General features: G+C 38.2%; 5 protein-coding genes and 1 long non-coding RNA gene across 9 annotated transcripts; 4 read left to right on the top strand and 2 right to left on the bottom strand.

Moving 5' to 3' along the window:
- The first annotated feature begins 14,919 nt into the window (after positions 1–14,919).
- LOC131307593 (probable L-gulonolactone oxidase 6) lies at positions 14,920–25,092 on the top strand. Its single transcript, XM_058334200.1, has 4 exons — positions 14,920–15,675; positions 22,087–22,342; positions 22,455–22,556; positions 24,048–25,092. The coding sequence occupies exons 1-4, from the start codon at positions 14,986–14,988 to the stop codon at positions 24,749–24,751; spliced, it is 1,752 nt and encodes a 583-aa protein (XP_058190183.1). The 5' UTR covers positions 14,920–14,985; the 3' UTR covers positions 24,752–25,092.
- Positions 22,410–32,111, bottom strand: LOC131307619 (uncharacterized). Its single transcript, XR_009194182.1, has 3 exons — positions 32,028–32,111; positions 22,822–22,896; positions 22,410–22,543 (listed from the first exon to the last, which is right to left on the bottom strand). It is a non-coding gene; the product is annotated as an uncharacterized LOC131307619 (long non-coding RNA).
- On the top strand, positions 29,884–40,784 carry LOC131307597 (probable L-gulonolactone oxidase 6). The gene is made up of 4 exons (XM_058334214.1): positions 29,884–30,923; positions 31,878–32,133; positions 32,210–32,311; positions 39,944–40,784. Exons 1-4 carry the CDS (start codon positions 30,234–30,236, stop codon positions 40,645–40,647), a joined length of 1,752 nt encoding a protein of 583 aa, XP_058190197.1. The 5' UTR covers positions 29,884–30,233; the 3' UTR covers positions 40,648–40,784.
- Positions 33,474–35,188, top strand: LOC131307612 (uncharacterized). Its single transcript, XM_058334238.1, has 2 exons — positions 33,474–34,770; positions 35,004–35,188. The coding sequence occupies exon 1, from the start codon at positions 33,799–33,801 to the stop codon at positions 34,765–34,767; it is 969 nt and encodes a 322-aa protein (XP_058190221.1). The 5' UTR covers positions 33,474–33,798; the 3' UTR covers positions 34,768–34,770; positions 35,004–35,188.
- Positions 40,785–47,542: 6,758 nt separating the features above from the next.
- LOC131307573 (heterogeneous nuclear ribonucleoprotein Q) lies at positions 47,543–55,995 on the top strand. Of its 4 annotated transcripts, none has more exons than XM_058334190.1 (9): positions 47,543–47,791; positions 49,127–49,575; positions 49,704–49,820; positions 49,964–50,104; positions 50,226–50,405; positions 54,316–54,520; positions 55,042–55,220; positions 55,313–55,398; positions 55,495–55,995. In XM_058334190.1, the coding sequence occupies exons 2-9, from the start codon at positions 49,174–49,176 to the stop codon at positions 55,634–55,636; spliced, it is 1,452 nt and encodes a 483-aa protein (XP_058190173.1). In that variant the 5' UTR covers positions 47,543–47,791; positions 49,127–49,173; the 3' UTR covers positions 55,637–55,995. The 4 variants fall into 4 exon arrangements, with proteins under 4 accessions (XP_058190173.1, XP_058190147.1, XP_058190163.1 ...); XM_058334164.1 differs by having other exon boundaries at positions 47,721–48,116; XM_058334180.1 differs by having other exon boundaries at positions 47,762–47,991.
- A 1,588-nt stretch (positions 55,996–57,583) lies between these two features.
- Positions 57,584–58,177, bottom strand: LOC131331054 (uncharacterized). Its single transcript, XM_058364872.1, has one exon. It carries the CDS (start codon positions 58,175–58,177, stop codon positions 57,584–57,586), a length of 594 nt encoding a protein of 197 aa, XP_058220855.1.
- Positions 58,178–71,646: the final 13,469 nt, after the last annotated feature.

Here is a 71,646-nt window from a genome sequence, read left to right as displayed (position 1 = left end):
TTGCATATGTTGATTTTTCCTTTTCTTTTTCTCTAATGGCATCTTGCAGTTGAATGGGTCATGCAAGACTTTCAGAAGAGGTCGAACCAAGCCTTAATCAACGCTACCTACGCTATCCCTCTTACAAGCCGATTCGCCCCGAACCTACTTGGCTACGTCCCAACTTATACAAGCTTCTTGACGAAGAAACCGAGGCAGTAAGGGTTTCCGAGGGTAGGCCAATGCTTAGCGATTTTTTAATCCTAAATTAATGGGTTGCCCCAAGCATAGGTTGGAGATCGACGTAGCACAATATCCTGTAAGACCGGAGTCGAATCCACAAAGTCGGTGATGTGTGCTGACTAAAAACTCGGGTTGTAAGAATTTGAATAGCTCTTAGGTAGCCACCCCTTGTTGTTAGATGTTGAGATTAACTAAACTTAAGAAATTGTTTGGTTTTCTTAAATAATTAAAAAGAGGTACGGTCGTAGGATTCATAGCACTCGCAATCAGTCCCGGACTTATCTGCTCCATTTGGTGTTCTTGAAAACGTTCGACTTTAGAGAGAAAAAGATACCTCGAAAGATGCGAACCTTTATGGTTGCCATTTACCTAAGCGCAGCGGAGAATGAGTTTTGGTCCCCCATTCCCCTATTCCCATGGGTTCTGACAATGCTCGGGTTCGTCCAACGGAAGTGCTTTAATAACCTAAAATTGCCTTTTCATTTTTATTTCAAAATAGGAGCAAGACATGTCCGACCTTGCCATGGTGTGCTAATCACCCCACGACCCTACCTATACGACTACTCACTATGTATTGAACAAGAAATGCGAGAAACCCTAGTTTGAAACATGCTTCTAAATACGAAATAAACAAAAGAGTACCAACGAACAACTTTAATGAAGGACGAAAATTAACATGAGTTACCGGAGTGCGAGTACTCGAACTCGAACAAAGCTTCAAAAACTTGAAGGAAAAAGAGCTCCCGAAGAAAAAATAACGTAATCTAAAACTGCAGACTAATATTCTGAACAAATAATCATGCAAGTATAAAACTCCATTGAAATAATAGTAAAAGATTAAACCCCGAAGCCTTCGTCTTTTTCTGTTTCAGCCGTCAGCCCCCAAGGTAGTGTCGAGGTGCCGCTGACTCTCATTTTTTGTTTCGGCATTCCAGAAGTCATTGACGGCAGCCTCGTTCTTTCTTTCCTCTGTGGGAATCCCCCCTTGGGCCAAAAACCCTTGCTCCCTTTATAATAGTTACATTGCCGTGTAAAACTTGGGCCCACAAGCCAAGTTTTAATTCTCCAACATTAGCCTATAATCAATTTTGATCTAATGATTAATATTACGAGCTCAACAAATTTCGGTCCGAATTGAATTTGCTTTCTAGGTGAGCCCATCACTTGAAATAACTCTCAATTTAGATCTGTAGACCATTTTCGCTCCGCGAGTCCTGAAATGCAATTAACAAGTATCAAACCCCAAATAGCGCATTAAATGAACATAACAAGCCTAAGTTAGGGGCCTTAAATTGGCATATTTACGCACCTATCAGCCGAGGAAGAGGAAGAGGAATAGAGACAGGAGAAAGGGGAGGAGGAGCCATGACAAGCAACTCCCCCACCCCCCCCTCGGGGTGTCATTCGTGAAGAGATCGATCGAGAGACTCCTGAGCGGACCGGATTAAGTGGCGACATGGCAGACTGAGTTGAAAAGGTGGTACTGAATATGAGGCAGAGGCCGAGGGGCTGTGGCGTCAGTTTTCCCCCAGGGACAACAGGCGCCAGAACTTCGAGGGTTGCTCTCATTTCATCAGGGGAGCCACCGGAGAAGAGGGTGGGGCACGAGGCAAGGGACAGCAGCCGAAGAGAAGACAAAAAGACGATTGTCCTAACGTAGGAGGAAGAGGAGCGGGATGGCTGGTCTGGTGGTGGGGAGACCGAAGTTGAGACTAGGGTCCGGGCGAGCAAGGTCCCATGGGTCCCCGAGTTCCGTCACTTTACTGGACGCCTGATCCACCATGCTGACAGTGCATCTCGGAACATCGGGACGGCCTACAAGAAGCTCCAAGGATGCATTCTCCTGAGGGATGCCAAAGCCATCACCGGGCCCACCAACGACTTGGTGGGGAAAATAATGCAATCACTTCTCAATGTAAGCCTCCTTGTCCCCACCTTTTTCCCTTCAGTTGAACACTAAACTTGTTATAATGTTTTCTTCCGTTCCTGCTGGTAGGTTGGCGCTCAAGCTTTGGAGATCCATGAGAGGTGCAAGGGGCAAGACCAGGAAATAGAGGCGTTGAAGGGGGCCCTGGCAACAAGGGAAAATGATCTAAGGGTGGCTCATGAGGCCTGCGACCTCTACCTAGCGGACTTCCAGAGGGTTGACAGGGAACGAGTGGTTGCTGAGAACCAAGCTAACAAATCTGAGAAGGATGTGAACACCTTGAGAGCCACCCGAGCCCAGGAGGTCGAGACTGCTAGGGAGAGAGGCTACAATTAGGGGTTTGATGTGGCCGGAGTGGAGTACAAGAAATAGGTTCGGGAGATCAAGGCTGAGCTGCACAGAGAGCGTTTTTTGGACGGCATGCATTACGGCTACGAGTTCCTGCTGAGCAAATTCGATCTTCCCAAGGATTCAGAGCTTTGAGCCATCCCCGAGCTGCCTCATGAGGAGCTCATCTTGCCCAAGGAAAAGGATGAGGAAGTGCCAAACCCCGAGACCCTAGCGACCCCCGTCGACCAGATCTATCCCAATGCCATGTTGCAGCTGATGCTTAGGATGACTCCCTTTTTTTTTTCAAAAAAACACATAGTATTTTGTTTGAACTTTGACTAGACGGCTCCGGACATTTGGAGTTTGCCGTTTCAAGGCTAGTGTAATTGATTTGGGCGTGACTGGCACGAACAATTGGCCTAAGCTAGATCACTTGTAATAGTTGAGTAGGACTTTGACTTGCATCATACGTTTGTTTTGCAATGCTCTGCATATAACGCTCTTTTTTCGAACACTTATGTTTTATCCCTGAAATGTTTGCGTGTATTTGTGGTTTATTGCTTAGGGTATGCCTTTGCCCCCTGCTTCGGTTGAACTTGTGATTTAGGAGAATAAGTAATTAACCGGAGCATTAACCGAAGCATACTCAGAGACGTAAGATGTTCGAAAAAATTAAATTGTCGCTGCCCCCTGCTTTAGGCGGGCTTGCCAACCACACGGGCAAGGTTGGAACCAAAGTAGAGTGAGTAAAAAAATATCTTTCTGAATGGAGCCGAGCGAACTAAACCGAATCAGCTAGATGAAAATTGTTCTTTAAATTTCCCGAGCCCCTAGTTCGGGTTAGGCTGCCTTCGGCTACGCTTGGGGGGCTGCCCAAATCGAGTGGGTGGACAAGTAAAGTCACACGCTAGGATAGGCCTGCTAGGGGATATAGGCTGGGTCCCGTAGCGGGCTGGCGTTGGCCAGGGGTTCGGGACGCAGTGTATCCGAGCAGTGAGTGGCTTTATGATGGATCGGGTTAAGGTGCTCGGGGAAAAAGATCGAGTATCCTTATAACGATCCGTCGAAAGCCCGAACGACCGCGTTGGCTGGGATGACTTAGTGGGAATTACGCCGGAAGGGTTTACCTTTAGAGGGCCAAGTCTTAGAAGTCAAAATAAAACAGTTTGTGTGAGCATAAACCGAGTGATGGAAAGTAAACAATAGTAAAAATGGGAACAAGTGCTAGGAAAGAGAAGATAGCTTTTCATTGATACTTATTCAAATACTGCCGTAGCATTGATCACTTCAGAAACGAAGAAACTTCTAAAAACAAAGAAACATAGAGGGTAATGTCGAGGGGGCTTTTGCACCGAGGCAACAGCTAACCATAGAACTTCTTGAGGTTGTTAGCATTCCAAGATTTTGCAATAGGAGAACCGTCTAGTTTTTCCAACTTGTAATTTCTCAAGCCTAGGTGTTTAAGGACACAGTATTAACCCTCCCAATTAGGCATCAGCTTTCTTTTCTTGGACTTCTCAACCACCTTCTTCCAAACAAGATCGTCGGGCTTGAACGACCGAAGGAGGATGCTTCGGTTGTAGCCCTTGGAGACCTCTTGTTGATACGAAGCGAGCCTTATCCTCACGTTTTCGCGCTCTTCTTCTGCCAGGTCGAGATCCTAAGCGATGGCGTCATTATTGACCGACTTGTCAAAATTTTCAGTACGGATCATGGGAAGCTCGACCTGGAGGGGAATGATAGCCTCCCTTCCAAATGCCAAGGAGAAAGGAATGCGTCCGGTGGAGCGCCAATGGGGGGTTCGGTAGCCCCGGAGTACCCTAAGTACTTCTTCAGCCCATTTGCCCCGTCAGGATTCAAGTCGGCGCTTGAGTCCGGAGGAAATAACCTTGTTGGTAGCTTTAGCCTGCCCATTGCCCTGGGGGTACATCGAAGTGGACGTGCCCCACTTGATGCCATACTCGTCGAGGAGGGCCTGGTATTTTTGCCTGATGAACTATTTCCCGTTGTCAGTAATGATGGCAAAGGGTACCCTGAAGCGAGAGATGATATTCCTCGATGGTCACCATGGGTTCGGCCTCGACCCATTTGGAGAAGTAATTGGTGGCGGTTAGGAGAAACTTGAATCCGCCGGGCGCAACTGGGAGCTTGCCCACGATGTCCATGCCCCACTGTGAGAATGGTCATGGACTGGTGAGGGGGCTAAGGTCTCGGGCAGGTTGGTGGATGATGGGAGAAAACATCTGGCATTTTCGGCACCGGTTTAACGTACTCCTCAGAATCATGCTTCATTGTCGGCCACCAATAACCTTGAGTGATGGCTCGGTGAGCGAGGGAACGTCCTTCTGAGTGACAACCACTATCGTCAGCGTGAAGCTGTTCAATGATGCCAGGCACCTGGTAAATTTTAAAACTTAATAAAAGTTTTTACTTACAATCTTTCTTTTTATCATAGGTTTTTAGTTCTTTTCATGACTTGTTGCATGTTCAATAATTGTTAGTTGGCAAGAGTTCGTGGCAATCCTAAGAATTTTTGTGCTTATTAATTTGCATGCTTGGTTAAGATTGAATGGTCTAGGTGTTAAGTATAGTTTTTGAACAAGTTTTACCCATATCCCCATCTTTCAATAAACATACTTGTAGTGTAGGTGAATAATCGCATGTCTATGTCTAATTGTGTGTAATGTCAACTCTGAATCATTTTGGAATCCATGGCACACTTAGGAAAGGATACAAGACATTCTTTGCATGATCATACCACATATGTATCACCTCATCCTACTTTGCATCCCGTGCTTTTCCTGCTCTTTGCTTAAACCTAGGCGACTGGTTGTTTGGAGGGTTGTTGGGATTAGTGTTCAATGTTCAAAGGTGTTTTGGGGGTGTTATTTGAGTGGTGGAAGTTCCGGGGTTCAAAATGAAGAAGTGCAAAAGTTTTGAGTTAACACCTTCGGTATCGGTACCATAGGAAATCCTATATCGGTACCGAGTGGTTTACGCAGGAAGTCAACAGGCTCAATATCGGTACCATATGATAAGCTGTATAGGTACCGAACGGATTAGAAGGATCAACTAAAGCATCTCGATACCGGTACCCTACTATACTAGGTATCGGTACCAAACACCTTTCAATAGCAGATCAGGCAGTTCCAGTGCATGATCGGTTTACTCCTCTCCTCTAAAACTCGAACCTCTCCATCTCTCTAACCCTCCATTATCAACTCATAAACCTTAACCCTAAACCTCCAATCATCCACCAAATCTCCCATATTTTTCCCAAAAATCCCCCAAATCCTTCAATCTCTTCAACAATCTTCAAGTTTTCTCCACCAATTTTGAGTTTTTCAACCAAAATCAAGGTAATCCTATTTTCCCCTTTTCAAATCCGAAATTCCTATTATTTTTCCACATAAATTCCTATTTTCTTCCTATTCTCCACATATATATTCACTCTCCATCATATTTTACCACTTACATTCTTTTTCCATCCAAAAATTAAAAACCATAGGAAAATCCCAAAAAATCCAAAAATTCAAAAAAATAAAACCCCAAACCCTTAGCCTACAATGCCAAGAATTAAACAGACTGTACGCCATGCAACCTCTTCTCAACCTGAAATTGAGGAAGAGGATGATTTCATGGCAGAAATTTAGGAGGAAAATCAGCCCGAGGAGGCTTCGAGATCTCCGGGTCGGAAAAGGAGAAGGACTCCACAGGAAATTGCAACAGACAAAAGGAAAACATGGGAGTCGAGTATGGACAGCCGGAAGTTCATAAATGAGCGGCAAGTAGATGCCGCGGCATTGCCCGATGGTCACGTGGGCGTCCGCTACATCAATCGTGAAGGTTTGAATTTCTGGACTGAACGTGTAACTGGTTACAATAGAAATGCAGTTATTGAATTTCACAAGTATATGCAAATTCCTGAAGGTGATTGGGAAAATAATTCGGCTGTGAAAATTACCTTGAGGGTTGGGGGCATTGACATTGAGATTACCCCTGATGATATTGCTAAGTATTTGAAAATCCAATGCCCCATTCCCCAGGCTGTGATTGATTTGCAAGTTGTGAATGAGGCCCTTTACAGTGACCCCGCAAAGGCTTCAATGCCTCATGTGCCCAATTATTTCAAAGTGGTTTACAGGTTTTTGAATAAAGTGATTCACTTCAATCTTTACCCTCGAGGCACAGAGCATAAACCTTCAAGGAAAAATGGAGAAATTTTGTATGCTTTCACAGCGGGTGATCTTGTGGTAGATTGGTCCATGTTTATTTTTACTCAATTGCGTGATTTAAGGGCTAACACTTTGATTACTACAAATGTGCCATTTCCTTGTATGATTACGAGCTTGTGTTTGGAAAAAAGAGTTAGGGGGGTAGCTTATGAAAAATTGGAGGAACTCTCTCCGGGGCCATTTGATGATAGTTTTGATGAGAAGAGTTTATCCCAAACTCATGCTGCAAAAGACAAGCAAGTGGAGGCCGGGGATTATTTGACTACTATGCCGTCGAAAAAAGCAAAGCAAGCATCTTGGATCAAGAAGCTATTCTGCCAGGGGGTTGCAATTATAAAGTGCCAAAGGAAGGAAAAGATTGAGAGGAGGAAGATCATGAGGGAACAGGAAAGACATGCAAGAGAATTGGCTTGGCAAACATCGATCCTTGAGCAGCAGTATGGGGTGAAGCATATCCCCGAACTAGTTGATGAAGGAGAAGTGAGCGATAATTTTGTTGGGTATGCTAGTAAGGAGTTGGTCGATTGAGGTGGTGAGATGGTGATGTGGTTTGATGGTGTGGTTGTGAGTCGGTGGTTAGAAATTCCCCTTACTTGGTCGGGGTCTAGGTTGGTTGACATGCCAACCATTCTATCTTTTATTTTCTGTTGCATTTCATTTTGTAGTTAGTTTTTGCACTTGACTTTAGTAGTTGGTTGATATTGGTTTGGCCGTTGACTTGGTTGTTTTTGAGTTTTGGTGGCGGTCAATCGGGTAGATATCCAAGCTAGTAAATGACCGTCGCCATTTTGCTAACTCTTTCATTGTAACCGAGGTCATTAGAAGCTGAAAAAGTCCTTAGTTAATCTTATGCGCACCTGAATTCCTTTATGATTGACTGTCTGATATTTGCATAGTTAGTATTATGGCATGTTTTCCATTCGTTATCCAAATATCATCTTCTAGTTTTCAATTCTGTTAATAAAGTGCTCTCCTTGTTTGAGGCATAGTAGTTATTGTTCGCTTTTTCCTTTTATCGAGCACTTTTTCGTGGGATATGGTTTCTAGTCTGAATTCGCAGATTTTGTGTCCTGTGTCCTTCATTTGTTCGAGAACACAAACCTTTTTAACTTGCTCTTAACTTGCTTGATACTTAGCTATTTAGTTGGATGCTCAAGCTGTGAGTTGTAGAAATGAAAAAAAAAGCCGGATTGTTGAACTCTTGCTAGTTGGTACTTTTGAGCATGTTTTGAGTTATGATAGCGGAATGATTGTATAGTTGGTAGTTTTCAAATTTTCTGCATTTCATTTGTTAGGGACTAGCAAAGTTCAAGTTGGGGGTGTGATAAGCACCCAATATTGCCAAATAGGGTGCGCTAAGTCTCTAATTTATTTTAATTATGTCGTTAATTTAGTTGTTTCTACTTACTTTTGCACGTAGGGTATTTTTGTTTCGTTTTGTAGGAAATCACTCAATAAAGGAGTTTTAAAGCCTAAAGCGTACCAAAGATATTCAAGGACTCAAAGATGATCAAGAACAAAAAATTAGAGACCCGGAGGTGACCCGACGGCACGAAAGGGGAAGACAAGAAGCAAGAGTCAATTGTTGGAGTTAACAGCTTCGGTATCGGTACCATCCAACACATGGCATCAATACCGAGTGACTCGAGAGAAGCCCGTTACCAGCTTCGGTACCGGTACCTCACCATCCTTGGTATCGGTACCGAGAGGTTCAGCGACAACAGTTAGCATGATCGGTATCGGTACCACCAAATTCATTCTATCGGTACCGAGGGACTTCTGAGAGGATTTTCAAGGCATCTTTGGGAATATACTGTACGCGAATAAGGCTTGATATAAAAGGGTGTGATGTCACCAAATCAAAGGAGGAGATTGTATTGCATTTTCTAGATCTATGATAGATTTTGAATCACTTTTTGAATTGTTCTTATGTGTTCTTCATTTTCTAACACTTAATATTTAATTTTCTGCCTTAATTAGTTTTGTTTTGCTATTATTGTCTTCATTAAAATTGTAACTATGCATCTATCATAATCTCTAGTTTATTTCATGCTTTGTTATTTCAATACGTTAGCTAGATTTTTACTTGCTTTTTATCTCTTTAGATATGAGTGAGTAGTTTTTCAAGGCTAGGTCATGGGGTGACTAGCACCTCATGGCTTGAGTTAAATTTACTTTTCTCATCATAAAGTTTGAATCTTTGGTTCAAGAATCGATGTGTAGTTCGGGTTTGTTTGTTAAATTGCTAAGGTGTTAACCTCCTTGATCATGTGTAGGCAAGAGCAAGCCTACTTGCCACCCATGATGCTTGGAGCTCTGTCGCACGAGGTGCTTGCCAAATGAATTCTAAAGCTAGCTTGGTAATCGAACCATGTATCTTCCGGGTTGAGAACTTTAGTTGAGCATCTCAAACCGAATAATAGGATGAGTAGAGTGATTTGACTTGAGTCGTGGGTGTTAGAATCTCCTAGAAGAGTAATTTGACTTGAGTCGTGGGTGTTAGGATCTCCTAGACCTAGTCTGCCTTTTAATCTTAGTTAATTCTTCGTTTAATTTAGCCTTTCAATTTCCACCGCACAAAGTAAAACAAAGTTGGTTGTCTAAAAGCCGAAAATCTTGCGTAGATCTACAATCCATCCAAGCCGTATTAACTATTCCTTTGGGTACGATCCCGGTCTTCCGGATTATTATGTTTCAAATGACGTATTTACCCTACACTTGGGGTGATCATATTTCGATATATTGACGGACAAAGCACCTACTTGTCGCAAAAATCTCTACGCTGGTAGCAGACCATCCACCGCAAAACCCTTTGCGCAGGTCGCGGATCTCTGTTGCTAAACTTTGTTGCTGAAAGTTGTTTGCATTCCCGACAAACCAATCCAATCATTTGAAAAAAGAGAAGTGTTGGCACCATTTTTAATCAGGATTTTGGTCTCTTGTTCCAATATGGTGCTCCCCTTGAGCATACTTCTCCAGACTATAGAGGGTCTGTGACGAACTTTCCCCACTTTATCTTACTTACCTCTCAAAACTCTCGTCCAAAAAGACTCTTTCTCGTTATCAAATCTCCAATTGAGTTTGGCCATGGAGACTTGGTTGACGACCTAGGATTTTCTAGTGCCTAACCCACCCATCCCTTTGGGCTTAGCCACAGTAGCCCAATTAACTGAATGGATCTTCCTCTTATCATTAGAAGAACGTACCCCAAAGGAAATCCCGGTTAATTTTATCAAGTTTAGACCAAACTGACTTGGGCAGGAAAGTACTTTGCATGATGTGCAACGGAATTAACGGACTTAATCATGGTAGCTCTAGCTGCCAAGGGAAGAAGATTACTTTTCCAGCCAGCAAGCTTACCATTAACTTTGTCAATAGTAGCTTGGAAGGAACTGCGGGAGGGACACTAATCAAAACTCACAGTTGAGTTTTTCTTTTTTGGTACACAGTTGACTTTAGCTTAGATATGAAATGATTCAAATGAATTTGGTTAGCTTCAAAACAGAGCTATTTATGATCAATATCCAATGTTTGCGGCCCTGTACTAATTTCATCATATTGATGAAAAGAAGGCCCAGCTTTAGAGCATCTGTAATGCGCAATTGCTAAAATGACTTGAAGGCAAATTTGGCACTTGTTTGAGAGAGAGGAAACAAATCTAGCGCTAAAATTTGGAAGATAAAAAAGAAAGAACCCAAGTATGACCCTGGTTCGGCTTTTTCAAATTTCAGCCCTCCTTTAGGACGAAATTAATGCGCCACGTAAATGCAACGGCTAAGTCCCGTTCCAGAACTTGATAAGTGCTTATTTTTCAAGAAGTCAATTTTAAGCTAAAAAATTATAGGCTTATTAAAATTTAAAAAATATGCAATATAGATCTTGTTTGAAAATTTTCATCAAGATCTTTTGAACGATTCAAAAAAAATCGAAAAATTATTTTTCATTTACATATTTTTGAGTTTGAAAATGTGAAATAAGTACTTATTTTTTAAGAAGGTGTTTTGGAATGGGGTCACTTGTCAGAGTGCAAAAGCAGGTTGTTCATATAGGATCACCCTAACAGAAACAAGGCTAAATACGATTTGTCCATTACTCGACAAAAATGCCAAACACCAGCTGCCTTTCAGTCACCCAAGAAGTAGAAATGCTTCGGGTACAAAAACAAAAAATGAAGAAGAAGAGTGTCAAAAGAGCTCGACACAGCCTCAAACTCACCCAAAAATAAATTAAATTAAATTAAATTAACCCAAAAAGGAATAAGAAGAAGTATGTCAAAAGAGCTTTGACAGCGGCCTCTCACTAACCCAAAAATAAAATAAAATAAAATAAACCCAAAAAGGAATAAGAAGAAGAATGTCAAAAGTGTTTTGACAGCAGCCTCTCACTAACCCAAAAAAAGAAATAAGAATAAGAATTGTAACGTCTCGAAAATTGGGTACGTTAATAAATAAATTTGCTATTTTATTAGAAGAAAAACGTCAATTTTATTAATATCCAAAAATCCCAAGTCTCCAAATTTTAACGGTGGAAATTTAACTAACTTATTACAATCAAAATTTGTCCAAATAAGAAATTGTTTGAAGTTTCAAAATTTAATAAACATTCAACTTAACTACAATTTGCCATCTAAAACGGACGAACTACTGATAAAGCCATGATTCAGATGATCCATCTTCATCCTGCCCTTTCGTCACCTCGTATTCTGTAGGTGGCTCCTCATTTCCCGCATTATCCTCAAAATCTGACGTAAAATGCAAGGACCACAAAAAAAAGCACCATGAGCGAACTCAGTAGGACACCTAAAGCCACCCTTTTGCTAAAATTTACTCATGCATCAAGTAATAACATTTATAACATATGAGCGAAGACCAGTAATTTAAACAATAACATCGCAATTATGATAATTTCAATTCTTAAAGATCTAACACAATAGATTTCACTACAGATATAATAATATAAAAAAAAGATTTCACTATTTCAATCTCAATTCATAGGGTTCACAACCCACAATTCAATTGACAATCTCAACACATGATTTAATGTCTCAAGTCAATCCACCACGGTATCCGACATTGGTTCCCATCCACAAATAGACAATCCATTAGGCCAGCCATGCATATTTGCGATAATTGGCTCAAGACCCATACCGGATGACCCAAAAAAGAGTAAATTAACCCAAAAAGGAATAAGAAGAAGAATGTCAAAAGAGCTTTGACAGCAGCCTCTCACTAACCCAAAAAAATTAAATTAAATTAACCCAAAAATAAATAAGAAGAAGAATATCAAAAGTGTTTTGACAGCAGCCTCTCACTAACCCAAAAAAAGAAATAAGAAGAAGAATTGTAACGTCCCGAAAATTGGGTACATTAATAAATAAATTTGCTATTTTATTTGAAGAAAAATGTCAATTTTATTAATAACCAAAAATCCCAAGTCTCCAAATTTTAACAGTATGAAAATTAACTAACTTATTGCAACCAAATTTGCCCAAATAAGAAATTGTTTGAAATTTCAAAATTTAATAAACATTCAACTTTAACTACAATTTTATTCAGAGCCATCTAAAATAGAGGAACTACTGATAAAGCCACAGTTCAGTTGATCCATCTCCATCCTACTCTTCCGTCGCCTTGTATTTTGTAGGTGGCTCCTCATATCCCGTATTATCCTCAAAATCAGGAGAAAAATGTCAGGGCCACAAAAAAAAAAAAAAAAAGAGCACCAATTTCACAATATTGAGTTTAGAAAAAAAAATTACTTGTAGGACTGGTCATTCATTCATAACACAATAAATTTCACCATTTCAATCTCAATTCATAGGGTTCACAACCCACAATTCAATTGACAATCTCAACACATGATTTAATGTCTCAAGTCAATCCACCACATTATCCGGCATCAGTTCCCATCCACAAATAGATACCAGCCATGCCTTTGGGAATATTTGTGATAATTGGCTCAAGACCCATACCGGATAACCCAAATCAAACCACCTCACTATCCGGCATCGATTCCCATCCATGAATAGACAATCCTTTAGGCCAGCCATGCCTTTGGGAATATTCGCGATAATTGGCTCAAGACTCATACTAGATAGGAACATCTCAACCCATACGGTCACAAATTACTCATTCTTTATCAATTAATCTTAATATCATATACGCCAAAGTATGGGGTTCATGCATCAACGTGGTACCAATATCATGTAAGTCCAACAGTTTATCAAGTAGGAAACAATAACAAGTGATCGATTCTCACGGAAGCTAAAAGTGACTCAATAACTTCAGTTCACTAAAAATAGCAAATTAACTCCATAAATCCTAAAATTCAACAGGGATATAGCTAATCAAATTTGAAATAAACTTTCTATTTTATGCGAAGTCCGGTTATCAACTTAAGCGAGATCAAATCAGGTTTTAAGCAAAAAGCATAATCTGTCCCAAATCTGCACAGTTCTGTCAACTTCAAAAAATCATATTAAATTCTTCTAACCTCTGTTTGAGACAATTTATATATGGAAGTTGCTTAAAATTAAATTATCTACAATTTATGTGTTTTACTCAAAATCCAAATCCATCGTCTAACATGTGAAAACGGGCCCGAAGCTCAGCATGACTAATCTGTCTCGAGACAGCACAGTGACTGAACTTCCAAATTCTCCCGAACTCCGATTTAGACAAATTTTATATCGAAACTGCTTAATTTTTCAAGATTTACAAATTTTATGTTATGAGTTTTTCCTGAATCTAACTCAAAAGATCCAAATTTTATAAAACAGAATAGCGTGCAAATTAACCATTTTCTCGATGTTTCGAACTCCCACATGCAAACGGTTCATTACCTATCAAATCCGTATTGCATTTACTAACTAATCACCTCCCATTATTTATTTACGATATAAGTAATACACACGAAACACGTAAGCAATAAATTCTAGTAAAAGTTAGGTTTTGGTAGTCCTACCTTCCTTCCGTCGTATCAAGCACAAAAACACTAACAGGAACAGGAACGTTGAAAGATTATGACTCAGAGGGAAAATCTATGAAAAATAAACACCAACTGTGAGTTAACATAAGGAATATCCCAAGAGAGAGAGAAAAACTTACCAATCGTGATGGGAGTGAAGAATGTACATAATTATGGAGAGAGAAATTCTTTTCAACGTTGAAATATAGGAGGAGCTTGAGAGATACAAGGAGAGTGAGAGAGTGGAAGATTTAATGGGTAGAGATAAGAAAACAAGTTTATTAAACAGTTTTTGAAGAAAAACAAAACAGTTGTATTAAAAAAAAGTTGAAAAAAAAAAAAAACAGTTGTGTAAAAAAACAAATTCAAATTTTTTTTTTTCAAAAAACACACTTTATTCACTTAAAAAATTGTAAATATAGTTTTGAGAAATTTTGAAAGAACTGTATTTACACAAACAGTTTTAAAAATTTAAAAACTATAAATACGGTTTTTTAAAAAACAGATTTTGTGTAAAAAACAGTTGTGAAATCTCAAAATCCAGTTACCAAAAAAACAGTATTTTAAAAATAGTTTTGTGTAAAAGAGTTTTGAAATTTCAAAAACAGTTTTTTTAAAAACATACTTATTTACTTACACTTTTAAAAAAAAACAGTTTTTTTGTAAAAAAAAATGTTTCTGAAAAATACAGTTTTTTAAAATTAGTTTTTTAAAACATTGTTGAGAAAGAGAAAAAAAAGAAGATAGAGAGAAGGTTTTTGTGTAATGATGGTGTACTTGGTTGAGAGAGAAAAAAATTTGGTTATTGGTAAAAGATTTATAGTTTTAATTAGTCATAAGCCAAAATTTGATGAGTTGCTAAGAGGTTGTTAGGTTTGGTTATTTCAATGTGAGTACTTTTTTAAACAAATATTGCTAACTTTAACAACATTTTAGTTTTGATTCTAACTATAGGGAGAGTTTGTAGGGGAGTGGAGAGAGATAAATGGGAGAGAGATAAGCGGGAGTAGTTAGTTTCAAAATAATATGATAGTTTAAATAATCTTATCTATTTGTTTTTTACTAATAGTTAAATTAATCCTATTGATCTTATTATCGAAAAATTGGAATTTTACAAGAATATCAAAAGAGCTCTACGTCGAAGCACCTAAATCTGGCACGTGGGTCCACCACTTGGCCTAAACTATCATCTTTTCAAGCTTCCAGACTGTTATATATAATTATCCACACATATTTATTTCCAATAACCACAAGCCACTGCAAAATCTCCGATCAACCATAAGCTCCACTATCCTCAACAACCATATGCTGCACTTAAAATCCCAAAACACAATGTTTCAGCTCTTTCTGTTGGTAAAACTTACCACCATATTGTTCTCTGTAGTGAATTCTAGTCCTCCGGAAGATCCCATCATGTGTTCATCTAAGAACAGAAATTGCACCATCACAAACTCCTATGGTGCCTTCCCTGACCGAAGTGTGTGCCGGGCAGCCGCCGTTGCTTACCCCACAACAGAAGAAGAGCTCATCTCAGTAGTAGCAACAGCAACAAAGGCAAAAAGGAAAATGAAAGTAGCAACTCGTTCTTCTCACAGCATCCCAAAGTTGGTCTGTCCAGATGGCGACGAGGGGCTTCTTATAAGCACGAAGTTGCTCAACCGTAAGTTAGAGATTGATCGCATGAGAATGACGATTACTGTTGAGAGCGGAGTGACATTGAAAAGATTGATCCACGAGGCAGCCAAGGCGGGGTTGGCTCTGCCCAACGTCCCATATTGGTGGGGCTTCACCGTTGGTGGCATGTTGGGAACCGGCGCACATGGTAGCACCTTGTTCAGCGACGGGAGTGCCGTTCAAGACTATGTGATTCAAATTCGAATCGTCACTCCAGCTGGACCTGAGGAAGGCTATGGTAAGGTCCGGACCATTGCGAGTGGTGATCCTGACCTAAAGGCAACTAGAGTCTCATTGGGAGTCCTTGGTGTTATCTCACAGGTATTGTTTGATCACTTGATTTTGATTTCAGGTTTGTCCAATGTGTTTAATTTAATAAGGAAATCAATTCGGCCTATTAATTGGTCGTGACCCGGTCAACAAAATTAAAGTGACATGAAATCATTCTTTCGCGCCCAAGACAAATAGCTAGTATTAAAAGAGAGATTGCATTTAACCAAATAAGGAATGTCCCGTCCGCATCTCCATCAATGAAACACAATCCTCATATGTGTTGGGATGAAACAAGAAAGATAAAGGAAACTTTAGCCTCCTCATCAAGAAGAAACCACAAATCTAATCTGCCATGGACTAATCTAAAACAAGGTTTTCAAATCGGGATACGTATCGTGTATCGGTTTTATGATTTTTCATATCGTATCGGGATACGTATCGAGTATCGTAAGATACGGTAACAAAAGTTAATTTACACTAATTAATCATAAATACATTGCAATAAACTACAAATTGATATGACATATGAAAAAGAAAAGCATTTAGGATGCAAAATAACACATCTTAGGCCATCTAAAGTGTTCCAAAAGAGTAAGGTTTACCAAAAGATCAAGTATTAGAGGGGTGGACTGGTAGGTGAACATGAATAATGGAGTCAAAGAGGACCAGTGGGCATGTATAAACTGTGCTCCTTTCATAAAGGCTCTGGACTAAGTGGGCTTTTACTATATATATATATATATATATATATATATATATATATATATATGTTACACACACATACTACTTGCATAAAGCAACAAAAACAGAGCAATAGAACCGACTTTACCAAAAAACAAAAAAAACAGAGCACTCACCCTCTCCAAGTCTCAAAGAAAAGGGCAAAGCTTTCAGAGATCGGATGAAAGGAGCACAGTTTCAGAGATCAGATGAAAACCATACCTCTCAGTCAACGAAAAGGGCAAAGCTTTCAGAGATCGGAGAGGGATCGGAGAGTAGCAGTCGGAGAGAGGAATCCTTTCACCGTCGATTACGTCAGAGATCGGAGAGTAGCAGTCGAAGAGTGGAGTCGACTAGGGCTTAGGAGTCGTCCATGGTGTATCTCAGAGGGTAAAAGAGTAAAGGTATGGCCCGTATGAGATCAAAATTGAATCGGGGGTTTAAAAAGGTAAGTTTTTACTGTGTTATGAAATCGTACGATACCACCTCGTATCCCGATACGTATCGACTCGTACGATACTCCAAGCTTAGCGTACGATTTCTGTTCAAATACGGTACGACGGTCGATACGTATATATTTGTATACGATACGATACGTATCGCGTAGCGTACGATTTTGACAACACTGATCTAAAATTTAATAAACTCATATATATGGGTAGTCCTATGGTACACACCCTTTATTAGGGGTGTACCATACGCATCATGATTTTAAACCACTGGATTTAAAAGTGAATAATTCGGACCACCCATTTATTAAATCAATTAATAAAATGAAAAAATGGCTTAGCAGGTAACATGTTATTCTCTCTTCCTTGACTCTCTCTCCCTCTCCCTCATTTGTAAAATACTGCAAATTATATAACATAACCATAATTGTTGGGAGTTCGTCCGATGCATCGACCCGCCACTACGTGCTTAAGGCCCAATTTGTATGGGAGTAACGACAAAGAGTCCGTCACATTACTTGAGCCCAATAGACATTGAATGACCAATATCCACTTAAAAGGCTAAGCCTTGTAAGTGGTGAGCCATCCAATTGTATATTAAGATCTAACTCTTTTTCTGTTTATCCGATGTGGGACTCAACATTCACACACGTTCTAACAAATCTCCCCCTCATGTATGAACCAAACATTGGGCCTTAACCTCTCTCTGCATCCAAGCTCCCCCTAGATTCTGATCTAGTAGTCTCAACCCTATCTCTCGAATTGGGCTTATTCTGCACCCACTCAATCGATTCAGAGTCATCTCAATTAAGAGCCAACGTGCCTAGTCACCGGCACCATGCTCCCTGACGAGAACTCCATTGAGAGTCAACATGCTCATTCACCAGCACCATGCTCCCCGACGAGTCAACTCCATTGACAATGAGCCATCCAATACAGCACTCCAACATCGAGCCACCTTACTTCATCGGGAGTCACCTTTTTTTGGACTTTATACCGCTCCACGAGTGTCTTATGTGCATACCCATTCAATGGTGCGCTGAGAGTCTTCCCATAAATCGTCAACCAACGGCTTTGATACCATTTCTTGGGAGTTCGTCCGATGCATAAACCCGTCACTGCGTGCTTAAGGCCCAATTTTTGTGGGAGTAATGGCAAAGAATCCGCCACATTACTTGGGCCCAATATACATTGAATGACCAATATCCACTTAAAAGGCTAAGCCTTGTAAGTGGTGAGTCATCCAATTGTATATTAAGGTCCAACTCTTGTTCTGTTTATTCGATGTGGGACTCAACGTTCACAGTTTGTTGTGCCGAATACGAAATTGAGAATATAAACAAAACAACAAGCGAAAATCAAGGACACAAGATTTACGTGGTTCCCCAAACTGGGTACTTCCATGGGAGAAGAGCAAAAGGATCCACTATAAACGGAGAGATAACATACAGAGCCGGCTATACCCGTAACTTTCGTTGAAGCATCCAATTACAGACATCTAGGAACAAATCTCTGATCGAACCCGATAGGGATACTAAAACTCTAGGTGGAACCCAATAAAACATAAACCAAACCTTAATATCTAATCTTCAACATGAGAGACCCCCAGGGGGCCTCTCCAAATGGATTCATTCAAGAAGTCCAAAATCTAATGAAGAAAATAAGGCTATATTTATAGCCACAGAGTCCTTTCTAAAACCAATACTTGCCTAAACAAAATTCCTTGCACCCAAAGTCTAAACCAACAAGGAAACAAATCTTTTAGGAAGTCAAATATTTTTTCAACCATCCCAAATTCAAGGCATATTTCCAACAATAATTATTATGACAACACAAAATATTGGCATTTTCTTAACACAATGTGTCATACCAAAAGAACATTTAGAATTGTGCATTCAATATACTTGATATAAAACCAATTTCTCTGTTATAACTGAATGTACGGTTGACTTGCAGCCGCAACACAATAATGACGATCAAAACCATTGATTTCGTTACATTTGTTGATTAAATAATCCGCGTAATTTTTTTGACTCGATAGGGTTTAGAAAGCCCTTTCATCAGCACCTGAATTCAATAGTAAAAGGATTTTTTTTGTCTGATTAAGGATCTAATGATATGCGATCAACTTCATTCTTGTATCTGGATAAATTAAATTTTTTCGATTACGCAGTTGTCGATATCTAATTTTGGTGACAATGCTGAATATCGTATGACTTGATATTCTAACAATTATGATCGAGCATTCTAAAAATACTCGCTAACGATGTTTAGTTATGGTATGGTATTTTGCCGATTATAACTATCGTTAACTGAATATTCTGATTGAATTTTTTTATACGACACGTTGTGGGTTTGAAAACGTTAATTTATGGTGTTGTCATAACAAATTTGGTTATATTACTAAATTTATGGTTTGATATTTTGTTGATTATAACTATCGTTAACTGAACATTCCGATTGAATTTTTTTCATACGACACGTGGGTATTAAAACGTCAATTTATGGAATTGTCATAACAAATTTGGTTATATTATTGAATTTGTGATATGATATTTTGCTAATTATAACTATCGTTAACTGAACATTTTGATTGAATTTTTTTATACAACACATTGTGGGTATGAAAACGTCAATTTATGGTGTTGTCATACCAAATTTTGTTATATTACAGAATTTGTCGTTTGGTATTTTGCTAATTATAATTATCGATAACTGAACATTCCGATTGAATTTTTTTTAACTTACGCGTTGTGGGTATAAAAACGTCAATTTATAGTGTTGTTATAGCAAATTTGGTTATATTACTGAATTTGTGGTATTTTGATCTTGTTACGGAATATTTTAATCAATTTCCTTTACTATGACAATTGTGGACATGAAAATGCCAAATTATGGTATTATCATAACAATTATGGTTTGTTATATAATTTGTGGTATTTAAATTTTTTTTTTTTTGATACGACACATTGTGGTAAGAAAATGACAATTTTAGGTGTTGTCATAACAAATTTGGTTATTTTACTGAATTTGTGGTTATTTTACACGTATTTTGTTTGGGTATAACAATTGTTGATTTTGGTACGACATATTTTGATTTTTTTTATGGAATATCATACGTGTCAAAGAATTTTTGGTACGACTCATTGTGATAAGATAATGCCAATTTATGGTGTTGTCATAATTGTGGGTAGCATTATTTAATTTGTGATATTGTACACATATATTTGGTTGGGGTACAAGTATTATGGTTTCTGGTACGAATAATTATGGTTACATAATACCAATATTTTTTAACTATGGGTAACCTGCTATTGACCTATTCAACAGGTAAATTTTAAAGTAGAAGTCGTAACTAACATCAAAATATGCATTCGAAAACCACAAATCGTCGTAATGAAAATCACAAATTGTTATAATTTAGACATACGGTATACCTTGTGTACCATAGTTAAGTTGCGGACGTCCCATTTTCTCCCATTTTTCGACCAAATTTCGATAATTTGAGTCGCTCAATGTGTTTAGAACGTGATTTTAAGGGTATCTGCATGAAATTAGCAAAAAAACAGACCAGGAAGGGCTTCATCCGAGCAGTTTTTATTGGAACCGTTCGATAAAAAATAAACAAAAACTGCTCGGATGAAGCCCTTTCTGGTCTTTTTTTGCTGATTTCTAGTGAGTAACCTTAAAATCACGTTCTGAACATATTGAGCGGCTCGGATCATCGCAAAGTGGTTGGGAAAGGGTCGTCCTCAATTTAATACGGTAAGGGCGCCCTTATAAGAAGTTTTATGTATATTTAACATTTGAAACATTCCATATATATATATCAAAAAAATTATAATTAATTTCTAGTACGTAAACTTGTACATAAATACATAAATGTTTAAAACTAAACAAATACAAAAAAGAGACTATTGAAGTTGTACCCTATTGAAGTTGTGTCCTGTGTTATTTTAGAAAAATACAAAAAAGAAGAAGAAGAGGGATACACTATTGAAGTTATACCCTACTAAAGTTGCGCCATGTGTTTGTTTTAGAGAATAGAAATTATTTATCATCGAATTTAAGTCGATATCTTCAACAAATTCTCTTTCAATGAATATAATAGTATAATCTGCAAGAAAATCGTCCTCTATTTTGTCACGAAGATCAGTTTTTAGATGCTTCATATAGCTGAAAATGTTCTTTCCGTAGGTGGGCTAAATTTTATTTTGCGTATAAATTTTTATTTGTTTTTAAATTTCACCTGGGCTAGCTACAGCCTAGATCACTTTTAACATACTTCCGCCCGTGCTCCTCATAATTATGTTTCAGAGGATGCAATCAAATGAAGTTACGGGCATGCAGTAGTTTGAAGGATTTCAGGATTTCGACTCCTAAAAACGAACCTTTAGTTATCACCGACTAAATTTCAATGTGCCTGTGGGCGGACCAACCCATGCCAATCAACTGAGTGTTGAATAATCTGTAAAATTGATGCCCTCTTAACATTTAAGTACATCATATGATGTCATTATTTCCCGCTTTTTTATTAACAGAATTCTTTCTTGCTCAATACAGAAGAAAAAAAAAAAGGTCCTATGTTGCCCAATAAGAACTAGTATCTATATGTCAATACATCTATGAAACACATCATCATAGCTGTCGGAAAGAAACATATACAAAAGAAAGGAAACTCTAGCCTCGTAACATTAGAGAGAAACTTATTTACTTTTTACGGAACTGAGCGATCTCAGCCGTTCGTTTCAGCATTGGACGGCTTGGATTAAAAATAATCTATTCAGTGTAATAGATAACCTATTATAGTAAATAGATTGTTTTTAATCTAGATCGTCTAAAATATTTTTGAACTGCTAAGATTGAGCTCCGTAAACACTTGTTTATAGCTGCTCTGAAAACAAGATTTTCTCGCATTATGTCATGAGCAATACTAGATTTGGACTATGAGACATCAAACAGGAGTAAAATAAGTGACCCAATTTTCTTTGTGATTGCGGCCAGACCAGTCTATGCCACTCGACTGGATAGTGAATAGTGACTGGTTTTTTCCTCTTACAGTTCTTCTTAAGTATCAACAACTCTCGCGGTTCTCAAACAATTACATAATCATTCAAGTGTTACGTACTGAAAGAAAAAACTACAACTTCCCTATCAGTTTAATTAGCGAGACGGAGACACATAAATACAGAGAGCACGAAGAAAAAATTATGTTGTCACATATGCAGTGTTGTCCGTATGTTAATTGTAAAATCAATATAACAGCTGAGCGCAAGCAATAATGTTACAGGTAACTTTTAAACTACAACCACTCTTCAAGCGATCTATCACCTACTCAGTGAAGAAGGATGTGGACTTGGCAGATCAAGTGACAAGATTTGGCTACCAATATGAGTTTGCAGACATTACATGGTATCCAAGTCAGGGAGAGGCAGTGTACCGGATGGATGACCGAGTATACACCAATGTCTCAGGCAATGGTCTTTATGACTTTGCCGGGTTCCGCTCCGTGCCTTCGACCGAACTTGCAATCATAAGAACTACAGGTTAGCTTATGGCCGCTCCAATATATATATATATATATATATGTGTGTGTGTGTGTGTGTGTGTGTGTGTAGTGCTGGACCGTGTTGATGGTTTGTGTTGCTTCATGAACAGAGGAAGATCAAGAAATGACAGGAGATGCTGATGGGAAGTGCACCGATGCAAAGCTTAGTACCTCGGAACTCATTAGCATTGCCTATGGCCTGACAAATAATGGTAATTAATTTTTTTTTTTTTGGGTAACTGAGGAACAACCCTGCAACCAAGCCACTATTGGACCCGACTGCGTAATCCAAACCTCCTGTAGACTTATATTAATCCGCGGTGGGGTGGGAGCTCCATTGTATTAGCATCGTGGATAACATATGCCTAGCTAAATTTAGATCTTGAATTTCATTGGGGAAAAGGAGGAAATAAAATCTGGAAATTCCTTGTTCCTACTCATTTTCAACCTGATAACCAAACAAGGAGAAAGACGTACCTCACTTGAAATGCATAGTTTTTTATCTTTCATTTTCTTTTCGTAGTATGGTTCCATCCATTACATCGTTTTCCCCTAAAGAATTGGACAGGAAATGAGCTTTTGTTAGACTTCATCTGCAAGTATTTGACTTATAAGCTAACTAGGTGAATCATGTTACCAGCATTTTCCTCGTTAAGACTGCATTTTGAAACAGTATTGAAGACGTTAAAAGAATTAAGCGTCTCTTTCCAAAGCATATATATCAAACATACACCATCCTTTACAACTGAAATTTCTAGTTCTATTTGTCGTTGTATTTGTTCGGTTCAACAAAATGGAAGTGCATGTGTGGTCAGGACAGATCTGGAATCTAGCCTGGTGGGAGCACCTTATTAATCACAAAATCGCAAAGAAAAAAAAATTCCTAGTCAACAACAATAACAGCATGCTAAATTAATAAGGCATTTATTACTGGCTATAGAGTATATAATGCATGCTTTTTATGAAAAGATCCAAAAATGAGTATACAACGTTGACAAAACTCTTTAAGAGTATGTTTTTCATTGACATCGACAACTCTTTAGAATGGCCGGGATGGTTTTATATTAAAATACCTAGCAACGACGGTTAAAAAAAAAAGAGAATCAAGAGATAAAAGCTCCAAATAGACAAATACAAGTAGTTTATAAACCAATAATTATAAATGAACCAACCAACGAAAGTTGAAGCATAGAATAGTTTTAAATTTTTTTTTGAGATACATATAACTGTGTATGCTAGATTTAGTAGCCCGGACACTAACATAATTATGCTAGATATTTAAGATTACTAGAAAAATAAAATCAGTGTTGAGAGTGGAGGCATGTGACCCCACGTGCCCTTGTTTAATTACATTCGTCCCCAGGTGTGGTACCAAGTCACCTTCATTAGGAAGTATTGTCCCATCACTCTACACCCCTATTCATACGGAGCTCCACTGCACTAATGTTGGGGCCAGAACTAAAGTTCCATCATGTGTTGGTTATGTTAAGATTACATTAGCTCGTATATATAAGGGGCTATGAGGACTCAAACATATGATTCTTGTACAACCAAGTCCGAATTTCCACCACTGTACCAAACCCTCATCGGTGCATTGCTCTTGTTGTTAAGGATATGTATATTTATAAGCCCACCCAATGAAACTGATGTTAATCATAAGACGTCATTTTAACTCCAAAACTGACTCATTCCTAACTTGTCAGGTACTGTCTTTGGGGGATACCCGGTGGTCGGATACAACAACCGTATCCAAACCTCAGGAGCTTGCCTTTATAGCCCTAATGATGACCTAAAAGAAGTCTGCCCATGGGACCCTAGAGTTAAGGGACTATTCTATTACGACACTGGATTCAGCGTCAGCATGTCCAAAGTCAAAAGCTTCATTGAGGACGTGCAGAAGCTAAATGACCTGGTGCCTAAAGCTTTGTGTGGTGTAGACCTCTATAGTGGCATCCTCATGCGGTACGTTACGGCTTCAACTGCTTATTTGGGCAAACAAGAAGATGCTGTTGACTTCGACATTGTATATTATCGGAGCCATGACCCTATGACCCCTAGGCTTTACGAAGACATACTGGAGGAGATAGAACAGATTGGCGTGTTCAAGTACGGAGGACTGCCCCACTGGGGCAAGAATCGGAACGTGGCATTTGAGGGAGTAATCAAGAAATATCGAAATGCGAAGGAGTTTTTGAAGGTGAAAGAAAAGTATGATCCGCTGGGGCTATTCTCTAGCAGCTGGACTGACGAGGTCCTTGGATTGAGAGGTGGGGTGACCATTGTGACGGAGGGGTGTGCTCTGGAAGGATTGTGTGTGTGCTCAAAAGACATCCACTGTGCCCCAAGTAAAGGCTATTTTTGTCGACCAGGCAAAGTTTACAAAAAGGCAAGGGTTTGCGCTCGTTAACTCGGGATACACACAAATGTTTTAAGCTCAGATAATTTGTTTTCCAGCAGATGAAATTTTTTTTATGTAAAAGGTAAACTTGGTTCTCTGTGTGTCTCAAATGGCTTCAAAGATGGGTGCTTCCAGAATAATTTGGGAAAAGCTGATCAAAGCCTTATATAACTAGACAATTCGGTGGATTAATGTCAACTACAAAAGAGGTGCTCTCAAACCCCTCAATCTACCTATAAATAGATGTGTGTTTGTATCAATTTGTATAGAAACAAAAAGACTGAATTTGAGAGAGTTTTCAATTATTGTAATTGTGTTCCAATTCAAATAAATTTGCAACTATTCTCTTAAATTTGATCACGGTAAATCACCTCCAGCCCCAAGCAAATGGAGTGGTAGGCCATTTTTAGGCCCTATGTACTCCCATGCATTAGACAATGGTTCAAATCTCACTAACAGCTAACACTTCCTATTGTTCTTTCACACACACACAAAATCACGTCCAATGATTTGCATGCATTTAAATTCTGTGTCTTTCCATCAGTGTGTATGAGAGCAATCTCTTCCCTGCCAATGAACAAAACCTAGCTAAGAACAGAGCCCCATTATTACTCTGATTTTTGTTCGAAGCCCAGAAATCAAAGGGCATTCACAGATTTGATTGCCGTTCCAGCATTGTGTTTCCAAGACGAAGAAAACACTGTAATTGCTCACGATTCAAACCAGGACCAGAGAAGTATTCTGCGAGTGCATCTTGGCGTGTCTTTGGAACTAGGAAAAGAGAAAGAGAAGGGAAAGTTCAGTTTTCTCTTTAATTCTTCTTGACTCTTCCTTTGATTTCCCTCTGCATTATTTTCCTTTTCCTTTTCCTTTCCTTCTCAAAGTTACAAAGAGAGCCTTAAAGTTCAGCTTTGGAAACTGAACAGGACAAAGTACAGTATAAAAATAGTTCAATAACCATCAAGTTCTGTTGGTTGTTCTCTTGAAATCTCAGGATTTTCAATTATTCAGTTTAATCCGTAGCACTTTATGAAGTATTCAACCCCCTCCAGTTTTAAAACCTCATTATCTACTCGAATCTGTCGTTCCAAATTCAATTGCGAACTTTGTTTTTGCCAATTCGATTCCCCAAAAATGCTCTTGTGAAATCTAATCTTATTTAAAACTAAATGGTCAACCAAGACAATTTTTTCATGCCCTATTTTCTCATTTATCCAAAGAGAACTATGAAAATCAAAGTACTCGAATGTTAGCGTGAATTCGCTCACAAGATTTGTGGGACATGGTGGATCGAGGCTATTTAGCACTGGCCTCCATGGAAGAAGAAGAAAAGTACACTGATGCCCAAAAAGGAAGCTCAAAAAACGAGTGAAGAGATAAACAAGCTGCTCTTGATTTATCAAGACATAATGAAGTATGGGATATTCTCGAGAGTTCCCGTCATGGAATTGGGAAAACAATGTGAGTTCACCTCCAAGTTCTACAAGGCGAATTTGAATCGTTAAAAATGAATGAATCTGAGTCAGTTTTTGAGTATTTTACTCGAACAATGTTACAAATGGAACAATGTTACAAATGAATCTGAATCTGAGTATTTTGAATAAACTAGGGTTGTGTAAATCTTTGTTTATGTGTTAACAAGACTCCTTGATACACATAATACTTAAATTAATGACACTCTAAGTGTTTGATAAAATACCTCAAAGCACTTATTTCATATTTCCAAGCACCATTATATATATAAACATGAGTTTCATTGTTAAATACTCTGAGTGAGAGCAAGGTGAGCTTGTTCTCACTTGAGTTATCATTGAGAAGAGTTGATTAACCTAGGTTATGGATGATTTGAACCATTAGACCTCACCTTTAGATAAAATTCTAGAATCCTTCCTAGTTTAAGTTAGGATTCCATTTTAGTCCACCAAATCCATCACTAAAGGTTTGGGGTCCAAAATACCAAAACACTAAATCCCCGTGAATCAATTCTCCCAATAACACCATCTTTTTTTTGTGGTTCGACCTCAGACTTCCGAATATAATTTCAGCCTAGACATTCAGACATACAAAGCAAGGTCATAAGCAAAAGTGTAATCATGATCTTCCCATAAGGGCAACTATGGTAGTAAGTTTTTTTTTTTTTTTTTTTTGTCAATAATGTATGGTAAGTTGGAATGTTGAAAGTGTTAACATGTATCCTTAAGAAGTTAAATTTACGAGGTTGAACATTTAAAAAGGGATACTAGCATGTTAGGCACTGTAGCATGCCAAAGAGCTCTTAGAGTAACTTCAATGCAAGTGGTCACAGAAGTCAATCAACACCCATAGCATACTGCAGGTAAACCCAGCAATCTCGCTCTAATGCAAGAAATAGCGCACTTTACATTTTCACCATCCGTTCCCAAAAAGAAAAAGGGAAAAAAACTGAAATAGTTCCTGTAGTTAAGTATTTGTATCAATTTGGTCCCTGTAGTTGTAATTGGCTCGATTTACACTCTGTACTTTTCATTTTGTTTCAATTTGGTCTAATTACTAACTTCCGTTAGTCCGCCGTTAGTCCTTTAAACAACAAAATCATATGGCTCCCTTTTTTCGGGTTAAAATAGACTCGTTCGGCTAAATAAGCCAACAAGCTTTTTTTTTTTATCCTTATTGAAATTTTTTCGTATTTATAAGTTTTTCGTCAATTTTTTTGGGGTTATTGTATCGTCATGACGAGAGAAATCTAAAAAGTAAAAAATTATGATCGAAATCCAATTTTTTTTTAATAAAGACTAAAAAATTAGCTTATTGGCTTATTTTTGTCTTTATTCAAAAAAATTAGGTTTCGATAGTAATTTTTTACTTTTTAGATTCCTCTTGTTACGACGATGCAATAATTCCCAAAAAAATGACGAAAAACTAACAAATGCGAAAAAAATTTGAATAAAGACAAAAAAATAAGCCAGTTGGCTTATTTAGCTGAATGGAATTACTCATTCCCCTCTTGCCCTAATATATCTCTGAACCAAAACACAGCTCATTCTTCCATTCTCCATTGATAAGGAGGCACTTGGGAAGAAATTTGGTTATAATTTTCTACAAAAAGTTACCATCGAATTCAGCATTTTCATGATCAGCCATGAGGCATCATAACCACTGATATTGTCTACATGTTCAACTTGTGGACAAATACTGAGATGCCTTATTTTTCTGCATAGTACTGAAAATGCATATAGAATCATGTCCAAAAGTCAGAACATGATATAGATCCAAAAGTTACAACATGATAAATAACCATGTCCAAAAGTCAGAATATTATATAAACTCAGTTCCAAATTTACTATGTCATAACCTAATACATAGACATAACAAACCACTCAACTAGGTTACAATAAACCTAACTTAACAAACCAAGTGGTTACAAAAAATAGTGCCTTGTCATTCCATTCATTTTCCTACCCTTGGCCCATGCACTGATTCCTGACTAGGAATGTTGAAAAATAAACCTAAGCCAATTTTTTCGTCTTTATTAAAAAAAAATTGAATTTCGATAATAACTTTTTACTTTTTAGATTCTTCTCGTCATGACGATGCAATAACCCCTAAAAAATTGGCAAAAAACTATACGAAAAAAAATTGAATAAAGACAAAAAATAAGAAAGTTGGCTTATTTAGCCGAACGGGTCTCTTTTAACCCCAAAAAAGGGGGCCATATGATTTTTCTATTTTAAGGACTAATGGAAGTTAGTAATTGGACCGAATTGAAACAAAATGGAAAGTACAGAGTGTAAATCGAGCCAATTATAACTACAGGGACCAAATTGACACGAACACTTAACTACAATGACTATTACAGTTTTTTTCCCAAAGAAAAAATACTCCCTTCGTCTCAATTTAAATGTTTCCTATGGTTTTTCGTGCATTTTCAAACCCTTACAAAATATATTCTACATATTATTTTTTTATTTTCTTACACCAAATTAAAGTGCTCATTGAATACTTTAATTTGGTGTAAGAAAATTTTAAAAATAATATGTAAAAATATATTTTTTGGGGTTTGAAAATGCACGGAAAATCATAGGGAACATTTAAATTGGGACAGAGGGAGTATAAAAATTCCACCATTTCCCTTTCTTCCAGAACTATGACAATTACCTTTGAATTTGCATCGTCTCTTCTTCTTCTTTTTATTAATCAGAGACTTGCATCATATCTTTCTCATAAGTCATAACACCAAATGACTTAAAACTTGAACAAATATACCGTACATGGAGCAGTCTCTAAGAGAAACCAAGAACAAAATGAGAAAAGTTGACTTCTTAGTGCACATGTCTTTCTTTAAAAGACAGAGTATCAAAAAGTTAATAAATATCATCGGGTTGGACCGGTGGCCAACACCTGAGACTTAGGGGTTGGCTTCCTCTTAAAGTCTCGTGTTCAAAATCTCTCAAGTACTATCAGCTAATTGGGGTCACTAGAGGTTTACCCAGTCGTTAACATCAAAGATCTGGGATTCCTCGAGGTGCACAACAGCTGGCTCGGACACGAGGTTATCAAAAACAAGAATTATTAATAAAAGGATCATAGACCAAGTCTGTGATAAGAAGCTGGATTACTCCTTTATTGTTATGGTTGAAGTGTTAATGTGTTCAAAATAAGGGTGCAGAAAAAACTATTCCATGGATAAAAACTCAAGTTTTTTGTAGGGTATCCTACATGGGGAAGTATTCATATTGAGACGATTGTGTCATACTCCAATATTAACAACCAAAGAAAGAAAGAGCAAGTAGAATGGTGATGAGAAGGGAATTGAAAAGCCCGTGGGATAGGTTGAGACATGCGTAATCGCAATCTCCTGAGGAATGATGGGTTTAGACATGCATAATCGCAATCGCCTAAGGAATGATGCACCCTGTCGTGCACCTGGTTAGCCAGTGTTCCTTCCTCAAAATACAACCACCTTTACCTTCGAGTCCAAAACTTACAGACCGATAGTTGCCCGTCACTCTAAATACTCTAGAAAAAAATAACATCGAACATGTAGGCAAAATACAGAACCACTGAACCAGGGCTAAGAAGTTTGTCTACTAATATCTGCATACAGTATGCCAACGTACATACGTATTAGTTTATAGATGTGTACATGTCATTGGATTATGGGCATATAAGTAAATAAGGATAGGTTAGATGCTGCAAATCACATGGGAAGGTGGAGATCTGCAAATTCCATGCCTGTTTTTAATGCAATTGTGGAGCAAATCACATGGATGTGGAGATCTGCAAATCTCATGAGTGTCTGGAAGAAATTCAGCATTGGCTGACGGAAAACAAACACTACTACTACTCTCGAACTCCGTTTTCCTTTTACACCCAAAAAATAAAATATCTCTACACACCCTCCATTTACCAACTCTAACTTAGGATCTCTCCGAAAAACCACCACCATAACCACAAGCCACTGCAAAATCCCCGAACAACCATCAGCTCCACTTTGTGATTTTTCAGCAACCATATGCTGCACTTAAAATCCCAAAACACTATGTTTCAGCTCTTTCTGTTGTTAAAATTTACCACCATATTGTTCTCTATGGTGAATTCTAGTCCTCCGGAAGATCCCATCATATGTTCATCTATAAACAGAAACTGCACCATCACAAACTCCTATGGTGCCTTCCCTGACCGAAGTGTGTGCCGGGCAGCCGACGTTGCTTACCCCACAACAGAAGAAGAGCTCATCTCAGTAGTAGCAACGGCAACAGAGGCAAAAAGGAAAATGAAAGTAGCAACTCGTTTTTCTCACAGCATCCCAAAGCTGGTTTGTCTAGATGGCGACGATGGGCTTCTTATAAGCACGAAGTTTCTCAACCGTAAGTTAGAGATTGATCGCATGGGGATGACGATTAGTGTTGAGAGCGGAGTGACATTGAGGCAATTGATCAACGAGGCAACCAAGGTAGGGTTGGCTCTGCCCTACGTACCATATTGGTGGGGCTTAACCGTTGGTGGCATGCTGGGAACTGGCGCACATGGTAGCACCTTGCTGGGTGACGGGAGTTCCGTTCAAGACTATGTGATTCAAATTCGAATCGTCACTCCGGCTGGACCTGAGGAAGGCTATGGTAAGGTCCGGACCATTGTGAGTGGTGATCCTGACCTAAAGGCAGCTAGAGTCTCCCTGGGAGTCCTTGGTGTTATCTCACAGGTATCGTTTGATGGCTTGATTTTAGGTTTGTGATCAATGAGTTTAATTTGTTAAGGAAATCGATTCGGCCTATTGTCATGACAGGGTCAACCAAATTAAAGTTTACATGAAATCATTCTTTCACGCTCAAGACATATAAAACAAGATTGCACTTAACCAAACAAGGAATGTCCGTATCAACATAAATCAAACACAATCATCATATCGGTTGGGATGAAACAAGCACAATAAAGGAAACTTTAGCCTCCTAATAATTATGTTTCAAAAGATGCGGTCATATTAAGTTACCAGCTGTAGGTGAAAAGATTTCAAGATTTCGACCCCAACAACAATACCTTTGGTCAAATAAACGACTAAATTTTAATGTGTCGATGGCCGGAATAGTCTATGCCAATCAACTGAATTATAAATAATACAGGGAGGGAAAAAAAGGTGCTATTTTGCCCAATAAGAACTATCTATCGATACATCTATTAAACACCTCATCATAGCTGTCGTAAAGAAACATACAAAAATAAAGGAAACTCTAGCCTCGTAATAAATACGATCCAAAAGACATAATTGCACAAATTCGCCGTGAGCAATAGGTTGAAGGATTTCAAGATTAGGAATATGAGACATCAAACAGAAGTTATATAAGTGACCCAATTTTCTTTGTGATTATGGCCAGACAAGCCTATGCCACTCGACTGAATACTGAATAGTGACTGATTTCCTCTGACATATCTAAGTATCGACGACTCACGTGGTTCATAAACAACTATAATCATCAAACTGCGACAGACAGAAAAATTGCAACTTCCTAGTCAGTTTAATTAGCTATTAATTTTGACGGACACACAACATATAGAGAGGACGAAAAAAAAATCCATGTTCTGTTTGTGTCATGCAGTGTTATACTGTTGTGCGTACATCGTACAATCTAACAGCTGAGCCCGAGCAATGATGTTACAGGTTACTCTAAGACTGCAACCACTCTTTAAGCGATCTATAACAATCTCAGTGAAGAATGATGTGGACTTGGGAGATCAAGTGACAAGATTCGGCTACCAACACGAGTTTGCAGACATGACATGGTATCCAAGTCAGGGAAAGGTAGTGTACCGGATTGATGACCGAGTCTCCTCCAATGTCTCAGGCAATGGTCTTTATGACTTCACCGGATTTCGGTCCACGCTTTCAACAGAACTAGCAATTGTAAGAACTACAGGTTAGCTTTTGACAGCTCTAAATAACAGATATGTAGTGTTGGATAGTGTTGACGGTTCACGTTGGTTGATGAACAGAGGAAAATCAAGAAATGAGAGGAGATGCTGATGGGAAGTGCACCGATGGAAAACTTATTACCTCAGCTCTCATTGTCAGTGCCTATGGCCTGACAAATGATGGTAATTAATTTCAAACCTTTGTCAAATGTGTCAAGCAGGGGAAAATAGATAACATCCGATCGAAACTGAAATTCCAATTACAAATTGGATGCTTAAACCTCCTATAATTACATTAACCCGTGGTGTGGTGGATGCTCCATTGTATTAGCATGGCCTTGCTAAATTTAGATCTTGGATTTCATAGGGGAAAAGAAAAAGGTGCAAATAAAAACTGGAAATTCCTTATTCCTATTTATTTTCAAACAAGGAAAAAGACTTTACTGGAAATGCATATTTTTTTATCTTTAATTTTCTTTTCGCGGCGACTTAATTAAAACCCAAACGTAACAGTAAATGAGCTTTTGTTAGAGTTAGTGCTTGTATTTGACTTATTTTGATAACACGTGAAGCATGTTTTCTGCATTTTCCTTGTTAGGACTGCATTTGGAAACAGTATTGAAGATGTTAGAAGTGTTTATTAGAGAAAGTGGGTTTGTCCCACATCGTCTATCTTATGTATGTGTAACTCTCCAGAATAATATAAATAAAGGTATATATGTAAGGGTTCATTAACACCCTATACACTTTTCCTCATCTCTAATAACATGGTATCAGAGCCTAACCTTAACCCTAATCCTAAACCACCACAATCCTAATACACCACCATCTTAACCTTAGTCCTAAACCATACCCTAGCCTCTGCCTTAACCCTAGTCCTAAACCATACCCTAGCCTCTGCCTTAACCCTAACCCTAATCCTAGTTCACGATTACTGTTCATCGCGTACTGTTCACCGCGTACTGTTCACGTTCACGATACTGTTCATCGCGTACTGTTCACGATACCGCGTACTGTTCACCGACGTTACTGTTCCCGACGTTACTGTTCATCGCCTTTACAGGTACTGTTCATCCCTGTTTCGGCGACCATCTTCATCACCGGGCCCTGTTTTCTCGTCTTTGCAATTTCCGTTGATGTTTCTCTCATTCTGGTAACTATTTTCTATACTGTTCTTGTCAAGTATCTCCGTCATGTGGTGGACTAGTAGTTGTGAAGAATATATTATGTTGGCGTTGTTGATATTGGGTATCTATCCAGCCTGGTGACTAGTTCGATGTTAGTCTATTAGTTGATTTTGTTGATCAGTAGTTATCGGTATTTTGCTTTGGTTGCGTACTGGTTATTTGCTAGTTATTGGTTGTTACCCCTCCATTGTTCGGTAGAATGTCTGAGAAGAAGGATTCTGATTCTGGTACTGTTTCTAGCCCTAATTCTACTCCTGTTGGTAGCGTATCAAGTGGTTCTTGGTCTCGCGAGAGGCGCCCTATTACCTCCACACCATTAAATGGAGGCAATTATGTTCTTTGGGCTAAAGCTGTTGAGGTGTATTATATGGGTCAATCTGAGGACTCTTTTTTTTGACTGATGAGCCTCCTGCTACTGCTGAACCTACATATAGGGCATGGAAAGCTGTTGATGCCCGTGTTCGTTCAGAATTATGGAATAGCATGACGGAACAGGTTGCTAGTACGCTGATGTTCTGTGATACAGCTAGAGAGGTGTGGACACAGGCACAGGAGTTGTATTCAGGTGTCGACAATCTCCGTCGCACATATGATCTTCATCAGTCTTTCTTTAATATATCTCAGGGTGATGATTCTTTTGAGGATTATTATGCTAAGTTTCGGCGCATTTGTAATGAATTGGATATATGTGAGCCACTTACTGCTGATATTCAGGTTATACGGCGCCATCGTGAACGTATGAGGGTTACACGTTTTTTATCCGGTGCATCATCCACTTTTGGCCTTGTGGGTAATCAGATTTTGGGAAATCGTGACTTACCTCCACTCAGCGAGGTATTCAGTCGTCTCCGACAGTCATCGTCTATTTCTGCACCGACTTCTGGTCGTTCTGCTTTGTCTTCCGCTATTTCTGACAGCTCTGCTTTGTCTGTCAGCCATGGTCGCGGTCGCAGTCGTGATTCTGGATTTAGTAGTCGTGGCCGCGATTATGGGGTGAGTGGTCGTGGCTTTGGCGGCCGTGATTCTGGGTTTGGAGGTCGTGGTCGTGATTCTGGAGGCCGTAGTTTTGGTCGTGGTCGTGGCTTTGGTGGCCGTGACTCTGGTTTTGATAATCGTGGGGGTCGCACATCAGGGGGGGTGGCCGCGGTCGCGGCCGTGATTCAAGATTTTGCACTCATTGTTGGGGAACAAATCATACGGTGGAGTTCTGTTATAATCTTCACGGCTTTCCCCAGGCTTATCAGGCTACTATCTCTCAGGATACTGAACAGTTTACTCCATCCTCTGCCGATGTGGCTATTTCAGCTGAGGAGTACCAACGTTTTTTGTCATTTCAGGCTGCGACAGGATCCTCTACTGCTACGCTCGCTCAGACCGGTTCATCCGTTGCTTGTGTTGCCTCATCTTCTTCCTTTCCTTGGGTTATTGACTCAGGAGCCACAGATCATATGACTGGTACATCTGCTTTCTTTGATCACCAACCGGTTGGTAAAACATCTCATGTCACCTTAGCCGATGGCTCTACCACTGTTGTTACTGGCTTCGGTTCAGTTCCTGTCACTTCCTCTTTTACTTTATCATCTGTATTACATGTTCCTCGTTTCCCGTTTAATCTTATGTCTGCGAGCCGTCTTACAAAATCTTTAAATTGTTCCGTCACATTTCTTCCTCATGGCTGTGTTTTTCAGGATCTCAAGACGGGGAGGAAGATTGGTGGGGGCATTGAGCGAGGTGGCTTATATTACTTGACTGTTTCTCAGCCTGTAGCTCTTCAGACATCAGAGTCTCCATACCAACAGCACTGTCGTCTTGGTCATCCCTCTCTTCAGAGTTTGAAGCACCTTGTGCCCTTCTGTCGTTCCATTAATAAGTTGGTTTGTGAAGTCTGTGAGTTTAGTAAATACCGTAGAGTCTCTTTTTTACCTAGGGTTGAGCGTTGTGCGTCGCATCCTTTTCAATTAGTTCATTCAGACATTTGGGGGCCTATTCATGTGCCTAGTGTTTCTGGTTTTCAGTATTATGTTATTTTTGTGGATGACTTTTCTCGTCTTACATATCTTTATCTAATGAAAGAGCGGTCTGAATTGAAATCTATTTTTAAAACTTTTTACATGGAAGTCAAAAATCAGTTTGATACTTGTGTTAAGATATTTCGTTCTTATAATGCCCGTGAATATTTTCACCATCTTCTTTCTCATTTTTTCGATGATCATGGCATTATTCACCAATCGTCGTGCTCTCGGACTCCACAACAAAATGGAGTTGCTGAGCGCAAGATTCGGCACTTGTCCGAGGTTATGCGTGCCTTATTATTTCAAATGCAGGTTCCTAAGTCGTATTGGAGTGACGCCGTTCTCACTGCATGTTATCTAATCAACCGTATGCCCTCTACGATCTTAGGTGGTAAGGTTCCTCATACGGTCTTGTTTTCCGGTCGGCCTCTCCACTCTTTACCCCCTCGAGTTTTTGGGTGCACCAGTTATGTTCATGCTCTTGATCCTGATAGGAGTAAACTTGATCCTCGATCTTTTAGGTGTATCTTTCTGGGATACTCACACACCCAGAAAGGCTATCGATGTTACTCTCCTACTTTACGTCGTCACTTTGTCTGTGTTGATGTCACGTTCAATGAGTCCTTGCCATATTATTCGGACCCTGTTGCTATCAATGATCTTTTTACACTCGAGTCTGTGTTACCTATGGCTGTTCCTACTGGCACTGTTTCACCCCAACCTTTGCAGGTATATGTTCGTCGTTTCCCAGCATCAGCACCGCCACCGCCTCAAGCACTGCCACCGCCTCCGCCTACAGAACCATTACAGTCTGGCGAACTCTCAGTGCCCACGTCTCCGTCTTCTTCCCCGTCGCCGGATCCACCTGCTCCTCGATATCCGACTCGTGAGAATCGTCGTCCCTCGGCAAAATATGGTTTTTCTAATCTCTCTAGCACTTCTCATCCTATTTCTCGGTTTCTCTCTTATACTCATCTCTCTCCATCCCTTCGTGCTTTCACTACTACTGTTTCCTTCGTTTTTGTTCCTAAAACTGTTCAGGAGGCATTATCTCGGTCTGAGTGGCGGATAGCTATGGTGGATGAAATGTCTGCTCTTCATACTAATGGCACATGGGAGTTGGTTACTCTTCCTGCTGGGAAATCTACTGTTGGCTGTCGTTGGGTCTATACTGTCAAGTATCTACCTGATGGCACTATTGAGCGTCACAAAGCTCGCCTGGTTGCTAAAGGCTACACCCAAACTTATGGTATTGATTATTCCGAAACGTTCTCTCCTGTTGCCAAGCTTGGCTCTCTGCGAATTCTTATTTCTCTTGCCGCCACTCTTGGCTGGCCATTGTATCAGCTTGATGTCAAAAATGCCTTTCTCCATGGCGATCTCCAGGAGGAAGTCTATATGGAGCAACCACCTGGGTTTGTTGCTCAGGGGGAGCATCATAAGGTATGTCGTCTTCGCAAGGCACTTTATGGACTTAAGCAATCTCCTCGAGCGTGGTTTGGCAAGTTTAGTGAGGCTATTTTGAGATTTGGCATGCATCGAAGTCAATCAGATCATTCTGTGTTTTCCCTTATGTCGGCTCGAGGGAAAGTATTGCTCATTGTCTATGTAGATGACATTATTATTACTGGAGATGATCAGAAAGGGATTGGTGAGTTGAAACAGTTCTTACATAGTCAGTTTCACACTAAAGACTTGGGTAAGCTACGATATTTCTTGGGTATTGAGATAGCAAGGTCAAAGGATGGGATTAGTTTGTCCCAGAGGAAATATGTGTTGGATATTCTAGAGGAGACAGGTTTGCTCGGAGCCAAACTTGTGGAGACTCCAATGGATCCTAATGTCAAACTTTGCGTTGATCAGGGGGAGGAATTTTCTCATCCAGACCAATATCGTCGCTTGGTTGGTAAGTTGAATTATCTTACCAATACACGTCCTGATATCTCATTTGCTGTTAGTATGGTGAGTCAGTTTATGTTTGCTCCTCGTCTTCCACATTGGGAAGCTTGTATTCGTATTGTGAAGTATCTTAAGGCTCATCCTGGACGTGGTTTATTTTACCGTTCCAATGGTCGTTTGCGTGTTGAGGCATTTACTGATGCAGATTGGGCAGGGTCACCTTCTGAAAGACGTTCAACAACTGGTTACTGTACATTTGTTGGTGGCAACTTAGTTACTTGGAAAAGTAAGAAACAGACTGTTGTTGCAAGGTCTAGTGCAGAAGCAGAGTATCGTGCCATGGCTCATACTACATGTGAAGTTGTTTGGTTGAGATCATTTCTTGAGGAGCTGGGATTTAGGGTGCAATTACCCATTCCTATGTATTGTGACAATCAGGCGACAATACATATCGCTTCGAACCCTGTGTTTCATGAGAGAACCAAACATATTGAGGTAGATTGTCATATCGTTCGAGAGAAGGTTGATGCTGGTGTGTTGGCTATGCCTTTTGTGTCCACAGGTGCTCAGATAGCAGATGTTTTTACTAAATCACTGTTTAAACCTCGTTTAGAATTTTTATGTAACAAGCTGGGAATTTGTGATATCTATTCTCCAGCTTGAGGGGGAGTGTTAGAAGTGTTTATTAGAGAAAGTGGGTTTGTCCCACATCGTCTATCTTATGTATGTGTAACTCTCCAGAGTAATATAAATAAAGGTATATGTGTAAGGGTTCATTAACACCCTATACACTTTTCCTCATCTCTAATAACAGAAGACATTAAAAAATTACACGTCTCTGAAATCCAAAGCATAAATAACTAAAATACACCATTCTTTACATCTAAAATTTGAAGATCTATTTGTCGCTACTTAAAACTTTGGTGAGATATTTTGAGTACCATGTGATGTCTCACCAATATATAGGTAGAATGTGTCTCATCATGTAGTAGAGTACATTCTATTAATGCAATTGTGACACATCACATGGTCACCAAATACAATCACCACAGCATTGCTCTTGTTGTTTTTCAGTTCAACAAAATGAAAGTGCATGTATGGTACCCCGTCGCCTCTGTCGGGGAGTCTTGCCCTGTCACATGACACCACTATTTGTGGGGGGCCCCACTGCTGATGACATAGCCATGGAGTGGTTAGACAAGTTTAATAGGCTTTGGAAGCCTAGACCAAAGGCTAAGGATAGCACGAGCATCAAGAAGGGTTATCTAAGGATAGCACGACCAAAGGCTTTGGTAGTTGGTAGTTCAAGGGTTATCTATGGTAGTTTGGTAGTTAAAGGGTCATCATGAATTAAGTGTTTGCATTAATATTCATTGATAGTTAAAGGGGTCATCATGTATTTAGTGTTCGCATTAATAATCATCTAGATGCATTAAACACATGTTAGTAGGTTCAATGTATGCATTTATATCTAGGTTCATCCTCACATCTTTTTTGGATGTATTCATTAATTAGGTTCATTTCATTAAGAGTTCTAGGAATTCGAAAAGTCTTTCCCATGGATTATAAACAGGGTCGGCCGAAGGGTTTTTGGTGCCCAAGGCCTAATAAAAAAAATGTGCCCTAAAAGAGTTAATACTTAACAATTTGTACAGGTACAATCACAATATTTGTGCGTTTTATTTGTAAATTTTATATTCAAAGTTAAAAGAAAAATTAAAACAAACAAAAAATACTTACCAAAACATTTACGTTTGAACTTTGATCTTGAGTCACTATGCTTAAATAGTTAAAAATACAAGAGCTGTAAGATCCATCATATATTTTGACAAGTAAGTGTCATCATATTATATGTAAGAGTCCACGATTTCCACTAAATTTTTTGAGCAATTTGATTGGAAGAAGTAGAGTATCCTTTTCGCTTATGCACAGTAAGAGGCTAAGAGCTAAGTGCAAGGGCCAAGGATACGAAGGAAAAACAAATAGTGCCCAAAACAGAGGACTGGGGTTTAAAACAAGTAGTGCCCAAAATAGAGGTATGGGGTATCGAACCAAGAACCTCTGGCTTTTAATTCTGTTTACAAACACCACTTGGCCAGAATACCTTTTGTGTTATGTTAAGGAAAAACTTTTGGGATGCCCAAGGCCCAGGCCTCTTGGGCATTGTGCCTGGGCCGGCCCTGATTATAAATTCAGATGTAATCTTTCATTTGGAATAGAGTTGATTAATGAATTGAGTTTTACAAGGTCAAGGCCAGTGTAATTGGGGTTTGGGTTGCGGTCCTTCCTTGCAGAAATCGCCTAACCCTTGCCAGGGTGAAGCACCTCTATCTTTCTTCTCATGTTTCTTCTTTCCTTTCTCCTTCTAAGTGCACTTATCCAAATAATATTCTCAATCCCCACCCAAAACCACCACGATTCCAATTGTAGGCAACAATACTCTAAGGGTTCTAAACATGTCCTACATCAACCGTACCATGTCAGGGCAGAAGGTAAGTCCCACCACGGGTGGGTGGTGTTAAGAGTCTATTTAGCCCAAACAAGGGGCTATGAAGACCTGAACCTAGCCCTTGTACTACCATTGCACCAAACCCTTACCGGTGCATTGCTATTGTTCTTAAGGATATGTATTTGGCCCACCTAGGGTGGCGTGAACGAAAATGACGTTATAAAATCTAGTCATTCTTTTCAACTCCAAAACTGATTCATTTTGTCAGGTATTGTCTTTACGGGGTACCCTGTCGTCGGATATCACAACCGTCTCCAAGCCTCGGGAACTTGCCTTGATAGCCTTAACGATGAACTAATTGAAGTCTGCCCGTGGGACCCTAGAGTTAGGGGACTCTTCTTTCACCAAACTGCAGTCAGCATCAGTATGTCCAAAGTCAAAAGCTTCATTCAGGACGTGCAGAAGCTAGTTGAGCTGGCGCCTAAAGCTTTGTGTGGTGTAGACCTTTATAACGGCATCCTTATGCGGTATGTTAAGGCTTCAACTGCTTATTTGGGCAAACAAGAAGATGCCGTCGACTTTGACATCACTTATTATCGGAGCAAGGACCCCATGAGCCCGAGGCTTTATGAAGACATACTGGAGGAGGTAGAACAGATTGGCGTGTTCAAGTATGGAGGACTGCCCCACTGGGGCAAGAATCGGAACGTGGCATTTGAGGGAGTAATCAACAAGTATGGAAATGCGGAGGAGTTTTTGAACGTAAAACAGGATTATGATCCACTGGGGCTATTCTCTAGTGGCTGGACTGACCAAGTCCTTGGTTTGAGAGATAGGGTGACCATTGTGAGGGAGGGATGTGCTCTGGAAGGATTGTGTGTGTGCTCACAAGACATCCATTGTGCCCCAAGCAAGGGCTATTTTTGTCGACCAGGCAAAGTTTACGAAAAAGCAAGGGTTTGCGCTCGTTAGGTATTTGATTTTGATGATGATGTTTTGTTAGAATGAATTTCAATACTATTAGCAAAATGATGATGTGAATTGATTATGCTTAGTGAATCAATGCTGGACATGTTTTTTTTAATGGGCTAATATAGGCTACAAGCTTACAGGAAGATGGTTTTTGGGCCAATTATGAATGTTGGGCGATAGAATTTTTCATCCATACTGTCTCGCTATCCAGTTGCAACTTCGGTTGAAGTCCCGGTTAGAGTGGCGGTTGACCCTTGGATGTACTTTCCAACCCGTGGTTGGAATCCCCCTTTCCCTTTTCTTAATAAAATGTTACTTTTGCCGATAAAAAAAAAGATGATGAATGAATTGTAGCGTGCCCACGGGACCTAGGGCATTCAATCAGTATTTCCAAAGTCAAAAGCTTCATTCATGACATGAAGAAGCTAATTGAGCTGGAGACTAAAGCTATGTGTGGTTTAGAAATTAGGGCTCTAAAAACAGAATCCTAATGTGATACTTAAAGGCTTCAAGTGCTTATTTTCACAAACAAGAAAATGCCGTAGAGTTTGATCTCACTTAACATCGGAGCAAAGACCCCATGAGCCCTAGGCTTTACGAAGACATACTAGAGGAGGTAGAACAGATTGGCGTGTTCAAGAATGGAGGACTACACAATTGGGGCAAGGATCGGAATGTTGAGGGAGTAATCAAGAAACACGAAAATGCAAAGGAGTATTTGACGGTAAAAGAGATGTATGATTCACTAGCGCTATTCTCCAGCCGTCCAGCGGCTGGATGGACAAAGTCCTTGGATTGACGGATGGGGTGACCATCATGAAGGAGGGTGTGCTCTGGAAGGGTTGTGTGTGTGCTCACAAGACATCCACTGAGCCCCAAGCAAGGGATATTTTTGTTGACCAGGCAGAGTTTACAAAGATGCAAGTGTTTGTGCTCGTCTTACTGCAGGAACACACATATAAAGATTTTAAGCTCCAATATTTTCTTTCCAGCACATGAAAAAATTTGCATTGGTCTGAACCTCATATTATTAGGCTGCATTTAGAGGAAAAAATGCCCCTCTCACCATCGTGAAAAAATTAACTAGAACATTTGGCATCGAATGAAATGTTGAAAGTAAACGCAAACAACAAAACAAAATTAAGACTCTTAGTCTTGAGATGTCAACCCTCCAATGGCAGGTCTCTTTTCTTTGAAATTCTTTTCAGCCTTGACCAGCAACCTTGACAAACTTTTACAAAACGAGGAAAAAGGAGTTAAACAAGGAAGCAAGTGTGTTGGGAGAAAAGTTATGTGTATAGAGACGTCGTAATTCCAAGAACAAAATCCTTAGCACTCTAAGGTTGAAAAATTCAAAACCATATATATCTAGCATTGGTTAGCGATTGGCTACTTGAAGAAGTTTCATTGTTCCTATACGCAATTTGAATAGCAACTTTTAGAGAAAAAAATTAATCTTGTAACCATGAGAAAAGCAAACTACCTTAAATGAACTAAATCATACAACTGTTGCAGGTTAAGAATAATCCACAAAGAACTTATAAAATTTTGAGAGGTTAACCCTGCTATGGAAAATCCCTCCAATTCAAAGCTCATTCAGCCTTAAGGCACAATCGACCTTGAAAACAAACACTTTGCAGAAACAAAAAGCAAAAAAAAAAAAAAAATCTAGCAAAGAAATATGTAACAGAGGGAGGGTTTTGAGAGGATATCCAACCCACACCAGAGGGCAGATGATCAGGTTGGTGATGCTCAATACGAGAGCGCTCCAAAATTGAGCATCGCCTTGGAGATGCTCTGATAGAGGAGTGCTTCAAAAGCAGCTAGCCGTTTTCGAAAACATGATAAAAGGTTTTTGGAAATAAGAATGACAGGGACTGCTTACTACTGTTGTGGTTGGTGGCAAATGGCAATGTTTTCATTGATAAATTTATACAGAAGTCGAGGATATGAGAGAGAGCACTGCATAACGGACATCACAGTATTTTATGGTCAAGTATTGGTCTTATTGAGTCTTTGGAGAACATAAAACAATTCACACTCTTGCTCATGTGGCAATCTTCATGAACAGAGAAACAGGGCCTGTGCAGTGGAAACTGGAGCTAAGGGGCGGCCATCTCACCAACCTGCAGCCAAAACCCGGGAACCCCTTTTCCTTCTCCCTGCCTGCCCTTGGGTCCCTAAGTCACATAATCCTTTAGGCTGTGTTTGGATGACATGTATCTTAGGGGGAAATGAGAATGTGGTTCCGGAACTCTAACATTCCTATGTTTGTAAATAGTGGGAATAGGAATGAGATTACTGATCTCCTAATCCATGAGGAATCACATTCCTGAATACAGGAGAAACCTGATTCCTCCCATCCCCCATGGGAATCTTGGATTCCTGGCTCGATCAATATAAAAAGAAAACATTTGACTTTAGGATATTTCCAAAATAAATGATTCCTAGAGAAGATTACTTATTTTAATCCAAACATCGGAATAGAATTACTCTGGGTATCGACTTACTAGGAATTTGATTCCTAGTAATCAAATTCCTATTTCTACAAAAGATTACAGGCATCCAAATTAAACTGACCTTCACTCCCTGTCTTGCAAATTTTAGTTGTTTAGGATAATTTCGGAAGAAGAGTTAAACATACAGAAAAAATATTGGAATTATGAGTTATCTATTCGTAACACTCATAAAATCAATCCTACTTTCTAAAAAATGAACGGGGTAGAAAAAATTTCAAAGCATCAAATTTAAAAAATCAATTAACTCAGGAAGGAAGGAGAATATAGCAATAAACAAAACATCTAACACCAATAATTAAGCACTGCTTACGTTTTCATGTAATGCCTTTTAACGTTTCCCCCAACTTCAACGAGCATAATTTTGTTCATCCTCGGCAAGGGTATGCTCATTATGTGTCTCGCTTCTGATCACAACCGTTCATTTTATCAATATTCATTTGTTGGGAGACCATGCAAAACTTCAGTGCAATCGAATATCGGTAAGTGTTTCATCTAGAAGTTTATATTTTTTCATTAAAATTTTCGGGTAAGAAACTATTAAACCATTAGCATTTATCCATATCAGATTGTGCTCAAATTTTTTTTGGCCTCCTAACAAATGAATTTGGCCAAACAAAACGATTTCAATCATCGAGGTGAGACTTAAAATGAGCATATCCTCTCGAGGGTGAACAAAATTGCTCTCCAACTTCAACTGTGTATTATTTTATTTTATTTTTGCTAGATGAAGTATGTACACCAATCAAAGCGTACACGTCCCGCGCCCCTATAATCATCCAAATCACATCATTTTATCAAATACTTTGTATGCAACCGACCAGAGAATAGTAGAATCCGATGAGGAACAAACAATGTGAAAGCCAATAATGAATAATCATAGTATCAGCAATGCTACCAAAAGTAATCATTGCCCTTTTTCTTGACAAATGAGGACACAGTTCAATGACCAACACTAAGCATAACGATCACAAAGAGAGAGAGAGAGAGAGAGAGAGAGAGAGAGAGAGTACTTGGGCTTATCAGGATTTGCGGTGGTCGAACTGTCGAAGCGAGATTGTGCACGTTGGATGGCGGCGGGAAAGGTGGGAAACAAAAGGTGGTTGTGACCGCGTAGCGTGCTGCGTACCATCCCGCCCAAGGCTTCTTGCTACTTTCCTGTTTGTTGAGAGGAATTAATAATATAATAAATTAAATAGGCATCTTATTTAAAAGACTTATAAAAATTAGGAGAGAGAAGAAAGTAATATAGGATTTATTTGAATTTGAGAATGAAAAGATAAGTTTTTAAACTCACTAAGATAAAGACTTAAGTATTTATGTGGGGAATGACCCCTATTTAAGTTCCCCTAAATAATAACAACATTGATCTAAAACTAATAAATGAAAAAAAAAAAGTAGATAAATAATACTGAAACAATAATCCAAAAAAAATTAACCTATCTTAGAGCATAGGCCCCGTTTCATGACCTAACTAGCCATGATGAGATTGGTAAGGTAAGAGCATCCACAGTGGTATAATCAAAATAAAATTTTTTTATAAGATTAGCAACATTTGTTTGAAAAGAGCTCACATTGGAATAATCAAACTTATACGGAGTAAATATCTTAGCAACTCATCAAATTTAGATCTTGGATAATCAAAACTACCAACATTTTGTCGATAATCAAATTTAATTGTCTTCACATTTTCTCAATCAAATATACCATCATTACACAAAACCTTCTTTCTTCCATTTTCAATATGTTTATAACAAAAATACTTTTAAAAATAGTTTTTTTTCTTCGCAAAAACGGTTTTTTTACGCGTTTTTTTATTAAAACTGTTTTTCCCAACGTTTTTTTAAAACAGTTTTATTTCAAAACAGTTTTTTTATTAAAACTTTTTTTTCAAAAATTGTTCTTTTGAAAGAAAAAACTTTTTCTATTCAAAAATTGTTTTTTTTTTTAACTTTTTCCCAACAAGTGTTTTTTTAATCAAAGTTTTCAAAAAAAAACTATTTTTTCTTTTTCTAATAACCTATTTTTATTAGTTTGAAAACTATTTTAAAAAAATTATTTTCTATGTCACAATTTCTAGATTTTTATAAGTTAAAAAAGTGATGTGGCAAGTTTTGGTTATTCAATTTTGGTTGTACCATTATGGACCTCTACATTGCTAACCTTAGCAACCTCTTAAATGGATAACCAAAAAAACCTTAGCAACCCCTTAAATGAATAAAATGATGTGGCAACTTTTAATTATCCACTTTTGATTATTCCACTGTGAATGCTCTAATGGGATTGGTAATAAGGTGGGATTGGTAAATTGTATGTTTGTTTTGCATCGGATTAAAAGATGGGATTGGATTAAAGTACCAATCTCAAGTTTGTTTGCAAATGTTAGGATGGGTTTCAAAAAATGAATTGACAATTTTGTCCTTGGCATTCAAAACTTTTTGTAGTTGGGCTCCATTTCCCATATACAATTTCCATACTTGGTTTAACAAAGATAGTTTAGTACTTTTGCAATAGCAAGGTTAGGATTGGATTGTGAATACCAAGTCCCAATAGGTATTGCTAATACCCCCGATTTGAGGTCCTAGTAGTCCGATCGGACTACCAATCCGAACCAATTTTGTGAACCAAATACAGTATTGCTAATACCATCACCTTAATAATCAAATCTCAACCCCCAAGAGCCTTATCAGATGGGGAAAGAGTGTATATATAATAACTTGTTAAACGAATGTGCTTACGTATAGATGAGTGAGGAAAGAGAAAGAGAATAAGATATGAAAGGTAAATATAATTTTTTTTACATTTATTAGTAATGTGATGTAACGATTCATTTTAATACATAAATTACATAAGGTCGTGTGATAGTTTTTAAATGATAAGGGGTCATATCGCATCGAGCCAAAATTACAAGGAATCAAGTGTAATTTTTCAAAAGGGTTCCATTAGTGAGAGCTAACAGAAGTTATATACCATCCTTAATTGGCACGAAAGCGAAGTTGCATAGTTAAAATAGAGCCAATTGAAATAGTAGAAACCAAAGTGACACAAAAACCAAACTACAAGAACCATTTGAGTAATTTATCCTAACTTAATTCATTCAGTTTTAAAGTGTGACTTGAAAATAATCTTCCACCACAGGAACTAATCTTTGTTGTTGAATTCTTTTCCTTCCACTCTGTCGCAGTGAATGAAAAAAATGGTTTTTCAATGAACATCAACCGCGCTCACTTTGTTTGGAAGAACGTGGGAAAAGAAAAAATGGTTACTTTAGCAATAAAAATTGGCGTTATTCTTCATATATATGATTTCACGGGAGCCAAAAACAAAATACTTTTTTCTTGGCGAGTGTGATCTGATGAGTATATAAATTCTGAATAGTTTCTTCCCTTTCTCCTTAACTATTTGGCTATTTCTTTTTACACCTTCAAACAGAGTACTAAATTCTTGCTTCTGCTTGAATTTAGCACCAGGGCTAATACAAGAGTTGAGCGAGCCGAACAATTAAGTCATTTAAGTTTAGTTTAGAAAATTTAAGGAGTTTTGAAAGTAATATTTAAGCTTAGGTTGTTTACAAGATGATTAATTTCAAATGAGCTTTAATAAAGTCAATTTCAAGTAACTTTCTCCAATACCGGGTACGTCCACGGGAGCAAGAGCTGCTGTTTTTTTTTTTTTTTGCTCGACGGCTCTTATTATCACAGTACGAAATATGGTTTACAACATAAAGTATTTATACCTACTATATTCTAACCCTAACCTGGTATTTGGTCTGTATCCCAAAAATACCCTTGTACGATACCATACCATACCGAGGGGCATAGCCCCCGCACCTCCCAAATTACAGAACGCTTGGGCAGAAGGCCCAGTGTACTTTCATTGGATCATCGGTGATGGGCCAGATGCTGTCACTCCGCTATGCTCCACTTGTTATGCTTAGCTCCACTCGTTCCGCTCTATCATCTGGCATTATTTCTAGAACTTTTTAGTATCTCTTCATACTTAACATATGAACCACAGTTCTAACAAATCTTTAAACAATAATTAAACGAGTGAGCAACTTGTTTCAACTTGATTTTAAAATCTAATAACTAGTTTTAGAAAGTATTCAAACCTATTTTATTTATTTGTATAATAAACACAAACAATGAGTTTTAAACAAACGAATATAGGCTTAAACTCAAATAAATTAGTTGGGCGAGAGCCTCGTAACAAGTCCTTACTGCAAATTAGTTCCCACCGTCAACAAAATATTTATTACAAGTAGACTTATAGCTGAGTTGGAAGGCACCACATACCCTATGAACAATACCAAGGGTCAAGACTCACTGAACATAAACAAACGCTTCTTGTATGTTCTTAAAAAAATTACAACAACAATAATAATTCTTAAGATTTAAATTTAAGGGTCCGGAGATTCAATCAAATCAAAAGTGCGCATACGTTAATTAATCCGAACACGAATTTATCATCGAAAAGGTCACGCGCGGAGTCTGGCCAAGAGCAACAGTTACTAATACGGAAAGACAAAGACAGAGAGGAAAGGAGGAGCAAAGGGTTGGATACAAAACCGAACCCAAAGCAGCTCAAACCCTCGACGGTGAAAAGGAAACGAAAAAAGACCCAAATTGGTACGCAGAAGTCTCACTCACCCCTTTCTCTCTCTCTCTCTCTCCTCCCCCCCCTCTTCCTCTCTCTTCATGTCCATTCTCCCTCATACACTGTATATCCATACATGGCTTTGCGTAATGAGTTGGCCCTAAATCTCGTTCCATTTCTGGAATTTCTGAGCTCAATCTTCTTCACTTTCAATCGAAATCAAACAGTATAAGTACGTGGATCTGTGTCGACTGTTCAGGAAAAAACAATAAATTTTACGGACTAGGGTTTTCGGATTGGTCGCTGTCCTCTCTCTCTGTCTGTCTCTCTGATGCCATTGGTTTCCGTCTTGAGATGGTGTGATTTTCCACCCTTCATTTTGCAATACCTATTTATTCTGTTCTGTGCGTGGAGTTCATCTTAGGGTTGGGGGTTTCTCTATTCTGAATTATTTGCTCCGAATGGTAGGGCTTTGGTTTGGATTAATCTTCGGCTTAGTAATTACACAATACATATTTTAGCATTTTTACCATATTTCAAGGCCTTTTCTTTTGAAGTTTGGTTGTTTGTAGTCTAGGAAGTGTAGCTGTAAGGTTGAGATGGCTAGTCAAGGCCTTTTCTTTTGAAGTTTGGTTGTTTGTTGTTGGGGAATGCCCCCTTTGATATTGTATTACTTTTGTGGTTTAATAAAATCTTATTAACTTGCCCAAAATAAAAAGATGGTGTTGTATTATAGCATTATCAGCTAAGACTAAAATGCAACTTTAGTTCTCAACGTTAGTCGAGATATGCAACTTTAGTTCAAAACGTTAGTCGAGTCTTGGGATCTGGACGTATTTATGCGGAATTAATCTGGGAATATTTGCTTGCTTTCTTTACGTGAGTTTTGACGAACGTTTTATGCCGGGTCTTGTTGGGAAAAGTTCGCTTTTGGATCTGTTTCAGGTTCCAGTGGCACAGTTAAACCCAAGACCTTGTTTGGTTTTACATTCTTCATTTATTTGCTGGTTTTGGAAACAGAAACAGTGGGAAGTTTTGAATCATTTTACTTTCATTGTCATTGATTTCTTCTGAATTTAACCTTTTGATTGGGTGTACTCAGAAAGATTGATGAAGTTTTAGGCTTTAGCCCATTTATTTTCAGGGAATTTTTCGGCTTACTTTGTCAGTAACCTGTTCTACCAAACCCGAAAACAGTTTTTAAACATGATGCAAAACGGGGCCATGTTTCCTCTGATTTTCCTGTAAATTATTTAATGTACTTTTTATGCTTGTCTCGTGAGACACCAGAAGATTTCGTGAAGTACTTTTACAAGTTTGCAGGCTCTTCTAGTCTTACAGTTCTCTTTACTTTGCGCATTGTTTAGCTTAACTTAGTTGGAGGTCAAGTTTCATCATTGGACGTGAAGCAGTCATGGACGAGGGGACTGAAATTGAGGATCGGGTGGATCTTGACGATGACAATTACGAAGAGATGGATGATGATGTTGAAGAACAGGTAGAGGATGAAGGAGCGGGGGAAGTTGGCGATGAAACTGGTGAAGACCAACTTGAGGACTTGAAAAGTGAGGATAGTGGGAGAGAACGTTCGCCAGAATTAGATGTGGTTGAAGCAGATAGAAGCATCATTACTGATGAACCCGTGGGAGATAAAGAAAAGCAGACTGCTTCGATTGACGATGATGATGAGAAGAAGCGTGCCGAACTTCTTGCCCTTCCACCTTACGGGTCTGAAATTTTCATTGGTGGGCTTCCTCGTGATGTTTCAAACGATGATTTGAGGGATCTATGTGAACCGTTTGGCGATATTTTTGAGGTCAGTTCTCGTCCAGTGGGAAGAAAAAGGCTGATGTGGATGCTGCTTTTTTGTTTTGCTGCTTGTAACATTAATGAATTTGTTTGTTTTGTTTCCTTTATGGTTTTAATTTCACAACTGTTTGGCAGGTAAGGTTGATGAAGAATAGGGATACTGGTGAAACTAAGGGTTTTGCTTTCGTAGCATTTAAAGCCAAGGAGGTTGCACAGCAGGCCATTGAAGAATTGAACAACAAAGAGTTCAAGGTTTGTCTACGCTGACTACAGTACAACTTGTTTTTGGCAAGATTGGTTATAAAAACTAATTTTTGGGGCCTTAGAGGTGGTTATTTCTGTGCATTTGTGTTGTTAATTTGGTTTGTGACTTTTCGTTTGCATCATTATTGCAGGGAAGAACATTAAGGTGTTCACTTGCTGAAACTAAACGCCGATTATTTATCGGTAATCTTCCAAAAAACTGGACAGATGAAGAGTTTACGAAAGTCATTGAGGAGACTGGTCCTGGAGCAGAAAACATTGAGCTTATAAAGGTGTGTTTTCTTTTTGTAATTTGATCAAGTGTATATGTTAGTAGTTTTTGTATAAAATTCTTAATAGTTAAGGAAGCATAACTACAAATGATGCAAGTATCATTACTTTCTTTGACAACAGGATCCTCAGTATCCAAGCCGGAATCGCGGTTTTGCTTTCATTGAGTATTACAACAATGCTTGTGCTGATTTTTCTAGACAGAAAATGTCAAATGCCAGTTTTAAATTGGATGGAAATGCCCCAACCGTCAGCTGGGCTGATCCAAAGAGTACTCCTGATAATTCTGCTGCTGCTTCTCAGGTAAATTCCAAATGCTATATAAACAGTTTGAGTTCTTAAATCAAAGACTATGTTTTGACAACTTCCCTGAGGCATTCAATGTTGGGTTAGCTATGGGAACTTAGGCTAGTCTTCTCCTTCAATACCTTACCTTGATCCTCATCGGGTCATCTTAGTCTTTACATGGCTGCCTCTGTTCCATATGTCAAATCGAAAAACTCCTGAGTAAGACTAAGATAGGCTGTAACCTAGTAAGAATATGGAAATTGAATATTGGAGAAAGGAACTTGCTTACATAGGTATCTTGACGGCCAGAAACCCTAATAAAAATTAAGAAAAAGCTTCCTTTAGTTCTTGAAGTGGTAGTACTCTAATAAAAACAGCAACTTTTGTTTTCCTCCCTCCTTCCTGTCTAACATCTTTAAGCTTTGCTTCTGGTTACCAGTCCTGCTCCATTAAAGAACATAGGGTCTGATAATAGTGAACCTTCCTTCTCCAGCACAATCAATTAGCGGCAACAGCCTCTGCACTAACACTACCATTGTCGTCTTGGTATACTTTTTTCAGTTTAGGCTGCGGTCAGTGTTTTGCCACATCACAATCAATTGTCAAATATCTCTCATAGTTATCACTAAGAATTTAATTCAAAGGGGAGCCCACAAATGAATTCCAAAGGGAGCCCGCAAATGAATTTCAAATAGTGAGTACAGGCTCTTAGCCTACTACAGGGGACACATGCCGATTAATGAATGACCTGTATGTCATGTAAAACCACAAATTCTGCAAATGGTGGACGATTTGGAAGTGTCATGGGTGCTTGCTTTATCTATCTACATCCTAAGAAGCTCGAACACAGATAGAGGCAGGGACACAGGATACATGACGTAGCAATTAATTAAATGGGAACAGAGACATGTCAGGGACAAGGCAAAAACTAAATAGAGACATGTGTTTTTTTATATTTAAGTTTTAATTGTTATTAACACAAAAATGTATCCAAAATACCCAAAACTAATGGAAACCAACATTAACTTGGCAAGAATAAGAAAATTAACATTGGTTCTACGTAATTAGGAGATAATTCATCTAGCACACGAACCATGAGGAACAAGTGATAGGTTTGTTGTTATTTTTTTCATTAACCTTTGAATTAATTTTTGTATTATGAAGTGACACCAGCCTTGTCCCTATATGTATCTCTCTTCAGACACATATGTCCCTTGCTTAAATTTCATTATGTTTGATTGGACATCCGATTCATATCCCCCATGTCACAGGTGTGTCGGGTGCCCCGCTGTGGTCGACATAGATACAGCAACCACTCGGTGGTGTCAATGCTTCATATATTACATCTCTTCCATGTGGAACGTGCAAGCAAATTATATAAGTTGAATATACATGTCTTTGAACATAGTTATTCCCGACTAATTCCTGATTAATGTAAGAAACATTGTGACACAAGAATTTGCAAATGTTATACCCTTAAGAGCTCCGCTCTCATAAGAAATTCTCAATCGAAATTGTCATTCCATTCTGTATTTTGAGGTGTTTGGTTTTTTAAAATAGTGTTTGTATTGAAAACAGAGAGTTGTCAGAAACCAAGTAATCTGGTCTGTGAGTGTGTAAGATATTTTGATGGGACCGAAAGGGAGCTCTGTGCATATTATTTACGATGACATTGTAACAATCAAGAGTTTAGATTTGTTTAGATCGTTTTTTTTTCCAGTTTTATTGAACAATGCCCTGTTTATATCAGGCGTGGTGTAGGAACTTATCAGGTGTTTGGCATAATTGTATTACAGATTTTGCCCATACCTCTCTCTAGGCTGGCCTTGCTCTCTGTCTCTGTGGTCTTCATCTTTCCTGTCCTCATCCTCTACCCATTCAATGCTTGTTTTTATCTCTTTTATGTGCTGCTCCAATGTTGGTATCAGAGCCTTGCTGCTCACCATAGCTTAATGCCGCAATGTTCTTGTGATTTTGACCCATCACATCAGTGTCTTTGCACACCCAGCACTATCGTACCACTAGCAATCGAAATCCTCACAAAATGCGATAAAATGCTTCTCTTTGAATCCTACCCTTGCTCATCCATTGTCAAAGCTTTTGCAACATCAACCATCACTCAGCACCCCAGAAATGCTTAGACAAAACTCTCTGTTGTCGATGCTTGGGTCTCCTGCCTACTACAATTCTCAGCCAAATCCTTTCTTGGCCGCAAGTGAAAACCAGTTGCCAAGTACTTGTTACTCTACAGTGGGGCTTAGGCCTCCCCAGAGAGTGTTGATCAGTTTTGAGCCAACAACTTTAACTTCACTGGAGCTGTCTGTCTATGGCTTGAACAGATAGAAAGGAAGGCGATTGAAGAGGACACCAAAGAGATTTTGATGGCATTGAGCCAACCAATCAATTAAAAGTCATCCTAACAGATTTTGGCCCGTCACAAAAATCAACAAATTCAAGCCAAATCCAGGACCAAACCAGAATACTTAATCGCATAACCCCTGAAGATTGAACAAATAGTCAAAGGGATCTGATGGGCCATAAGCCAACCAATCATTCCATTTCTTGCACACAGATTTACCCCCCTCACAAATCATCAGATCCTAACCTCCAGTACAGACCCAGCATTTTTAATCCCATGACCCAGCTTTACCTAGACCAGATATAGTAAGCCTGACCCAACTTCCAAAAACAGAACTCCCAACCAAAAATTAGATGAGGACAAAAAATTTTGTGGGGAACCGCAAAAATTTGGAGAACTTGGTTTCTGCTTTTTAGAGTTACTGTGTTCACTTCGAAGCATCAATACGCATTTGGAAGCCCGAACTTGAACTTGACAAAGGTGTGTCCTCTCTTGGAGCTCAGTTAATACTTTTCTATTTTGAGTTTGTCAATTGTGTTAATGCGAACTGGATTTTGCCCTGAAATTCACTCGCTTCATATCTCCGACACGCAAGGAAGGATATGGTGAATCAATTTAAAACTGCTTGTTCCTAGTTTGAATTCTGCATAGCCACTTTATTGCATATGTATTTGAAATTGAATAAGTACATTACGGAGGTTTATAAATTGAATAAGTACATTACGGAGGTTTATAACTGTGTTTGTTCAGTCAATGTGAATCGGATAACTGTGAAACTAAGTTCACCTGTCTTGATTTACCACTAAACTCTCCTATTATGATCATCTGCAGCTTAATTGAAGGCAATACTACTGAAATGAAGCTTACCCCCAAAATTTTGATATGTAAAGTTAAGGGGAGTCAATTAACCAAATAGCTGCCAATTTCTGCAAGGATCTCCATGTAGAACCTAAGTCCTTGTAAAAGCATCCCTTTGTGGGGTAAGGTGATGGCCTACATATCTTACATAGTCTTAGGGGTAGTTGTTGTCAACCTTGTGGTTACAAGATTCATAACAGTTTGTCTTCCTCCCACTCCTGAGAGATGCTCCACATGTCTATGGAACCATTGATCTCAAAATCCAAGTCCAAGCAATGGAAACACAAGTACCTTCAGTTATCCATCCATCCTAGGTGTAGAATTTTTCCAGGTTTGACGTGGATGACCATGAGGAGTTCCACAAACCACTTCAACCACCAGGTAGGCACCAAAAGAGACGCCTATGTTATTATGTGTCAGACAATCTTACTTGGGTGCGGGTGTGATATATGTGTCCAACATGTATAGTTGCATTTATCTAACAAAGTGTTTAAATTTTATAACTTGCGAAATAATCTCTATTACCTGGTAAACACCAATTATCCTAGAATATTATGGAGGACATACAGATATGAACTTTTTGCCATATCTCCTCTGTTGGAAACATGAATCAAACGATTCCGACTCTCATACCCAAGCTTCTTTTTTTTAGCAAAATGTTTATATTCCAATCTTGGAAATATCATGCGTACTTCGTTGGTTTCCCAGGTTAAGGCTCTTTATGTGAAGAATATACCTGAGAACACACCCACTGAGCAAGTGAAGCAACTATTTCAACGCCATGGGGAAGTTACGAAAGTTGTTATGCCGCCTGCCAAATCTGGTGGCAAACGAGATTTTGGTTTTATCCATTATGCAGAAAGGTCCAGTGCATTGAAGGCAGTCAAAGAGACAGAGAAATATGAAATTTCTGGTAGTGCTTGGCAAAACTCTTTATTTCAATATCTACCAAGCAAATTCAGGGTAATGGACTATTGACATTAAAATGATGACGAAGAAACACATGTTTGGCAGTGTTTCGGGAATGACTGCATTTTTCATCTTGATTCTGATGTCCCTGAAAATATTGACACATTATACTTAAGGACAATGAGGTATCATTAGAAACTACGGCGACAATTTGAAACTTCAAATTCAATAGTTTACCAATGGCAATGGTAGATGCATATGATTTAGGATATACCCTGTGGAGGCTAGTTTGAGGTCCAGCAATTTATTTAGGCCCTGATAATTGAAAATGTTGGAACTCCTTTGCCTAAGTTGGAGAAGAACTGCAGGGAAAATATAAACCACGTTATATTTGTCCATCTCTTCATATTAAACCTATTTTCTAATTTGTGAAAGCAGAAACTCTAGTCTATTGCTTCTTTTTGTCTGAAATTCATTCATGCAGGGGAATGAGATGTTCAAATTTTCAATGGATATAAACTGCAGGTCAGATGTTGGAAGTTTGTCTTGCTAAGCCTCAAAGTGATAAGAAGTTTGATGGCGCTAGTCCCCACAATTTAGCGCCTCATCCAAATTATATTCCTAATCCTGGTTATGGTGCTTTTCCCGGAAATCCATATGGCCCCCTAGCTGGTGGATATGGTATCCCCACTGGTTTTCAGCAGGTATTTTGTTTAATGAGTATAGTATTCTTGTTCCTTTCTGCAGTTTCTTAGGTCAACTTGTATCTCATGCTTGTGCTTGCACACTTGAACAGCCTATGATTTACGGTAGGGGGCCAATGCCAGCAGGGATGCATATGGTTCCAATGGTTCTGCCAGATGGTCAAATTGGCTATGTTCTGTAAGTGTTGATTCAAGAAGAGTTTTTCTTGTATGAGAATCTGAGATACTAGTGGTGAAGGAATAATGTGGTTTTACTGATCTTGGAATTGTGCAGACAGCAGCCTGGAGTGCAAATGCCGCTTCCACGGCCTCGGAGAAATGACCGGAGCAATGGATCGGGTGGACCCCAAGGAAGGGGAGGAACTAGTGGTGGCAGTGATGATGCCAATCGTAACAGAAGGTATAGACCTTACTAGGATTAGGGGACAAGTGCCTGTAGTTGAGAGTAAGTTATGCCCAAAAATTTCACCAATTCCATCTGCCCCCACTTCCAAAACCTCTTTACGCAAAGCAAAAAGACAACTGGAACTTATTAACTCAGAACCATGGTGATCATGTATTTTGTTATTTACTGTAACTGTTTCAGTTTTCAGTGCGGTTCGGATGCCTTTGTGGTTTAATGTCTCCGGTACCAATTATATTTGATGTAGGAATGTCTACTTCTGCTACCAGATGCTTGTACTTTCCAGATTTGAGTACAACTAAATTACTTTCTGGCTAGAAAATAATTTTCTGGTTGTTATCCTCCCTTAAATGGATACCAAGATTTATTCTCCTTTCGCTCTTTTGATTCGAGGTTGGGTTGGGGATTTATTTGTTCTACCTTTGAATTTTCTGAGTGAATTGTTTCATTCAAGAACCCAACGGAAAATACACAAAATGAATACACGAAGAAAGGTATGTTGCACAAGGATTGAGACGGCCGCATGGCCTTTTACGACATATACGTGTTAAAAACTTCTAATGAAAGAAATGGTTGGATTCATGCTCCATTCCTCATATTCAAGAAGCAGACCGTTGACGACATGGAAGCGATGTGATCTTGCACTCTGCCATTTTCCTCTGATTTTTTCCAGGAAACCAAATGAAATGCCATGGTCTCCCCACTTGATGCGCTGATGGAGTTCAGAGTTGGCCATAAAATAAAGAAGCCTTCGGTCCCCTGAGTGATTTAACACACTGTGACGCAACTGGGGTTTCTTTTAATTTTTAGCACAAAAACTGACCCGAAACCGATTGACGTGTTAGGCCTGACTTGAATTAAGAATACGAGAACCAACATGTGGTAGTCGCGCAAATGAGCACTGGCCATCTAATGTTTAGATCATGAAAATGAGTAGCAGCCAACACTGTGCAATAATTTTCTTCTGCTTTGTTTGTTCATAGTTGACTTTCCATAAAATGAAATTTTGGAATCAGGAAGGCTCTGCTCTGTTCACGCACGCACTGATCAAATATCCATGTCGAACACTGGAAACTCGAATAGAATGTAGGATCAGTGTCAGACATGTTTGGTAAGACAACAACTTAGTTATGCATAGAACTCCAACAACATTCATGAAAGAGTCCCAACAACTGATTAAACAGCATACTAGTAACAAACTATATGACACATATCAAACATTAGATATTCTAGCGTTTCCTTGTGTCCTCGAATTGAAAATTTGATACTTAGATAGGTATCTGCAGCCAACATTCGTACCGACCCCACGTAATGATCACAGGAAGGGATAAATTAAACTCCCATTCAAGACATAAAACAGGAGAATTTCTATTGAAATTCTCCAGTTCCAAAGGAAAAGAAGACAGATGGAGTAATAAACAAATCCAATTTTATCTGCTTGAAAAAATATTGCACCAAGTACATCCTTGGTAGTTTTCCAGCTCGGATGGACCTGTAGAGATTAGCATAGATAGACTTCCTGCTCCAGTTTCCCCCCTCGTTTAACTAGAAAAAAAAAAAAGGAATCTCACCATTTTACTCTCTTTCAGGTCCTTTCACCACAAATTACCCAAAACTCATATTTTAGGTTATTTCACAGCAAATTAGCCAAATACAAAGAGAGAAATTAATTCTCATACCCATTAACTTCATGGAGAACATATCCAACTGGGCAACTGCAACTGGGTACCAAAAGTTTTCGGCATCTTGAATATGTCAAGGAAAATTCTTTGCCTTCACTTTTCGTACCGTAAATGACTCCACAAACCCCACATCAAAGTTCTAAACAATGGACGGGGATCGAAACAAATAGACAAGTCTGCAATTTACAATTGGGAATGAATCAAACAAAATTTCCAGAGAGATTATATATGTAAACCACTACAGAAGGTAAAAGTACAAGACAAGGAAAAGGCAAGACTCATTGAACTTCATCCATGAGCTCCTGAAGACGCTTTTCCAATTCGTCCACACGAGTAATCCACTCGCTTTTTACGCAAATGGGTCGAACATCCCCATAATTGACCTCAGCAGCAGCTACTCGCTTTTTGGTCGACGACGACGACAAAGAAGAAGGAGGAGGATATTCTCTGCGCTTCTTGGTCTTGATTTTCTGAGCGCTGGCTCTTCGTAACGCCAATAACACATCCGAACCACTCAGCTCTCTCTCTTCTTTCCCAATTGGTTTTCCCTCCTCCTGCTGCTGTTGTTTTGGGTTGGTTTTGATTGGGGCGGTGTTATTCTGGGCAGGTGGGTTGTTGAAGGGTTTGGTTTGTGGGTTGGATTTGACAGCGGCAAGGACGCTGAGGCCTGAACCCCCAAAGTTTTTTTTGGCGGAGGGGTTATTTTTATCCTGCGGCGGCGGTGGTGGGCGTTGAGACTTGTTTGAGACGGCCAAGGTGAAAAAGCATCTCTGAACCGCCGGATTGGTGGTGGTTGTGGAGGGGATGGCGATTTTGGGAAGACATGGCGGTCGTGGCGAGGGTGCAGACACCATCGGGGACGAGGCCCACATGGTTTTTGTGGTTGCGACTCGTGACCTTCCTCGTAAGTCGTAATAATGCTCCTAATAAGATCAACAAATTCACCCGGATAAAGCAGTCCCTTCCAATAACGACTCCCTTACATAGTTTAAGCATTTTATAGATCTCGATTGAATTTTGATGATTCAAACCGTTTAATATAATTAGAACATGATTTTTTATGGGTCCCTAAGAGATATCAGCAAAAAATATGACTGGCAAATGCTTGATCTGAGTAGTTTTCATTGAACAATTCAATTAAAAACTGTTCAAAACAAGTACTTTCTGGTCATATTTTTTGCTTTTTTTCTCGCAAGACCCCTTAAAATCACCTTCTGCACATATGAAACGGTTCAGATTATCAAAATTTGAATGGGATCTATGAGTCCTTACCTAAGGTCCTTACAAGAAGCTTCATGCGGATAAAGTTACCTTATTATATACAAGGTTTGTTTCAAATGAGGGGGTTCGTATTTTAAGAATCCTTCTTTTTCTGATCGAATTTCGATAATCCGAGTCGTTCAATATGTTCAAAACGTGATTTTAAGGGTATCTATGGGAAATCGGCAAAAAAAATGCCGAAAAATGGGAAAGGGGAAAGGGGAGGTGCGGACGGTAAGAGGGTGCAGACTTGAACTGAACTGAATATGTGTGTGTGTGTGTGTGTGTGTGTGTGTGTGTGTGTATAGTTGAAGCCAGGTTGGATATAGTTGAAGGAGTAAACACTAAGTAATCTGTAAGTTGGTTTTATTCCTTTTGAATTTTCAATTAGTATTTTAATTCTGCTATCATCGTTAGAGCATTCTGTCAATGGCCATCCAAGTTGTTATCTATCCGTTTTGTAAGTCCTAGTGTGAGGCAGTCGTGAAGAATATGGTTAAAACTAGGGCATGCGTGTATACAGGATAGGTCTTAAACATGGTTGTCTAGAATTAAAATATTGAAAGAAGAATTTCTAGGATTAAATACAATGAATAGATTATTCAAGTGTAATTCTTCAGCCAACTCCTCAATAGCTTTGTTATCTGAATTTCCAGACATAGTCAATCAAGAAGAACATGAGTTCCAAGATTTAGATACAGAATTAAGAAATTGGAATATACCCAAAATCCCAGTAAAAGAAATTTACAAATCAAGTTTTTTAGATGATACTTTTAGAACTGATCAAGTAGCAAAAATTGTAGAACAGGTTTATGCTATTACTAAACAAGAAGAAAGATGTATGGTTCTTAGTAAAGAATCAGTCAAACGACACCTCGAAAGATGATATAGCTATATTCATGTAGAATTAATACAAATAGCTATTAAACCCCTTACAAGAAAATGACTAAATTCTGCAATCTTATTATCCCTAAGAGATAGTAGATTAACAATCTACAGTGATAGTCTGTTAGGATTAATGGAATCAAGCTTACATAATGGTTCAGTTTATTTTAACTGTTTCCCTGATTTACCTTTTAGTCTAAAAGACAAAAATATTTTGAAAGCCTTAACTTTAAATATTCAAACTGCCGGAACAATTACTCAAATGCTCGAAGGAAGTCAAACAATTGCCTTAATTTATCGTATTTATTATAAATGTATGAAAATTAATTTGAATATTCATGCCTTAGTCAAAAGTCCAAAGGACAAAACTGTACTCATATAAAGTAGCACTAATGCTAATATACAAGTACCCAAAACCATCTCTTAGAGTGATATCCAGCTACCAGCCAGTTGGTTTAGTGAAAACGAAAGTTACCCACAAAAAATGCAAAATGATACGATTGATCTAGACTATATTCAACAATATCTAGATGGTACAATTAGGATAAGTTTTGATCAACAAAGAATAAACCCTCCTCTTAGAATTAAGCTAAAAGGTGTTGAATCAAGTTCACAAATCAGCAAACTTTGTTATTCTACACAGGCAAAATTTGAAGAAGATACCTCCCAAGGGTCTCCAACTCAAACTGATTTTGAAGAAGTAACCTCAAACCCTATTGATCCGTCTTTATTTGTCATAAATATTGATATTGACAAATTATTCTTAGAATTTAAGTCAAAAAAAAATAAGCAAAGAAGAAAAGAATATACTAATAAATATACACATTGTCAACAAGAAAAGATAATAGCTCATTGGGAAAGATTTATGGAAGATACAAGAAATGAAGTCTATTTTTTCGATTACTTAGAAAAATATTATAAAAATGCCAGCACTATTACAAAAGTAAAACGGAAAAAGAATTCTTGTCCTATTTTTCAAGATAGTATCACATCCCTCACCAATGAGAAACTTTACAAACTAGAAATTGAAGAATTTAAAAGAATAAATGTAATTACTAAAGACTCACCAGAATAAGAATTGTTAATTACCTTAATTAGTAAAATGGATGATTCAGAATTAAAACAAAAATATATTGTAAAACTTAAGCAACTTGTAGACACCCCAATCTGGGCTTCCAGATTAGTTTACTTACGGTTTTTGATTTCCCGATGATGAAATGAATCAAGAACACCCTGGGAATGATAGCGTGTTTGAGCTGTGAGTGTTTGCAAAACCCTTGAACCTAACCTAACTTAGCCTAAGCCACTTCAAAAAAAAACCAAAAACTCTACTGATGCGCGCCAGGGCGCAACCATCCCACGCCGGGGCGCACCATTGCGCGCCCGACTCACTCCATCGCGCGACAGAGCGCCAGGGCGCACCATCGCGTGACAGACTGACTTCATCGCGCGACGGTCCAACCTACAACCAATCTTTCTGAAGGAGGACAGTTGGCCACCAATGCAACTTCAGCCAGCCTCGTGGACTGGCTGAACTCCTCTCCTGGCACCAACCAGATTCACCATTCCTCCCTATAAATACCCCATTTGTTCATCCATTTAAAGGGTTCAAAAAATTTGAAGAAGGGTGACACACACCATCCTTCATTCTCACACCTCATCCAAGAACATAGCTTGTTCTTCCCCATTTTCTCACACTCAACAATCCTCAAACACCCCAATCAACGTCAAACATCAAAAGCTCAAATAGTCTTTCAAACTCAAAACCGAAGGTATAGCTTACCTTTGTTCTGTTTTCTGTTCTGATCCCTGAGGGGGGCTGGCAGGACCAAGACTAGTAATCAATACCAGTCCTGATCCTAAAGCTGGCAAGGTTTAAAAAACTGTCGTGGTAGGAACCAGTGCGCGATGGTCCCACTCTCTCGCGCGACACTCCGGTACTGCACGCGATGGACCACGTGGGGATTGGTGTCCTACTGTTTTGTGATTTATTTTGTGTATAGATCACTCTGTTGAGCATGTTAATAACCAGTTTATTGCTTTCTTTTATTAGAAATTGTTAGCGGTAGTTTAATATGCTTATCTGTTGTTTTGGAGTACCCCTGAGGTCTTTTTGGATATGTACTAAAACCCAAAAATGTGTAAACCAAGCACTGGTCTGGTTGCGCCAGGGCGCACCATCGCGCGCCAAACTGGCTCTATCGCGCGACAGACTGCCTCCATCGCACGACAGAGCGCCAGGGCGCATCCTCGCGCGCCAGACTGGCTCCGTCACGCAATAGTATGCCTCTGACCAGTGAGTGGCCTTGCACGGGTAGCTTAGTTTTAGGTCATTATTTTATCCCCACACTGTTTATGGGGTGTTTTATTAATTTGTAGGGCTTTACAACCTTTAAACTGTATATTATACTGCCTATAAACCGTGTGATTTGTCCTAGGTGTGCACTGGTCCTTCTAGAGCCCAGATGGTTCAAGAGCTGTGGGTTTGAGCTCATCGGTGCGCGCGTGTCTTGGAGTTGTGCGCGCAGGAGTAAACAGCATGCAGTGACTCGTTCAGTGCATGCTGGTTTCTTCCTACGCACGTCACTCCAAAACAGGGGCCTCCCAGTTTGTTTAAACTCTCACAGCAGTCTGTTCTCATCCTATACTAACTGCTCATCCATGCATGCTATCTATCACATCCTGCAAACATGTTACAGTTTTAATTTCCGATTAACTGTTCCCCCGCCCTAATTGGCTAAAAAATTGATTAATCAAACAGAATCTCAAACAAACATTTTCGCAAATGCCTAAGTAGAGACCGATCTCCGGATTGGGCGAGAGGGGTGCTGCCATAAAACCCTTCCCCTCTCGTACCCTGGCTCCCGAACCCAGATATGGTTATGATGAACTGGTTCCTTAACTTTTTCAAAATAAACAGCGCGGCAAGTGCTTCGAAATACGGTTCCTTGGGTGTCCGACCTTCAAACCTGAGTGGCGACTCTGTATTTTGCGAGCGCTTGACGTCCAGCTTAAAAGCGCTCCTGCGAACCGGCATTTTCCTCTCTTTTAGGAGGGAAACAGAATCCCTTTTCCCAAAAAGAAGAAAAGGGCACGCATGCCCACACAACTCTTGTTGCAAAAATCACAACACATTAAACCAATAGTAAAAATTAATGATACTATAGATCGAATAAATAAAGGAGTTACTTTACAATACCTAAAACAAGAAATGAATCAAATTAAAAAAGATATGACCAAATTAAAAGAATCTGATAAAAAATTAGAATTAGATAAAAGTCTTGACAAAATTCATAAAATTAATCAATTGTTGGAACATCAAGATGAAAAATACTGACTACCAAGATTATCAAAAATGGTATGCTAAAGTCAGATTAATAATAAATAATTATAAAATAGAAGTCAGTGTTCATATTGACATTGGTGCAGACTTAAATTGTATCCAAGAAGGTTTAGTACCTACTAAATATTATCACAAAACGACTGAACAACTAAGCTCTGCAAATGGCAGCAAGATGCGAATTAAATATAAGTTACCCAAAGTACATATCTGTCAAGATAAAGTTTGTCTCAAGACTTCTTTTGTCTTAGTTTAAAATCCCACTGATAGAGTAATTTTAGGAACACTTTTTATCTGTTTACTTTATCCTTTTACAACTAATGAAGAAGGAATTATTACTAAGCCTTTTGGCCAATAAGTAATATTTAAGTTTTTAAAAAAACTAAAACAAAGAGAATTAAAACAATTAAAAAATCAATCTATATTTTCATCTATTAACATATTAAGTCAAAAAAGAAACCAGTTAAAATTCCTACCAGAAGAAATTAGATGTAAAAATATTGAAGAGCAACCTACTAATAAATTTTTTGGTCAACAAATTGAAAATTTTAAAAATAAATTAGAAAAAGAGGTTTGTTCTAACCTTTCCAGTGCCTTTTGGCACCGGAAAAAATATATAGTAACTTTACCATATATAAAAGAATTTAATAAACAACAGATTTTCACAAAATCTAGACCTATTCAAATGAACCCTGAAATAATGGAAACTTGTAAAAAAAGAAATTAATAATTTGCTTGAAAATAACATTATTTGAAAAAGTAAATCACTTTGGTCATGTCCAGCTTTTTATGTCAACAAAAATGCAGAAAAAGAAAGAGGTGTACCACGATTAGTCATAAATTACAAACCATTAAATACAGTATTAGAATGGACCAGATATCCAATTCCTAATAAAAACGATCTAATCAATAGATTAAGTAAAACAGTAATCTTTTCAAAATTTGACTTAAAAAGTGAATTCTGGCAAATCCAATTACACCTCAATGATAGGTACAAAACAGCTTTCACTACGCCCTTCGGACATTACGAATGGAATATAATGCCTTTTGGATTAAAAAATGCTCCAAGTGAATTTCAAAATATAATGAATGAGATATTCAACCCATTTAGTCATTTCATTATAGTCTACATAGATGATGTTCTCATCTTTTCAAACTCAATTGATGAACATTGGAAACATTTAAATTCATTCCTTGATATTATTAAACATAATGGATTAGTCATCTCTGCTCCCAAGATTAAATTGTTTCAAACAAAAATAAGATTTTTAGGGTATGATATTCACCAATCAACCATAGTACCAATAAGTAGAGCAATTCAATTTGCTGACAAATTTCCTGATGAAATTACTGATAAAAATCAATTACAGAGATTTTTAGAATCCTTAAATTATATAGCAGAATTTTATAAAGACCTTAAGAAAATATGTTAACCTTTATTTGAGAGATTAAGAGATAATCCTCCTCCTTGATCATCCATACATACTTCTGTAGTCCAGAAAGTCAAAACATATGTCAAGACATTACCATGTCTAGGTATTCCTACAGTCAATTCCTTTAAGATTATTCAAACTGATGCCTCAGATATTGGATATGGTGGCATTCATCTCCAAAAAGTCCATCCTACTTCTTCTGAATAGATTGTTCGTTTCCATTATGGTCTTTGGAATAAAGCACAAAGCAATTATAGTACTATTAAAAAAGAAATTTTAGCAATGGTGTTATGTATTTCAAAATTCTAGGATGATATATTAAATCAAAAGTTTTTAGTCAGAGTTGATTGCAAAAGTGCAAAATATGTTTTAGAAAAAGATGTTAAGAATATAGTCAGTAGACAAATCTTTACCAGATGGCAGTCGATTTTGAGTATTTTTTATTTCGATATTGAATATATTAAAGGAGATCAAAATTCTATTTCTGATTTCCTTACTAGAGAATTTTTATTTGGAAAACAATAATTATTATTTTATCTAAAGTTCAACCATGGTAGAAAAAAGTAAGAAATCAGTTCAAACCACCAAAAACCAGCTTGCTCTCCCTCCAGCTGATTTAGCAAATAGGTATCAAATTCTTGAGCAAATCCCCAAAACTGGGTACAATTCTATATTAGCATACATTCCATCATCTAGTCAAAGTGTTGTACTACCCAACCAAAATATTTCAGTTGATCCCTTTTGTCCAACCCAGTCTATTCAAATCAGTCAACCAAAGTCCTCTTACCCTACAAGAACCACAGAATATGTTCTTAAACCAGTCAGCACCAATTTATTTTTCATTGAACCAGTTCACAAAAACATTCACAACCCAATTGAACTAGTAAAAGCCTTTTTCGCTCCTGGATGGCATTTCATTCCTGCTCATCCAAATAAGACACTTTCCTTTTACAAGGATATTCTTCTACATCACAAGTCCATTGTAATAAAACCCATTACAGATCGAGTCAATCCAAATAAAGTCATTTACCATTCTCTCTATATTCATAATATTGTCAGCCTGGATGAATGGGGACACCCATCACTGCTCAGAGATCTTCCTAATCATCCGATTCAGTATAATTATTACGATTATATTGATTCATGGTTTAAGGTCATCCTTCATGAAAATGAATTTTTTACTCATTCTTGGTTTTTTTCATTTGACCATAAGTTCAAATCTATGATTCCATCTTGGTTCTTTCGATAGTGGAATCAGAATGAAGCCATTCCTAACCTCTTACCACTTGAACTTATCGATCAAGTCAATTACTTTTCCTCCATGTATCAAGAAAACAGTCACACTAGTCAGTTCCCTGCTCTTTTACTGTTTATGGCAAAATACAAAGTTCCATGGATTTTTAAATGGTGATACAATATCGTCAACAAAATAGTTACTCACCAATATTTGGTTAAATGGTGGGATGCATACAAGTATCAACGGATCATTGACCAAGTCAAAGAAGAGTTTCCAGTCAAGGTTCCAACTCCAGTTAAGGTTCCAATTCAGGTTGCACAAATTCAACCAAGTAACCAGGTAGCAGTTCTTCCACAACCAAGCTCACCTACATTTTCCACTATCAGGCTTGGAAGCCCAACACATAGTTCTTCTCGACCTTTAAAATCCAAGCCAAAAATCAAGTGCTCACAATTATTAATGTTAACCCAACAGCTATTAGCTCGAGCTAGTCAAGAAGAGGATGATAATTCCTCAGAAGAATCAGCCACGACAACATCCCACAAAAATCCATATGGATCAACTTTCCAAGATGCTTAGGACCCATTTGGCCACTAGTCTGAAACATTATCATGACAGCAAGCACTATTTTCAGTCATCATGATAGTTAGCACTACAGAAAAACAAGTTTTTTCTGCTTTTGAAAAACAGTAAAATTCTACTTTTGGTCATTTCAGCACTAAAAGTGGAGACAGAAAGCATCTTCAAAAGACAGCCAGAACATGCTTTAGTCACATCTCCACCGAAAGGAAAAAGTTACCTACTTTAATCACATGGCTGAGTCACACAACAATTGTAAATCTCAGATCCTTACTCTATAAAATGAACCGAGATGTAGTAACAAAGTCAAGTCAAGTTAGGAAGTAAAGTTTAGAGAGTGAAGTTTAGTTTAGAGAGAAAAGTCAATATTTTCAGAAGCTCTACTTCTAATCATCCTAGTCAAGAGCTGAGTTTGTTAATACTCCAGCTTCTGTACCCACTAAACTACTTGTAAACCCTTCAAGTCATGAACTGTTTCTGATTCAGCAATTGAAACCAGACAGTTTTAGTAAGTACTTTTTTACCATTGATTAATATATGCTTTGATTATAGAATAAATTATTAAAAATAAACTATACGTATAACTAATAGTTTAATACATATCTTATTATATAGATTAAAATATACTTATATGTTATCAGTATGTTAATATATACCGTACTTTATAGTTTAATATATTATACTTTATAGAATATAATATTCTGTATATTATAATCTCAAATTCTCCGTTTTATTTTTTAGAATAAAATATTTATTAGTTTAATGATTAGTTTATACAATTTGAATAAACAATTGATTGCTTTGTTCTTTGATCAAAATCATTATTCATAGTGCTCCAATTAATGAATAATCATTCGTGTTTCCATTTTTATACATTGTGCTAGTAATCATTGATGTTTCTACTTTCTCCTTTAAGTAAACCGATCGTGTCTTTCACCGATTCACAGGTTCAACAATCAATTAGTCATACCATGTCTCTCATGTTCTTTCGTACTGTGTCTGTGCTTCCGCCCCCTCGTATATATATATATATATATATATATACACACACACACACACAGTCCGTTCAAGTCAGAGCTTCCAAATTTTGTTACAATCCGAACCTTGTGCAGAAGTCCACTTTTCCGAACAAAATTTTGATAATCCAAACCGTTCATGTTGTTTTTGGATGAGTTTTTGAGAAATTTTGTAAGGATATAAGTGGAGAGAGAAATGAGATCAATAATTGGAAGTAAAGGTAATGATCAGAAAGAGATAGAGAGAGAAATGAGGAATAATGATTAGCGATAAATGTGAGTAATGATTGAAAATAGAGGTAATGAGTATTTTTTGAGTTGAGACTTTTTTTTCAAAAAATAATCCGAACAAAGCATCAATGTGTTTAAAACGTGTTTTTAAGGAAACCTGCGAGATATCAGTAAAAAATATGATCGAGAAGGGCTTGGTTTGAACAGTAATTCATAAAAACTCATTAAACACATTTTATGAAAAACTGCTCAGATCAAGCTCTTTCTAGTCATAATTTTTGTCGATTTCTTGCGAGTACACTTAAAAGCACGTTTTAAATATATTGAGCGACTCAGATCATCGAAATTCGATCAAAAAATGGGAGGTGAGGCAAGTGCAGACGGTAAGAGCGTGTGGACTTAAACCAAACTTTATATATATATATATATATATACAGTTCGATGATCCCTGATTTTGTTACGGTCCAAACCTTCTGCAGAAATTCACTTTTCCGATCAAATTTCGATGATCCAAACCATTCAATGTGTTTAAAACTTGTGTTTAAGGATACGTGCAAAAAATCAGTAAAAAATATTACCGAGAAGGGCTTGATCTGAACATTTTTTTATAAAAAACACATTAAAACGCATTTTATGAAAACTGCTCAGACCAAACTCTTTCCGATCATAATTTTTTGCCGATTTCTCACGAGTACACTTAAAAACACGTTTTAAACACATTGAGCGACTTGGATCATCGAAATTCGATCGGGAAAAGGGAGGTGAGTACGGTACGGACGGTAAAAGGGTGTGGACTTGAATCGAACTGTATATGTATAAATAGTCTGGTTCAAGTCAGGGATCTCTGATTTTGTTACAGTCTGGACCTTGTGCAGAAGTCCACTTTTTCTGATCAAATTTCGATAATTCAAACCGTTCAATGTATTTAAAACGTGTTTTAAGGGAACCTGTGAGAAATTGGTAAAAAATATGACCGAGAAGAACTTGATCTAAATAATTTTTCATAAAAACGCATTTTATGAAAAACTGCTTATATCAAGCTCTTTCCGGTCATAATTTTTGTCAATTTCTCGCGAGTATATTTAAAAGCATGTATTAAACACATTGAGCGGCTTGGATCATCGAAATTCGATCGAAAAAGAGAAGATGAGGGTGGTGCAAATAGTAAGAGGGTGTGGACTTGAACTGAACTGTATATATATAAACAGTTCGGTTCAAGTCAAAGATCCCTGATTTTGTTACGGTCCAGACCTTGTATAGAAATCCACTTTTCCGATCAAATTTCAATGATCCAAACCATTCAATGTGTTTAAAACGTGTTTTTAAGGATACTTGCGAGAAATCAGTAAAAACTATGATCGAAAATGACTTGATCTAAACAATTTTTTTTTTATAAAAACCCATTTTATGAAAATTGCTCAAATCAAGCTCTTTCCGGTAATAATTTTTGTCGATTTCTAGCAAGTATACTTAAAGCAAGTTTTAATCACATTGAGCGGCTCAGATCATTGAAATTCGATCGGGAAGGGGGAGGTGCGGACGGTAAGAGTGTGTGAACTTGAATCGAACTGTGTGTATATAAACAGTTCGGTTCTAGTCAGGGATCCCTAATCTTGTTAAAGTCCGGGCCTTGCACAGAAGTCCACTTTTTCGATCAAATTTTGATGATCCAAACCGATCAATGTGTTTAAAACGTGTTTTTAAGTGTACATGCGAGAAATTCTTAAAAAGTATGACCGAGAAGGCTTGATCTGAACAATTTTTTTTATAAAAACGCATTTTATGAAAAATTATTCAGATTAAGCTCTTCCCGATTATAATTTTTTGCCGATTTCTAGCGAGTACAATTAAAAATACGTTTTAAACACATTGAGCGGTTCGGATCATCGAAATTCGATCGAAAAATGGGTGAAATGAGGAGGTTCACATTTTAATTAAAATGAGAACTTCTCATAGGAAACAGACTGTATATATATAGTCATGTTCAAGCCAGAGATTCATAATTTTGTTGCAGTCTGCACCTTATTGTTCCTAATCGAATTTCGATAATCCGAGTCATTCAATGTGTTTAAAACATGTTTTTAAGTGTACTCGCCAGAAATCGGCCTTCTCGGTCATATTTTTTTTACTGATTTCTTACAAGTATCCTTAAAAACAGGTTTTAAACACATTGAATGATTTGGATCATCAAAATTTGATCAAAAAAAGTGGACTTTTGCACAAGGTTCGGACCATAACAAAATTAGGGATTCCTGACTTGAACCGAACTATTTATATATATACAGTTCGGTTCAAGTCCACACCCTCTTAGCGTCCGCACCATCCGCACCTCCCCTTTTCCGATCGAATTTCGATAATCCGAACCGCTCAATAAGATTAGAATGTGATTGTAAAGGTACCCGCGAGAAATCGGCAAAAAAAAAAAAGACTTGAAAGGGCTTGATTTGAGCAAATTTTTATTGAATAAAAAATTGTTCGGATCAAGCCCTTCCCGGTCATTTTCTTTGCCAATTTCTCGCGAGTACCCCTAAAATTACGTTTCAATCACATTAAGCGGCTTGGATCATTGAAATTCGATCAGGAATAATGAGGTGGGGACCGTAACAAAATCACGGATCCCTGACTGAATATTTATATACACAATCCCCTTCTCCTAAGGATCACCTCATTTTAATAAAATACGGACATCTCTTTCCCGATCGAATTTCGATTATCCGAGCTGCTCAATGTGTTCAGAACGTGATTTTAAAGGTACCCACGAGAAATTAACAAAAAAAAAGACCGGGAAGAGCTTCATCCAAGCAGTTTTTGTTTATTTTTTATCTTATCGAACGGTCCAAATAAAAACTGCTCAAATCAAGCTCTTTCCGGTCTCTTTTTTTTTTTGCCGATTTCTCGCGAGTACTCTTAAAATCACGTTCTGAACACATTGAGCAGCTTGGATTATCGAAATTTGATCGGAAATTGAAAGAAATGAGGAGATTTGCATTTTACCTGAGCATCCTCATCTTCTCTTCTTCCCTCTTCAAACTAAACTAAAGAGCCAAAACTCAAAAAAAACACCACCTCTCTTCCTCCCTCACTACTTTAAAAAAAAAATTAGCATTTGCTACAGTGGCTCTTTTTCTTTGCTGAGCCACTATTCACTTGCGTCCGAATTTTTTAATCACTCCCTCTATGTAGGCCTGGTTGAAATTGCCAACCAACGACGATGGCGACGAAGACTTGGTTGGGGAAGTAGACCGTTGAAGATGAAGACCACGACACAAACGACGATGGCGATCGGTTCGAGTCGAAATTGATAGCTACGGTTTCACGGTGATGGAAATCTAGTTTGGGGATTTTGTTTCAAAAGGAGAGAGAGAGAGATATTGGATATTGGATTTTTGTTTTTATTTGCTGGTTTTTTGGGTTGGGGTTGAGAGGAAGTGAGACTAAAGTTAGAGAGAGAGAAACGAAAGGTTGTTGTTTTGCTAGTTTTTTTGCCGTTGTTGTTTGGCTGGGGGGTGTTTGGGGGTGAGAGGGAGTGAGAGTAAAGTACATGTATATTTTTTAAGTATGAATATTGAATTAAGTAAAGAGTGAGAGTAAAGAGTCTGATTCTGTGTAATTGTGAAAAAGTGATAAGTTAATAAAGTAGAGAAGTGAATTCTAAGGATTAATTTGGTCCAAAAGCAGCTGAGGCTGATGCAGATGCTCTTTATACTTGCAACCTCAACTATTCAAAGCTTTGCGAGTTCTATCGGATATAGCAGAGGCATCGGGGGCGCAACGCCCTCGACCTATTCTCAAACAATTCAAACCTCGACACAAACTGCAGTCTGTGTAATTGTCAAAAAGTGATAAGTTAATAAAGTAGAGAAGTGAATTCTAAGGATTAATTTGGTCCAAAATCAGCTGAGGCTGATGCAGATGCTCTTTATACTTGCAATCTCAACTATTCAAAGCTTTGCGAGTTCTATCGGATATAGCAGAGGCATTGGAGGCACAACACCCTCGACCTATTCTCAAACTATTCAAAGCTCGACACAAACTGCAGTGAGTTAAATGATGGTAAGCCGTGTTAACGTAAATCTAGGAATAGATTTTGAATTTTAGATTTGGAATAAATATTTGTTAATGTTTGTCAAAGTTGTTACTATCAATGGATATTGAGATTCTAAGGATTACCAAAAGTTAAAATGGTTTTGCAAGGCGGATATCAATGCATAATTCCAAACAAGTTCGGATATCAATGCATATCTCACAGTTATTAATACACTTTCACAAATATTAATACACTTTTCTCGGATATCAATGCACTTTTTATCTATTATCCTATACCCTTTGGGCAAGGGTTAGAATAAAAATAAAAAAATAG

Source organism: Rhododendron vialii, chromosome 1a, assembly GCF_030253575.1.
Source record: "Rhododendron vialii isolate Sample 1 chromosome 1a, ASM3025357v1".
Lineage (NCBI taxonomy): Eukaryota > Viridiplantae > Streptophyta > Magnoliopsida > Ericales > Ericaceae > Rhododendron > Rhododendron vialii.
This window is presented reverse-complemented; position numbering and strand designations above follow the sequence as displayed.

What these genes read in the sequence shown, in the direction of transcription:
- LOC131307612 (XM_058334238.1), top strand. Translation starts at nt 33,799, where the DNA reads ATGACGGAACAGGTTGCTAGTACGCTGATGTTCTGTGATACAGCTAGA.
- LOC131307597 (XM_058334214.1), top strand. Translation starts at nt 30,234, where the DNA reads ATGCTGCACTTAAAATCCCAAAACACTATGTTTCAGCTCTTTCTGTTG. An exon ending in TCCTTGGTGTTATCTCACAG is followed by an intron (nt 30,924 to 31,877) that starts GTATCGTTTGAT and finishes ATGATGTTACAG; the next exon opens with GTTACTCTAAGACTGCAACC. An exon ending in CTATGGCCTGACAAATGATG is followed by an intron (nt 32,312 to 39,943) that starts GTAATTAATTTC and finishes TCATTTTGTCAG; the next exon opens with GTATTGTCTTTACGGGGTAC.
- LOC131307593 (XM_058334200.1), top strand. Translation starts at nt 14,986, where the DNA reads ATGCTGCACTTAAAATCCCAAAACACAATGTTTCAGCTCTTTCTGTTG. An exon ending in TCCTTGGTGTTATCTCACAG is followed by an intron (nt 15,676 to 22,086) that starts GTATTGTTTGAT and finishes ATAATGTTACAG; the next exon opens with GTAACTTTTAAACTACAACC. An exon ending in CTATGGCCTGACAAATAATG is followed by an intron (nt 22,557 to 24,047) that starts GTAATTAATTTT and finishes CTAACTTGTCAG; the next exon opens with GTACTGTCTTTGGGGGATAC.
- LOC131331054 (XM_058364872.1), bottom strand. Translation starts at nt 58,177, where the DNA reads ATGTGGGCCTCGTCCCCGATGGTGTCTGCACCCTCGCCACGACCGCCA.
- LOC131307573 (XM_058334190.1), top strand. Translation starts at nt 49,174, where the DNA reads ATGGACGAGGGGACTGAAATTGAGGATCGGGTGGATCTTGACGATGAC. An exon ending in AAAACATTGAGCTTATAAAG is followed by an intron (nt 50,105 to 50,225) that starts GTGTGTTTTCTT and finishes CTTTGACAACAG; the next exon opens with GATCCTCAGTATCCAAGCCG. An exon ending in ATTCTGCTGCTGCTTCTCAG is followed by an intron (nt 50,406 to 54,315) that starts GTAAATTCCAAA and finishes TTGGTTTCCCAG; the next exon opens with GTTAAGGCTCTTTATGTGAA.